Genomic DNA, 72,089 nt, shown 5'->3' with positions numbered 1-72,089 from the left:
GCATGGAGTTAAATGTGCAGAAAGCGTAAGTAAATTTAAGAAGGACAATAAAATTCAAGGGGCGTATAGCCCGGTGAGAATTCGGGGAGCTGGGTTATGCACAATAGGCAGCGATTTAAACAGAGAGAGGAGAAATGGATTAAAAATTCTATATCTGAATGCGCGAAGTGTCAGAAATAAGGCGGATGAGCTTGAAGCTCAGGTGCGAATGGGTAACTATGATGTTGTTGGGATAACGGAAACATGGCTGCAGGGGGATCAGACCTGGGAATTGAATGTACAAGGGTATACGTGCTATCGAAGGGACAGAAAGGTGGGCAGAGGGGGTGGGGTGGCCCTGTTGGTGAGGAATGAGATTCAGTCCCTTGCAAGGGGGGACATAGAATCAGGAGAAGTAGAGTCAGTGTGGATAGAACTGAGGAACAGTAAGGGAAAAAAGACCCTAATAGGTGTTATCTACAGGCCCCCAAACAGTAGCATGGATATTGGATGCAAGTTGAATAGGGAGTTAACAATGGCATATGGCAAAGGAAATATCGCAGTAGTTATGGGGGATTTCAACATGCAGGTGAACTTGGAAAACCAGGTTGGTACTGGACCCCAGGATAGGGAGTTTGTTGAGTGCCTACGGGATGCATTTTTGGAGCAGATTGTACGAGAGCCAACCAGTGATAAGGCTATTCTGGATTTAGAGTTGTGCAATGAACAGGATTTGATAAGTGATCTTGAAGTAAAGGAGCCATTAGGAGGTAGTGACCATAATATGATAAGTTTTTATCTGCAAGTTGAGAGGGATAAGGGCAGATCAGAAGTGTCAGTATTGCAGTTGAACAAAGGAGACTATGGAGCCATGAGGGAGGAGCTGGCCAAAGTTGACTGGTCGGATATCCTAGCAGAAAAGACAGTGGAACAGCAATGGCAGGTATTCTTGGGAGTAATGCACAAGGTGCAAAATCAGTTCATCCCCCGGAGAAGGAAGGATTCAAAGGGGGGAAAGTGGCCACAGTGGTTGACAAAGGAAGTCATTGATAGCATAGCATTAATAAAGAAAAAGTATAACAGAGCTAAGGTGAGTGGGAAGACGGATGATTGGGAAATTTTTAAGGAGCAACAGAACTTAACTAAAAGGGCAATATGGGGAGAAAAAATGAGGTATGAACGCAAGCTAGCTAGGAATATAAAGGAGGATAGCAAAAGTTTTTTTTAGGTATGTGAAGAGAAAGAAGATAGTTAAGAACAATGTTGGGCCCTTGAAGAATGAATTGGGAGAAATTGTTATGGGAAACAGAGAAATGGCAGACAAATTTAATAAGTACTTTAGATCTGTCTTCACTAGGGAAGATACAAGCAATCTCCCAGATGTATGGATGGGCCAAGGACATAGGGTAACAGAGGAACTGAAACAGATTGACATTAGGAAGGAAACGGTGATGAGTAGACTGATGGGACTGTAGGCTAACAAATCCCCAGGTCCAGATGGTCTGCATCCTAGGATACTAAAGGAGGTGGCTCTGGAAATTGCGGATGCATTGGTGATCATTTTCCAATATTCCTTAGATTCAGGATCAGTTCCTGAGGATTGGCAAATGGCTAATGTTATCCCACTTTTTAAGAAAGGAGAGAGGGAGAAAACAGAGAACTATCGCCCTGTTAGCCTAACATCAGTAGTGGGGAAGATGCTAGAGTCCATTATTAAAGATGAAATAGCGGCATATCTTGATAGCAGTGATAAGATTGGGCCGAGCCAGCATGGATTTACCAAGGGCAAATCATGCTTGACTAATCTATTGGAATTTTTCGAGGATGTAACCAGGAAAATAGACGTGGGAGATCCAGTGGATGTGGTGTACCTTGACTTTCAGAAGGCATTTGATAAAGTACCACATAGGAGTTGGTGGGTAAAATCAGAGCTCATGGCATTGGGGGGAGGATATTGACATGGATAGAAAACTGGTTAGCAGATAGAAAGCAAAGGGTAGCAGTGAATGGGTGTTTCTCGGAATGGCAGGTGGTGACTAGTGGGGTGCCACAGGGCTCGGTATTGGGACCACAGCTGTTTACGATTTACGTCATTGATTTAGAGGAAGGCATTGTGAATAACATCAGCAAGTTTGCTGATGATACTAAGCTGAGTGGCAGTGTGACGTGATAAGGTTGTTAGGAGAATTCAAGGCGACTTGCATAGGCTGGGTGAGTGGGCAGAAACTTGGCAGATGGTGTTTAATGTGAATAAGTGTGAGGTTATTCACTTTGGGAGCAAGAACAGGAAGGCAGATTATTACCTGAACAGTGTGGAGTTAGGTAAGGGAGAAATACAAAGAGATCTAGGAGTACTTGTTCACCAGTCTCTGAAGGTGAATGAGCAAGTGCAGCAGGCAGTGAAGAAGGCTAATGGAATGTTGGCCTTTACTACAAAGGGAATTGAGTACAAGAGCAAGGAAATCCTTTTGCATTTATACAGGGCTCTGGTGAGACCACACCTGGAGTATTGTGTGCAGTTTTGGTCTCCAGGGTTAAGGAAGGACATCCTAGCTGTGGAGGAGGTGCAGCGTAGGTTCACTAGGTTAATTCCTGGGATGTCCGGACTGTCTTACGCAGAGAGGTTAGAGAGACTGGGCTTGTACATGCTGGAATTAAGGAGATTGAGGGGGGATCTGCTTGAGACATATAAAATTATTAAGGGATTGGACAAGATAGAGGCAGGAAATATGTTCCAGATGCTGTGAGAGTCCAGTACCAGAGGGCATGGTTTAAGAATAAGGGGCAGGTCATTTAGGACAGAGCTGAGGAGGAACTTCTTCTCCCAGAGAGTTGTGGAGGTGTGGAATGCGCTGCCTCAGAAGGCAGTGGAGGCCAATTCTCTGGATGCATTCAAGAAGGAGCTAGATAGGTATCTTATGGATAGGGGAATCAAGGGTTATGGGGACAAGGCAGGAACTGGGTATTGATAGTAGATGATCAGCCATGACCTCAGAATGGCGGTGCAGGCTCGAAGGGCCGAATGGTCTACTTCTGCACCTATTGTCTATTGAGATGTTTGTTGTCTTAAGGCAAATTAGAGTCGATAAATCCCCAGGGCTTGACAAGGTGTTTTCTCGGACCTGTAGGAGTCAAGCATAGAAATTGCCATGACCCAGGCAGAGGTATTTAAATGATCCTTACAACTTCCCCTGTATAAGACAGGTTCAAAAAATAAACATAAATTATAGGATGGGAAGCCTGACACCAGTAGTGGGAAAACTATTGGAAGATATTTCAAGGGACCAGATATATGAGTATTTGGATAGACATGGGCGGATTAAGGATAGTCAGCATGGCTTTGTGAGTGGAAGGTCATTTCAAACCAAACTTAAGAATTTTTGGAGGAAATTACCAGGAAAGTTGATGAAGGCAAGGTAGTGGATATTGTCTACATGGACTTTCGCAAGGCATTTGACAAGGACCCGCATGGGAGGTAGGTTGCTCGGCATTCAAGATGAGGTAATTAACTGGATTAGTTATTGGCCATGTGGCAGAAGGCAGAGAGTGGTAGTAGAGGATTGCCTCTCTGACTGGTAGCCTGTGACTAGTGGTGTGCTGCAGGGATCGGTTCTGAGTCCATTGTTATTTGTCATCTATATCAATGATCTGGGTGACAATGTGGTTAAATGGATTAGCAAATTTGCTGATGCCACCAAGAGTGGGGGTGTAGTGGTTAATTCAGACAAGTGCAAGGCATTGCACTATGGTAGGATCAACCTGGGCAGGTCTTACACAGCAAATGGTAGGACACTGAGATGTGTGGTAGAACAAAGAGATCTGGGAATATAGGTCCATACTTCAGTGAAAGTTGTGTCATCGGTATATAGGGTTGTAAAGAAAACATTTGGCACATTGGCCTTTATAAATCAATGCACTGAGTACAGGAGTTGGGATGTTATGTTAAAGTTGTAGAAGATGTTGGTGAGGCCTAATTTGGAATATTGTATGCAGTTTTGGTCACGTAACTACAGGAAAGATGTAAATAAGGTTGAAAGAGTATAGAGAAAATTTACAAGGATGTTGCTCTGTCTGCAGGAACTGAGTTATCAGGAAAGATTGAATAGGTTAGGACTTTATTCCTTGGAACATGGAAGATTGATAGGAGATTTGGTAGAGATTTTCAAAATAATGAGGAGTAAAGATAGAGTAAAAGGAAGCCAGCATTTTCCACTGTGGTTTGGTGGGACCACTTTGGAAAGTCTGATCACCTGGCTGTACTTCGACTCCCTGAGTATCGGCAAAGTTTGAAGACTGCAGCAACAGTAGAGAGGCCCAAGCAGCTATGGACAAGGGAGGTACAGGAGCACTTACGGGACTGCTTTAAATCAGAGGACTGGGCTGTAATTCTTTGAGTCTGAATGAGTATCCCACAGCTGTCTCTGACCTCATGAAAACCTGTGTGGATGAGTGTGCCAAAAGAACATACTGTACATACTCAATTCAAAAGTTGGGGATGAACCAGGAGGTTCACAGTCTGTTGAGGATTACATTTGTGGCATTCAAGTCTGGTGGCCCAGGTTTGTACAAAAAAAGAACAGGCACAGCTTGCAGAGGGCTATCTCACGAGCAAAGGAACAATTTCGAAAGCGATTGGAATAGAAATCAGTTGCACGTCAGATCTGGGTTTGCAGGCCATTACTTCCTACAAACAGAAACCTATCATTATGAATGCCAGTGATGCTTCACTCCCAGATGAGCTCAATGCCTTTTATGTGCACTTTGAAAGGGACAATAAAACTACAACTATGTAGAATCCTGTGATCTCTGTCTCGGAGGCCAATGTCAGAATCAGACTCAAAATCAGGTTTATTATCACCAGCATGTGATGTGAAATTTGTTAACTTAGCAGCAGCAGTTCAATGCAATACATAATCTAGCAGAGAGAGGGAAACAATAATAATAAAAAATAAACTGAAACATATTAATAAATAAACAAGTAAATCAATTACATATGTTGAATAGATTTTGAAACATGTTCAAAAACAGAAATACTGTAAATTAAAAAAAGTGAGGTGATGTCCAAATTTTCAATGTCCATTTAGGAATTGGATGGCAGAGGAGAAGAAGCTGTTCCTGAATCACTGAGTGTGTGCCTTCAGGCTTCTGTATCTCCTGCCTGATGGTAACAGTGAGAAAAGGGCATGCCCTGGGTGCTGGAGATCCTTAATAATGGATGCCACTTTTCTATGAAGATTGGTATGTGCTCCTTCGGTCTTACCCTTCCTGAAGTCCACAAACAGCTGTTCGTCTTACTGACGTTGAGTGCCAGGTTGTTGCTGTGGCACCATTCCACTAGTTGGCATATCTCACTCTTGTACACCCTCTTGTCACCACCTGAGATTCTACCAATAATGTCAGCAAATTTACAGATGGTATTTGAGCTATGCCTAGCCACACAGTCATGTGTATACAGAGAGCAGAGCAGTGGGCTGAGCACACACCCCTGAAGTGCGCCAGTGTTTATTGTCAGTGAGGAGGAGATGTTATCACCAATCCACACAGACTGTGGTCTTCCAGTTAGGAAGGCGAGGATCCAATTGCAGAGGGAGGTACATAGGTCCAGGTTCTACAACTTCTCAATCAGGATTGTGGAAATGATGGTATTAAATGCTGAGCTCTAGTCGTTGAACAGCATCCTGATGTAGGTGCTTGTGTTGTCTAGGTAGTCTAAAGCTGTGTGGAGAACCATTGAGATTGCATCTGCCATTGACCTATTGTGGCGATAGGCAAATTGCAATGGGTCTAGGTCCTTGCTGAGGCAGGAGTTCAGTCTAGTCATAACCAACCTCTCAAGGCATTTCATCACTGTTGATATGAGTGCTACTGGGTCAGATCGTCTTTCAAGAGGGTGAACCCTCGCAAGCTGACAGGCCCTGATGCAGTACCTGTTAGGGCTCTAAAAAGCCTGTGCTAACCAACTGGCAGGAATGTTAAAAGATATTTTCAATCTCTCTTTGCTATAGTTGGAAGTTCCCACCGGCTTCAAAAGGGCAACAGTGCTCAAGAAGAAGTGCTTTGAGAGGTTGATTATGGCTAAATTTATCTCCTGTCTCAGCAAGGACCTGGACCCACCACAATATGCCTATTGCCGCAATAGGTCTATGGCAGATGTGATCTCATTGGCTTTTCACTTGGTCTTCTTGGTCTTGGATCATCTGGACAATAAAAATACTCATGTCAGAATGCTGTTTATTGACAACAGCTCAGCATTTAACACAATCATTCCTGCAGCCCTGATAGAAGGAAGCTTGAGAATCTGGGCCTTTGGGCCTCTGTACGCCCCTCTGCAACTGGATCCTTGACTTCCTAACCAGAAGACCACAATCTGGGCGGATCAGAAGTAATATCTCCATCTCGCTGATAATCAATGCTGGCACACCTCAGAGATGTGTGCTTAGCCCACTGCTCTGCTCTACACCCATGATTGTGTAGCTAGACACAGGTTAAATGACATCTAAAAATTTGCTGACAATACAACTATTATTGGCAAAATTTCAGATGGTGACAAGAGTGAGATATATCAGGTGGTTGAGTGGTGTCACAGCAACAACCTTGGACTCAACATCAGGAAGGCCAAAGAACTAATTGTGGACTTCTGGAAGAGTAAGATGAGAAAACATACACCGGTCTTCACAGAAGACTCAGAAGTGGAAAGAGTGAGTAATTTCAGTTTCCTGGGTGTCAGTATCTCAGAGGATACATCCTGAACCCAACATATTGATGCAGCTATAAAAAAGGCACAACAACATTATTTCATCAGGAGTTTGCAGGGATTTGGTATGTCAACAAAGATACTCGCAAAGTTCTACAGATGTACTGTGGAGAGCCTTCTAACTGGCTGCATCACCATCTGGTATGGGGAGGTGAAACCACTGCACAGGATCAAAATAAACTGCAGAGAGTTGTAAACTTAGCTCCATCATGGACACTAGCCTCCACAGTATCTAGGACACTTTCAAGGAGTGATGCCTCAAAAATGTAGTATCCATCATTAAGGACCCCCATTACCCAGGTCATGCCTTGTTCTCTTTTCTGCCATCAGGAGGGAGGTACAGAAGCCTGAAGCCACACACTCAACAATTCAGGAACAGCTTCTTCCTCTCTGATATCCAACTTCTGAATGGACATTGAACCCATGTGCACTACCTCACTACTTTTTTTGCCCTACTTACTTAATTTAAATACTTAATATATATAGTTACTGTAATTCTATTATTATGCATTGCATTGTGACACTGCCACAAAGACAGAAAATTTCATGGCATATGCCAGTGATATTAAACCTGATTCTGATTCTGACTACAACTAGGGGTCATAGGTTAAGGATGAGAGGTGAAAAGTTTAAGGAGAACATGAGGGGAAACTTCTTCGCTCAGAGTTTTGTGAGAGTGTGGAACAAGCTGCCAGTGCAAGTGTGCACGTGAGCTTGATTTCAATGTTTAAGGGAAGTTTAGATAAGTATATGGATGGTAGGGGTATGGAGGGCTATGGTCTCAATGGGAGTAGACAGTTTGAATGGTTCAGTGCAAACTAGATGGACCAAAGGGCATGTTTCTATGCTGTACTGTGCTATGACTATGACACTTCCCAAGGCAATATTGGTGAATTGGTTATTTACTGTCACATACTGTGGTACAGTGAAAAACTTTATTTTGCATGTCACAACACAGATCATGTCATCACATCAAAGCACTGACATAGTACAAGGGAAACACTAACAGAATGTAGAGGTTATGAATTCATCTTATTTTGATACGGGATCACTCAAGAGTCTTATAAGATCATAAGACCATAAGATAGCAGAATTAGGCCATTTGGCCCATCGAGTCTTCTCCGCCATATCATTTTGGCTGATCCAATTTTCTCCTGAGCCCCAATTTCTTGCCCTCTCCCTGTATACCTTCATGCCCTGATTAATCAAGGATCTATCAACAGCTGCCTTAAATATACATAAAGACTTGGCTTCCACAGGTGCCTGCGCCAAAGAATTCCACGTACTTACCTCTCTCTGGCTAAAGAAATTCCTCCTTATCTCCATTCTAAAAGGACTCCCCTCTATTCAGAGAATGCGTCCTCTGGTCTTAGATTCAGCTACCTTAGGAAACATCATCTCCACATCTACTCTATGACAGCCTTTCACCATTCAATGGGTTTCAGTAAGGTCACCACTTATTCTACTGAATTCCAGTGAATACAGGCCCAGAACTATCAAATCCTCTTCATATGACAAGCCTTTCAATCCTGGATTCATTTTCATGAACTTCCTTTGAACCCTCTCCAGTTTTAGCACATCCCTTCTAAGATAAAGGGCCCAAAACTGCTCACAACACTCCAAGTGAGGCCTCAACAGTGCTCTATAAAATTTCAACATGACATTCTTGCTTTTATATTATAGTCCTTGTGAAATGAATGCTAACATCTTATTTTCCTTCCTCACCACAGACTCAACCTGCAAATTAACCTTTAGGGAATCCTGCATGAAGACTCAAGTCCCTCTGCGCCTCAGTTTTCTGTATTTTCTCTTCATTTAGAAAATAGTCAACCCTTTCATTTCCTCTGCCAAAGTGCATGGCCATACATTTCCTGACACTGTATTCCATCTGCCATTTCCTTGCCCATTCTCCTAGCCTCCTAGCCTCTTTACTTTCTCATAATTACCTGCCCTTCCACCCACCTTCATATTGTGTGCAAACTTTGAAACAAAGCCATCAATTCCATCATCCAAATCATTGCTATACAATGTAAAAAGAATTGGTTCTGACACAGACCCCTGTGGAGCATCACTAGTCACCAGAAGCCAATAAGAAAAAGCTCTCCCACTCTTTGCCTCCTGTCAATCAGCCACAACTTTATCCATGCTAGAATCTTCCCTGTAATACCATGGCTCAAAGCTTCTTATGAAGCTTCATGTGGCACCCTGTCAAAAGCTTTCTGAAAATCCAGGTACACAACATCAACTTATTCTCTTTTGTCTATCCTGCTTGTTATTTCTTCAAAGAATTCCAATAGATTTGTCAGGCTAGATTTTCCCTTGAGGAAACCATGCTGACGACAGCTGATTTTATTGTGTGCCTCCAAGTACCCTGAGACCTCATTCTTAATAATCAACTCCATTATCTTCCCAACCACTGAGGTCAGATTAATTGGCTTATAATTTCCATTCTTCTGCCTCTCTCCCTTCTTGAAATGTGGATGACATTTTCAATTTTCCTGTCTTCTGGAACCATTCCAGAATCTAGTGATTCTTGAAAGAGCATACTGCCTCCAGAATCTCTTCAGCTGCCTCTTTCAGAACCTTGGGGTGTACACCATTTAGTCCAGGTGACATAACTACCTTCAGCCCTTTCAGTTTCCCAAGAGTCTTCTCTCTAGTAATGATAAGTTCACACGCCTCGTGACCCCTGACACCTGGATCTTCCACCCTACTGCCAGTGTCTTCCACAGTGAAGACTGATGCAAAATACTTATTCAGTTCATCCACCATTTCCTAGTCCCCCATTACTACCTCTCCAGCATAATTTTCCAGCAGGCTGAAATCCATTCTCGGCTCTCTTTTACACTTTATGTATCTGAAGAAATTTTTGGCAAGCTTACTTTGGTATTCCATCTTCACCTTCTTAATGACTTTTTAGTTGCCTTCTGTTGGGTTTTAAAAGCTTCACAATTCTCTAACTTCCCACTAAATTTTGATCTATTATATGCCCTGTTTTTGGCTTTTAGATTGGCTTTGACTTCCCTTGTTAGCCACGGTTGAGTCAGCTTGCCTTCAGAATTCTTCTTCCTCTTTGGGATGGTTATATCCTGTGCTTTCCGAATTGCTTCTAGAAATTCTAGCCATTGCTGCTCTGCTGTCATCCCTACCAGTGTTCTTTTCCAACTCCTCTCTCATGCCCCTGTAATTCCCTTTACTCCACTGTACTGTGACACATCTGACTTTAGCTTCTCCTTCTCAAATTTCAGGGTGAATTCCATCATATTATGATCACTTTCCCTGAGGGTTCTTTTACCTAAGCTCTCTAATCAATTCTGGTTCATTGCACAACACCCAATCCAGCATAGCTGATCCTCCAGTGGGCTCAACCATGAGCTGCTCTAAAAGCCATCTCATAGGCACTCAAGAAACTACCCCTCCTGGAATCCAGCACCAACATGATTTTCCCAATCACCTGCACATCTGAACACCATCCCCACTCCCAGCCCCACATGACTATTGTAACATTGCCCTTTTGGCATGTATTTTCTATCTCCTGTTGTAATTTGTAGACCACATCCTTACTACTGTTTGGGAGGTCTGTATACAACTCCCATCTGGGTCTTTTTACCCATGCATTTCTTTCACTCTATCCACAATGATTCAATGCCTTCTGACACTATGTTACCTCTTTCTAATGATTTGATTGAATTTTTTACCGACAAAGTAATGCTGGCCCTTTGCCTTCCTGCCTGTCGTTTTGATACAATGTGTATCCTTGGACATTAAGCTCCCAGCTATAATCTTCTTTCAGCCATGATTCAGTGAACACTACAATGTCATACATGCCAATCTGCAACAGTGCTACAAGTTCATCTACCATATTCCACATACAGCATGCATTCAAATTAACATCTTCAATCCTGTATTCACCCTTTTCGATTTTGTTCACCTTTTACATTGTAACTCATCCTGTTGATTGTGACCTTGCCCTATCAACAGATTCCCATCACTAAACATTGCCTCTGTTTGTAAACCACCTACCTCATCTTCAGCACTATCATCCACATTTCCTATGATACATCTTGCATCAAAATATATGTGGTTCAGAACACCATGCTTAACCTTTTGAATCCTAACTTTGTCTGAGGTCTTACCAACATCTGCCTCCACAACCTCTCCACCTACTATTCTGGCACTCTGGTTCCCATCTCCCTGCAACTCTAGATTAAACCCCACTGTGCAGCATTAACAAACCTTACCACTAGGATATTAGTCCCCTCTCCAGCTCCAGTGCAAACCGTCCTATCTGTACAGGTCCCACCTTCCCTGGAAGAGAGCCCAATCATCCAAAAATCTGATGTCCTTCCTCCTACACCAACTGCTTAGCCATGTATTAAAGTGCATAATCTTCCTAGTTCTGGCCTCACCAGCATGTGGCATGGGTAGACCACAACCCTGGAGGACTTGCCCTTTAATATCACTTAACTCCCTGAACTCCCCATGTGGAACTTTGTCATTTGTCCTATCAATGTCATTGGTACTTACATGGACGACGACTTCTGGCTGTTCTCCCTCCCACTTAAGAATGCTGAGGACTTGATCCGAGATATCCAGACCCTAGCTCTAGGGCGGCAACGGACCATTCAGGAATCCTCCTTGTTGCCCACAGAACCTCCTGTCCATTCCACCAACTAACAAATACCCCATTACCACAGTGTGCCTCTTCTCCTATCTTCCCTTCAGAGCTGTAGAGCCAGAGACCTGACCACTTTCCTCTGTTAGGTCAATTTGCACCCCTGTGTCACCCCCAACCCACTCACCAACAGTATCCAAAGAAATAAACCTGTTGTTAAGGGGCATGGCCACAGGGGTACATTGGCTCCTTAACCCCTTCCCCTTGCTGACTGTCACCCAGTTTCCTGTGTTCTTCACCTTGGATGTAACTTCCTCTTTATAGGTCCTATCTATCACCCCTTCAGCCTCCCGAATAATCTGGAGTTCATCCAGTTCCAGCTCCATCTCCTTTACATTGATTGTCAGAAGCTGCAGCTGGATGTCCTTCTCACAGGTGTAGTGGTCAAGTACACTGGAGGTCACCCTGCCTTCCACATCCCATAAGAAGAGTATTGCACTATCCTAACTGGCGTCTCTACTGTCCTAGCTGAGCAGATATAAAGGAGGGAAAAAAAAACTTAACCTTGAGATTTTCTTTCCTTTGCCTTCTCTGACTGAAGCCTCGAAGGGCTAAAGCCTCAAGATCTGTCCAGTCAGAGAATGGCTACTGTGCTTGCCCATGCCTTCCTTTGATTTGCTCTTGCTAATCAATCTGAAATGCTGGTCGGTCACTGTTCAAGCTCTTTTTCACTGTGTTGACCCGCTGCTGGCTTTTCTGCTCAGGCATGGGCCTGAGTGAATCCCTTCCTCTCTAAACTTCCAATGTCCGGATTAGTCACTGATCAAAGCTCTTTTTATAATAGGGGATAGAAGCCGTCCTTGAGCCTGGTGGAAAATGCGTTCAGTTTTCTGTATCATTTGTCTGATGGGAAAGAGCATGTCTGAGGTTGGTGGGGTCTTTGAAAATGTTGGCTGCTTTACTAAGGCAGCACCAAGTGTAGACTAAGTCCATGGAGAGGGAGGACGGTTTCTATGATATGCTAATTTGTCTCTACAACTCTGCAGTTTCTTTCCATCTTGGGTAGAGCAGCTGCCATACTGTGGTGCATCTAGGCAAGATGCTTTCTATGGTGCATGAATAAAAAAAAATCAGTGAGGAACACAGGGGAAATGTGAAATTTCGTTAGCCATCTGAGGAAGTACAGGCGCTGTTATGCTTTATTTGCCATGGTGTCTATGTGTTGGAAATGAACAGGCTAGTGTGATGTTCACTCTAGCAGTACAAGGAGAGTAAGAGGTACAGGATAAGTCTGACTGCTGAGATGGAAATAGAGGTCCAGGAACATTAGAGAGCAAGGGTGATGAAATCGACACACCAGGATCCCTTTAAAACAGTTTTATACATTTAAAATATTTCATTTACTATTTCTTTAAATTATCTTTCACATGATCACCCCATCTAAATTTAGTTTCCCTGCTACAGAGTCACTGTAAGAACCTAATGCAGCGTAATAGATCATAAGAAGTGCAAGCAAACTGCTACCTCAAGTGGAAGGAGGATTTGGATTCTTGTCAGACAAAAATAAAATGTCAAAAAATTATATTTCCAACAGTTACATCAGAAGATGCCATGTGAACAGAAGTGTAAGGGGAGACCAAAAAGACTGCAGGTGCTGGAACAAGCAAAACAGAATGCTGAGAAAACCCAGTGCATCCAGCAGCATCTGTGGAGGCAAAACATCTGTCGACGTCCATTCTAATGGCCAGCAGGAACCACTGTAACTAGAAAGTAGCACAGACTCTAATGCCCAGTAATGTCTAGTACATATAATATATGGTAATGACCATTATATGGACACTGAGAAATTACTGCCTTAATCAGGACTTAGACCCTGCATCAGAACTGAGAGAGAAGAAGAAAGTGTGCCTGTATACCAAACAACACACAAAATGCTGAAGGAACTCAGCAGGACAGGCAGCATCTATGGAGGAGAAGAAAGAGTTGATGTTTCAGGCTGAGACCCTTCCCGAAACATCGATTGTTTTTTCCTCTCCATAGATGCTGCCTGAACTGCTGAATTCCTCCAGCATTTTGTGTGTAGCTCTGGATTTACAGCATTTGCAGAATCTCTTGCTTGCCTGTATACAGAAGTGGAAGGGAGAGGCAGGGGGACGTGGAATAAAGTAGGTTACGTGATAGGAAGAAATGAAAGAGCAGGAAGCTGTGGAGTGTTTTCTTTAAAATCCTAAAAGGGAAGCAGGGAAGAGGATCCTATTCTTCCTGTTTCTGATGAAAGAGCTCCATGGATGTTTCCTGACCTACCACATAATCATTGCTCTATTTGTAATGTAAAAAGAGGAAAATCATAATTTGCAAAAAAAAATGCTCCACATAATGATCTTGGTTTCAGCTTCAGTGCTGCAAAATTTTCACTCCCCACTATTGTCACATTATAATTCTGATCTGAACCTCTACTATCTGTTAAAAAAATCCTGATATTGTGTCCTCATTACCTACTTCTTTAAGGGGTGGCAACATTGCCAAGTTCAAAGGTACAATTAACAAATGTCTGCAATGATGTGAACTACAATCTTTTACAAAGCCTCTTCATTGTTAACATACTGCAATTATCAATCCTCATCTGTTGAGGTACAGCTGCATATGGATACCTCTGAACAATACCTGGCAATAAGAAAGGTTTACATCTGTGAATTGTTATTCTGGCAGAAAGCATGCAATAATTTTATTCTCTATACTGTATTGCTCAGTGCCAAAAATTACCTGAAAGAAGCAATATCTATTTTGTAGTCACCTTCTAATGAAACTGCTTCATTATGATGAATACTTTACATATTACTTTATATTTACCATATAGATTAAGAGTAATAGATATGACCCATTAGTGCAATTTGCCTCTGTGACATCCTGTGATAGCTCTCTGAGGTTCCTGCAAGTATTAGTGTAGAATGAACAACCATTTGCTGACGACACAACTAGTATTCGTAGAACGCAAACAGGAGGATTTCTGCAGATGCTGGAAATTCAAGCAACACACATCAAACTTGCTGGTGAATGCAGCAGGCCAAAATGAGCTCCCCCTCCCCCTCCCACTTTCAAATCTCTCACTAGGCCTTCTTTCAGTTAGTCCTGACGAAGGGTCTCAGCCCGAAATGTTGACTGTACCTCTTCCTAGAGATGCTGCCCGGCCTGCTACGTTCACCAGCAACTTTGAGGTGGTGTTGCTATTATTCACAGAATTTCAGATGGTCACGAAGAAGCAGACTGTGGCGAGATAGATCAGCTGGTTGAGTGATGTCACAGCAACAACCTTGCACTCACTCAGTAAGACCAGGGAATTGATTGTGGACTCCAGGAAGGGTTAATTAAGGGAATGCACACTAGTTCTCATTGAGGGATTAGCAATGGAAAGGGTGAGCAGTTTCATGTTCTTGGGTGTCAACAACTCTGAAGATCTATCCTGGGCCCAACATATTGATGCAATTACAAAGAAAGCACAACAGTGGCTATATTTCATTGGGAGTCTGAGGAGGATTGGTATGTCACCAAAGACATTCAGAAATTTCTACAGACATAACATAGAGAACATTCTAACTGGTTGCATCACCATTTGGTATGGAGGGGCCACTGCACAGGAGTGGAAAAAGCTGCACAAAGTTGTAAACTCAGCCAGTTCCATAATGAGTATAACCACTTGAGCATCCAGGACACCTTCAAAAGGCAATTCATCAAAAAGGCGGCATCCAGCATTAAGGGCTCCCAAGACATGCCAGCATCTCATTGCTACCATCAAGGTGGGGGTACAGGAGCCAGAAGACACACATCCATGACCATTTCTCAGCACTTTTTCCCTGTATTTTTGCACTACTTATTTAACTTTTTAATGTATACTTCTTATTGTAATACTGCTACAAAACAGAATTTCACGACATGTGCCAATGATATTAAACCCAATTCTGATTCTGAGTTTGGTAAAGCTGCAACATAATTACTTGGCTCCTGGACGCAATGCCTCAACTATTAAAACAAGCATACCATATGCTATTATTTTTACCTCCCTATCAATCTAAATAGCTACATTCAGAGAGCTAAGGACTTACACCCTGGGAACCATCTGTACATCATTAAGTATCCTCTCATTAACTGTGTGCTGCCCTTTACATTTAATTTCCCAAAGTCCTCCAAGTCACGTTTGACTAGATTACACTCCACCTTCCATTTTTCCATGCATATCGCTAACTGATCTGTATCCTGATGGATCTTTTGGCATCCTCCTAAGCTATTAACTATGCCATTAATCTTTGTATTGTCTACTGTCTTACTAACCTACTTTCCAGGTGTTCATCCATTTATATATCAGAAACAACAAAGGTTCCAGTACAAATACCTACTAAATACCACTAGTCAAGGATCTGCAGCGAGAATAAATCCCATTGATCACTACCCCTTATCTTCTATGAGCCAACCGATACTAAATCCCATCAGACAGGTCATCACAGATCCCATGTTCTTAATCTTCTAGATGTGCTTACCATGACAGACCTTGTCAAATACAGTACTACAATCCATATAGACAACATCCACAGCTTTACTTTCATCAACTACCTTCGTCATCGCCTTGCAAAACTCAGTAAAGTTAACAAGACATAACTGGTGTGGCACAAAGCCATGTTCACTGTCACTAATTCAGCCACAGTTTTCCAAATGTTCATAAACAATATCCCCAAGAAATCACTTCAATTGCTTAGCAGTACCACTCAAACATCTATAATTCCTTTCCCTGCCACAATTGCTGCTTAACATACTGAGATCCCCCATCAATTTGTACAGTTACACAGTAACCAATTCCATTTGCACTGGAAGTAACAAAGCCTAATATATTTTTTCATTGAAGGTTAACAATAATATTGAGAGGGTCTTTGAAAACCTTGATTTTTGAACAGAAGCATACAATCCATCAAAACCATACCAAAACTTTGATCCATCTACATTAATCCCATTTCACCATACTTAACCACACCTTGCTTAAGTGGCTGTCTAACCACCTCTTAAATATATTGACTGTATCCGATTCCATCATCTTTTCTGGTCTTGGAAACTGGACGCATCCTCAACCTCCCACATCTTAATGGTAGAGGCATACCATCTCCTAATTTCCCTATTCATGGTCACCAGTCCCTTTTACTGAGAGAAAATTAAACACAGCCTTACCCATTTACCACACACCTTCTCACTGAAGTCCAATGCTCACCAAAGCCCAGCAAACCCTCATTATCTGATGTCCAATGTCTCTTAAAATTCAAATTAACTGGATCATTTACCAATCTCTGCTCAAGAAGTTAGTGCAAAAACACCCACTGGGCAGACTCTGATGATAGTTGTAGAGTTCTACAGCACAGAAACAGGCCCTTCAGCCCACCATGTTCAAGCCAAACTTTTTTGTCAAGCTATACTAATCTCATTTGCCACATTAGGAAATTGCCTTCTGACTTACATAGTTAAGAATATGTCTAAATTCCTCATAAAATTCTCCCTGGAGAGGCAGGCTCCTCAAATATCCCCATTCTTAACAGTAGCAGAGCCCAGCACATCAGTGCGAAAGGGAAAGCAGAAGCATTTGCAAGAATCTACACCGGAAGTGCCAAGTGGATTATCCATCCAGCTCTTTACTAGTGGTCTCCAGTATGACAGATGCCAGATTTCAGCCAATTCAAATCCATCCTTGTGTTATCCACAAATAGCATACACTGTGGATTCTGACAACATTCTGGCAATAGTACTAAAGATGAGCTCCAGAACTTGCCATAGCCTTTGTTTCAGTACACCTGCAACACTGGCATCAGCCGAACAATGAACAAAATCACCAGTTTTTCACGGTACACTTGAAGCAGGACAAATCCAAACTGGTCAATTATTGCCCCTTCAGTCTTTTGTTGATTTTCAAAGTGATGGAAGGGCTAATTGATCATGTTAACAAATGGCACTTATAGAGCAACAACTATTATTTCCCTTTTTTGTGGTCAGTGTGGGTGACTGGGGCTGAAAACTAAGTTACGCTGCTGATTGACTCTGGTAATTAATCTGTTCATAGAGGCTCAGTTTGGGTTCTGCCAAAGTTATTCAGCTCATGACCTCATTACAGTATTACTCCAAATATGGACAAAAGGATCTAAACTTCAGAGGTGATATGAGGATCGATCCCCTTGGCAACAAGTCAGCATTTGAATATGACACCAAAGAGCTCTGACTAAACTTGTATTAATGGGAACCAGGGCAGAAACCCTCCACAGGTTGGAATTGTACATAGCACAAAGGAAAGTGGCCGTGGTAGCTGAAATTCTACATCTTAGCCACAGGACATCTCTGGAGGTGTTCTTTAAGCTAATGTCATTGGTCGAACCATCTTCAGCTGCTTCATCAATGACCTTTCTTCAATCTGAAGGAACGTTTGGAACCATTTTTGTCTCCTCAGGTAATGAAACAGTCCAAAACTAAATAAAGCAAAAAAAAAAGGATTAAATCCAGGCCTAGGCTGATTGGCAGTAATATTTGCAGCACACAAGTGCCAGGTAACTACGATATCCAACAAGAGAAGGTCCAGCTATCAGCACCTGACATTCAATGGGATTAACATCATTGAATTCCCCACTTGATGGGTACGCCATCCAAAACACCGCCAAAGCACAGATGCAGGAATGATTATCAGAATGCTCTGCAACAATTCACCAAGACTGCTTAGACAGCGCCTTCCAGATGTAGAGTTTCTACCAGCTCGAAGGACAAAGGTAGCAAAAGCATGGGAATTTGACCTTCAAGCCATATACTATCCTGACTTGGAAATAAATCACTGTTCCTTCACCGTCACTGGATCAAAATCGTAAAACTCCCTTTCTGACAGTCTTGTAGGTATGCCAACAACCCAAGGATTGTAGCAGTTCAAGAAGCAGCTTGTCACCATCTTCTCAAGGGCAACTATGGTTAGGCAATTAAATACTGGCCCAGTCTGCAAAAAAGTCCCATTATTAATTCCTCCTGTCTCAATATTTCAAGAACCCACATTTCCTTTTTAAAAATTATATTATTATCTTTTTTAAAATTTTCTTTTTGGATGGCTCACAGATTAGCTTCTACAATTCTAAATTTTAGTCATGCTTTGGTGATTTCCAAAATATAGCCATCTTCTGGTTAACAACTGATATCTGCAACATCGCACAAGCTTTCCTTTGATTTTAATACCATTCTGAATTTCCTGATTTGGCCTTAGATGGTTATCCTTTCATTCAGATTTATTTGTCAAAGAAGTACATCTTTGTTGAGAATAATGAATTCCTTAAATGCTTTAAATCTTAGTTTTTAATCTACCTCTATCACTCATGCCATAAAATTGCCTTTATTTAATTTTAGAACATTTGCTTTTCTCTCTGAAACTAATTAAGCAATTCTATCCTGTATGATTCTTTCTCCTTGGAGGGTAGTTTATTATGGGATCATTAATTTTTCCCATCTCATTCCACATGACTAAAACCAGCTGAGTTCCCTGCTAATTTTCTAATATAAATTATTACTTATTTACTTAATATTGTTGTTATCATCTCATTTTTCTTACTTTTTATTATTTTCCCAATTTGTCATCTTTTGCACATTGGATGTTTATCAGTCTTTATTATATGTGGCTTTACATGGACTCTATTGCATTTCTTATTTTGCTGTGATGCCTGCGTGAAAATGAATCTCAAGGTTATATATGGTATACATACTTCATTAATAATTTACTTTGAACTTTGATAAGGTCACCCCGCAATCTTCTGTGTTCCAGGGAACAAAGTTCGATGCTACACAATCTCTACTTGTAACTCACGCAAGTCCATATTACATCCTGGTGAATAATTCTCCACTCTTTATAGTTTAGTATTATCTTTCCTATAATAGAGTGACTAGAACTATACGCAATACTTCAAGTTTGGCCTCATTGATGTCTTATATAACTGCACCAGAAATTCTCATCTCCAATACTCAGTGCCCAAACTGATGAACGCCAGCATGCCAAACATCTCTTCAGCACACTGATTACTTGTGGTGCTGCTTTCAGCAAACTATACATTTGCACTCCTAAGTTTTCAACTCAAGTATAAAATATATTCCACAATCTCCCCCAGGCTCCATGCCATCAAACCTTACAGATTAGCCAGGACCTTGCTAAAGTCCACATTAACATCAACTACCCTATGCTCATCTAATCTCTTGGTTACCTCCTTGAAGAACGCATATAGGTTTGTCAGCCATGATTTACCATGCACGACACCATGCTGACAGTCTTAATTCAGACCTTGTTCCTTAAAAAAATTTGTAGATCCTGTCCCTCAGAAAAATCCTCCGGCCATCTACCCACAACTGATGTCAGATTCACAGGCCTGTAGTTTCCAGGTTTGTTTGCATGATCATTTTTAAACAATGGAACCACATAATCAATTCCCCAGCACTCTGGAACCTCAATTTAGGTCAGAGACCAGAAACAACTAGATCATCAATGATCAGATTATTGAATTAGGAGTAAACACAGAATTTCATTTGCTTATTCTTTCAGTGAAATGTGCACTTTGCAAAGACATCTTTCCTTGCCCCAATTTAGGATTTTAATTTGCGGGCCAGTCCCAACACTTTTCCATAATTTTAGAACTAATAGAATTATGGTCACTAGTCCCAAAATCCTCCCCCACTGACACTTTTTTCCCAGCCATATTTCCTAATGTTGCACATTCTCTAGTAGGGCCAACAAGGTACTGTTTCAGAAAGTTCCCTGATAGTCCTGATTTGTGCACTACACAAGCCCTCTACACTATTGCAGTCCCAGTCAATGAGGGAAACTAAAATCATCCTCTACCATAACCCTATTATTCCTCTAGCTGTGATATCCTGACTTATTTGTTCCTCTAATTCCTGCTGACGATTCTGGGGCCGATACTTTTTCCTGGCTCTCTATACTTAGTTAGAACTTTAAGGAAATTTGGCATATCATCTACGACTTCGAGAAACTTCCACAGATGTAGAATAGAAAGCATTCTGACTGGTTGCATCACGGTTTAGTATGAGAACTCCAATGCACAGGATTTTTGCAACAATCTTACAATCGTGTTGCAACCAACTAAGTGAACTAACGATGTAGTTATTCGTCCTTTACGCCTTTCTTATGATCGCAAGACACTGCTGTTATTGAGCACCAAGTACTGCAAGTTTATCTCAACCATGAAATGTTGGATAGCAGATAGTTCGACAGGGAGGGTTTATTGCGCGCCGCGTTCTCGCCTGCTACAGCCGCCCGGGGGAGATGGCGTCAGAAGCGGTACGCAAGGAAACAAAAGCGAGGAGAGCGCAGTGGGATTTGCACGAGACTTAAAGACAAAACCCTGCAGGCCAGTTCTCCCGTCGATTCTGCTTTCAAACCCTCGATCGCTTGAAAGTAAACGAGATTACCTGCGTCTGAGACTGAATCAGTATGTGATTAAAGACAGATGCGCGCTCATTCTGAGGAAATCTGGCTCCAGGATACCATCCCTGATGCGGCTAACCATCTCTTTTAGTGCCAACAGAATTCCCGCAATCTCAGGCAAAACCCGTGGTGGATATTATGTAACACGACATAGAACTGGTGCGTGAACACTTCGGCAGTGGATATCACTGCTATTGTGATTGCGGCTGTATACATGGTGGGGGGGGTAGAATACATCCACACCCCCCCCCCCATGCATGGGCCCCCTGCTAATGGGAAGGGGAGAAGAAATGACATCAATGACTTGCAAACCACACACCTGTTGCTGGCGACTTCAACTATACTGACTTAAAAACAGTTTCTGCCTAAATGTAATCGGTATGTTGAAGTAGAACACATTAGGCGGATTATACCAACATCCCGGATTCAAAACTGCCGCCAGTCCTACTTCTCTAATCACTTTATCTGTTGTGCTAATTCCTGCATATGGCCACGGATTAAACGAGTTAAACCAGTGTGGGAGATAAATACCTAGCCAGACGGAGCCACCTTAGCATTGTGAGACTGTTCTGACTACAGCATGTTCTACAGCCGTTGCATTAACATCGATGAATATATAAGATCTGTCACTGGCTATATAGAGAAGTGCATTGAGCCCACCAGAGTTATTAAACAGATCTATGTGAGGGCAAATCAGAAGCCATGGCTGATTGCAGAGGTCTTGGCATGGCTGAGAGATCAGAATGTCGCCTTCAGGTCAGGGATGAGGCAGTTCTCAGGTTAGCAATAGCTAGTTGCACTTTTCCAGAGATAATTCAGAGAATATACAACCAATTCAGAGAATATACAGCCAATTCTGTGACACCAGAGACATGAGGTATGGGAGTGGGACATTCAGACCATAATGGACAAGTCCACCCTATGCATCAATGACAGTGACGCTTCCCTTCCTATTTGTCTGTTTGCCTTTTCAAAGTTCAAAATAGTTTTATTATCAAAATCCATTTATGTCACCATTACAACCCTGAGATTCATTTTCTTGTGGGCATATTCAATAACCATAATAGAATCAATTGAAAGACCACACTAACTGGGTGTACAACTAGTGCACAAAAGACAACAAACTGCAAATACAAAAAGAAAGAAGTAATACTAGTATTAAATAAACAAGCAATAAATGCATCGAGAATATGAGATGAAGAGCCCTTGAAAGTGAGTCCATAGGTTATGGGAACAGTTCAGTAAAGAGGCAAGAGAAGTTGAGTGAAATTATCCTCTCTGGTTCAAAAACCTGATGATTGTGGAGTAATAACTGTTCCTGAATGAGGCGATGTGAGTCCTGAGGCTCCTTCCTGATGGCAGCTGTGAGAAGAGAGCATAAACTAGGTGGTGAGGGTCCTTGATGATACATGCTGCTTTCTTGTGACAACACTCCCTGTTGATGTGCTCAACGCTGGGGAGGGTTATACCCATGATGGACTAGACCATATCCACTATTTTCATAGGCTCTTTCGTATAAGGGCATTGGTGTTTTCGTACCAGGCTGTGATGCAGCCAGTCAGTGTACTTTCCATCACACATCTATTGAAGTTTCTCAAAGTTTTAGATGTTATGCCCAATCTTCATAAACAATGAAGGAAGTAGAGGCGCTGTCGTATTTTCTTTGTAATGTCACTTATGTGTTGGGTCTAAGACAGGTCCTCTGATATAGTATCACTGAGGAATTTAAAGTTGCTGACCCTCTCTACCTCTGATGCCTCAATGATGACTGGTTCATGGACCTCTGTTTTCCTCCTCCTGAGGTCAAAAATCAGCTTCTTGGTCTTGCTGTGCACCACTCAGCCAGATTTTCAATCTCCCTCCTATATGATAATTCATTACCACCTTTGCTTCAGTCTATGATAGTGATGTCATAAGCAAACTTGAATATGGCTTTGGAGCTGTGCCTAGCCATACAGTCATAGTTGCAAAGTGATTAGAGCAGTGGACTAAGCACACAGCCTTGTGGTGCAATTGTGCCGACGGAGATTGTGGAGATGATGTTGCCAATCCAAACTGACAGGGGCCTGCAAGTCAGTTAAGTGAGGAAGTGAGGAAATTGCAAGTGAGAAAATTGAGTGAGGAAATTGAGGATCCAATTGTGTAAGGAGGTATTGAGACCAAGGTAATAGAGCTTATTGATTAGCTTTGAGGGAATGATAGTATTGATGGCCAAGCTGTAGTTAATAAAGGGCATCCTGACATATGCATCTTTACTGTCCAAATGCTTGACGGTTGTGTGAAGAGTCAATAATATGGAATCTGCTGTGGACCTGTTGTGATCCAAGTCACTTCTTAGGCAAGAGTTGATGTGTTTCATCACCAACTTCTCAAAACATTTCATCACTGTGGAAGTAAGTGCTACTCAACGATAATCACGGAGGCTGGATACCACGCTCTTCTTAATCACCAGTATAATTGAGGCCTGCTTGATGCAGGTGGATACCTCAGAGTGCTGAAGCAAGAGGTTAAAGATCTCAGTGAACACTTCAGCCAGTTAACCAGCACAGGTCTTTAGTACTTGGTCAGGTTCCTCATCATGGCTGTATGCTTCACCTTCCTGAAGGATGCTTGCACGTTGGCCTCAGAGACTGAAATCACAGGATCATCAGTGGCTGTGGGACTTTGTTCCTCCAAGGTCAAAGTGAGCATTGAGCTAATCTGGAACTGAAGCCCTGTTGTCGCTTATGTCGCTTGATTTTACTTTATAAGAGGTGACGCACAGAATGGTGTGCTGGTGAGGAAGGTCCCCCTTCCCCCTGAGGAACAGGCTGATGTGAGGGTCAACACAAGCAAAATTGTGGGGCTCAGTAACATATTTGATTGAGTGCTGATCTTCCTATGACACTAGATCCTTTCCAGTTTGCTATCGCTCAAACTGGTCCGTTGGTGGTGTCATAGCCTCTGCACTCCACTTCATCCTGTCCCACCTGGAAAATGGTGCCTCATAGGCCAGGATATTGTTTATTGACTTCAGCTTGGCATTTAATACAATCATCTCTTGAAGCTAGTGGATAAGCTGTTCTCATTGGGTCTCAACACCTCTCTATAACTGGATCTTGGATTTCTTGACAGGAAGGCCACAGTCAGTCCATGTTGGCAGAAACATCTCTCGCTCCATCATGCTGAGCACCAGCATCCCAGGGCTACATGCTCAGCCTGCTGCCGACACGTGACTCCAGTGCTAGATCTAGTTTGAACCAAATCATCAAGTTTGCTGATGACACAACAGTCACTGGCCTCATGAACAATGACAAGAGGGTGTCCAAAGGGGAGGCAGAGTGGCTGGCAAAATGGCACAAGCACAACAGCTTGAGTCTCAACGTGGACAAGACTAAAGAGTTGATTGTGGACTTTAGGAAGGTGTCAGCTGACCACTTCTCACTGCACGTACACTGTGTATGTGGTTCCTCTGTGTAGAGTTAGGAGCACAGTTTCTGGGGATGCACATAATAGACAATCTTACCTGTTTCCTAACACTACCTCTTTGGCCAAGAAAGCACTGCAGCATCTCCATTTCCTGAGGAGTTTGAGGCAAATGAGACCCCTAAACCACACCCCCCATTCGAACCAATTTTTACACAAGCACCACGGAGAGTGTCCTGAGCAGCTGCATCACCATCTGGGATGGGAATTATAAAGCATCTGATTGCAAGTTCATACAATGGTTTGCAACGACTGCTGATATCATCTGGGTCTCTCTTCCATTCATCAGAGTTAATTATCAGGAGATCTTCTTGCACAAGGCCCATAGTACTGTCAATGATCCCAGGCAGGAGGTACTGTAGCATTAGGACAAGAACTCGAACAAATGGAAACAGTTTGTTTCCCCAGACCGTATGACCACTGAATGCCCTGCACCACCCAGGTCTCAACATGCGTGCACCAGTGGTGTTATATTGTTTACTTTTTAACTTCTCTTGCAAGAGCACCTTATTATTTGTTAATTTATTAGTGGTAATATTACCTTATGTGTTATATGTTTTATATATACTGTATTATGCACCTTGGTCCAGAGGAATGCTATTTTGTTTGGTTGTATTCATGTGTACAGTTGAATGACAATAACCTTGAACTTGGAATGGAAGAGAATGCAAGTATCAAGACATCTGTAAGAGACAATGTCTCAGGAAAGCAACGTCCATCATTTAGGATTCCCATCATTCGGGTCTTCTTATTGCTGTCTTATTGCAATGTATGCCGGATCCTGGGGATCAACACTGCAAGGTTCTACAACAGCCTCTTTCCCGCCATCAGGTTCTTGAATTGATCTGAAATTCCCTAATGTTTTCTTGGCTAGTATTTTTCCAAATTACATTAATGTCATTATGTTTACTCTCTATTTTGTCGTGGACATGGTGCATAATTTATTGTAATTTAAGTTTATGTTTATAATGTAGTGTGCTGCTAATGCAAAACATTAATTTTCATGGCAATTTACACCGAGTAGGTACGCCAATGACAATAAACAAAGTCAAACTTAAGTTTATTGTTAAATGGACAGGTGCAATGAACAAACTTACTTTCAGCTGCATCACAGGCACATAGCATCATATAAGCAGCATTTATAAAATAAAACATACATTAAAAACAATTGTTACAAAAAAGAACTAGCAGGAAGGATGTCGTGCTTAGCAAAGACCAGATGGGCAGAAGGGCCTGTTCCTGTGTTGTATTGCTCTATGACTCTATGTTGATGTGGTATTTCAGGCTTCTATACCTCCCGCCCACTGGTAGCTGCAAAAAGATGGCATGGCCTGGAATGCTGGGTCTTCAATGATCGATGCTCCCGCCCCTCCGATGATGGGCTGATGTCGTGCTTGTGATGTATTGGGCAGAGTCCTCTGCTCTTTGCAGCTTCTTATGTTCCTGCTCATTTGAATTGCTACACCAGAACATGTTAGGACACTTTCAACAGTACATCTGTAGAAGTTAAACATAAACCTTTCCTGACCCTAGCCACTGACCATATCAGCAGTACTTAACCAAAGGAGTATGGCTGCTTCTTGAAACAAGTTGTACAGTTAAGTTTTTCCATTCTTTGTAGTGCTCACAATCTGAAGCTCAGACTCTTGTTGGTCAACTGGAAATTCCTTGAACTGCAGAAACTTACTATCGATGTGTCTTCAGTACATTCACTGCCATGTTCACCAACTCCAACATGTCAAAGGAACAAAACAATACCAGCAGTGCAATGTCATAGAGGAATGAAGCAAGGAAATGTGCCCTTTAGCTTACACCATCCATCACCCAGTTACTCTGACCTTATTTTATCAGAAAGTGAAAATGATCAAATTTTATAATTTTCTCATGAATGCCCCCAGATTCTACTACTATTTTACCAGCTCCTACACACCTGGGACAAATTATACTGGCCAATTAATCTATCAAGTGTGTTGGCGCGTAGCCAAATGGTTAAGGCGTTTGTTTACTGATTTAAAGGTCGCTAGTTCGAGCCTTGGCTGAGGCAGCGTGTGTGTCCTTGAGCAATGCACTCAATCACACATTGCTCTGCAATGACACCAGTGCCAAGCTGTATGGGTCCTAATGCCCTTCCCTTGGACAACATCAGTGGCGTGGAGAGGGGAGACTTGCAGCATGGGCATCTGCTGGTCTTCCATACAACCTTGCCCAGGCCTGCACCCTGGCAACTTTCCAAGGCGCAAATCCATGGTCTCATGAGACTAACGGATGCCTATACCTATCAACCTGCATGTCTTTGAGATTCAAGAGGAAACCAGAGCATCTCCAGGAAATCCACACAGTCACAGAGAGAACAGGGAAAGACTACACAGACAACACCAAAGGTCAGGATTGAACCCGGGTTGCTGGATCTGATGCAACAACTCTGCCAGTTGCATCACTACAGCATCACCAATGTCTGTTGTAAATTATTACTACCTACATACTTCTAAATTTTAAATTATAATTTGGTCTAGTTAATCTTAAGGTATTAAAACTTTTACAATGCTGTATTGCTCACCTGTCATTTAGTTTCTTGCCACCCAATAATGTCACTGATTCTTGTCCATTTATCAAGCTCAAGATTTGATTTGCTGCCTCAGGTGTTTTTTATGAATTCAATACCGAGTCATGAAGGTAAACTGCACCACTCACTGTGTCCATGTCAACCATTAAACAGCCAGTTTCATGCTTTTATTTGCAGGATTTATGTATTTGTCCCATGCGCTGCCCACCCCATCATGGTCTACTATTTATATTCCGGGTAATTTATAGTGGTTGGGTAATCAGCACCACTTTGGAATGAGGGAGGAAAGTACAGCGAGATGATTACAGGGATAAAGAAACACCACATAGTCAGCAGTGTACGCAAGTCACTGGCTGTGAGGCAGCCACTTTACTAGCTGTGCTACAGCTCCACAATGACATTTCTTTAAAGTACAAACATGGGACCTCTTTCTTCCATTTTGTTTATATTCCACCCTCTACCCCAAGTCCAAATCCTGAGTTTAATAGGCAGTGAACACAGTATTCTGTGGCTCTGGACTCCATATTATTCATTCCAATGTAATAGTAAAAGCCATCTATGAACATTTCCAAAGATCTGAGTTAGCTGATGCTGACAGTAATTAGAGGTAACCACCAATTTAACTCTGCAATTTTCCACAATAGGCAATATCGTTGTGAAAGAAACTATAAGCAAAGAACATAGAATGTGTTGTGCCACATTTTAACCTACTCTAAGATCAATCTAACCCTTCCCTCCTACATAGCTCTCCATTTTTCTATCATCCATGTGCCTATCTAAGAGTTTCTTATATGCCCCTACTAATTTATGTTAAAGTTAAAAGCCAAAAGCAACATTCAACTAAATCTAGAAAAAATGAACAACCCTTAAAATCCTTAAAATTATTCTAATTACCAAAACATAAAGTTCTCTATTCTGTATAACCAATGCTCCATTACTCTGTGCTACCTACTTCAAAACAAGTCACATCGATGCACCACCATTATTCACATCTGCAGCTCATCAGCAACAGAGTAAACCCTCATCTCGTCATCTACAAGTATTGGGTCTCGATAGATGAAAGTGTATAAATGAACTTTATTCACAATATAGAATTGTAGAGTGCAGCAATGGGTCCTTTTGGCTCACTTCAGCGTGCCAACTGTGATGTTACATATGATAGTCCACTTTGCCATTATTCAGCCCATATTCCGCTATGCTTTCTCACCTGTCAAAACACCTTTTTAAACATTGTAATTGTGTCTGCCTCCATCGCGTCCTCCAAATATTCACCATCTGTCCAAAGGAATTACTCCCCAGTATAAACGCTAAATCTCTAGAATGGATTTAAGCCTGCAACACATCCCCTTATTTTCCATAAAAACCTAATCCATTCAATTTAGATTCCAATCTGCAATTTACTCCCTCATATCTCTTAATATGTATAAGCACACAATCTCTTTGTACTGTTTCAGCCCGGAAGTTGTGCTTGGGCTTCTGCACATCCCTACGATAGCTGTTGAATCCCTCAATTAGACTCCCACCACGTTCCCTGTTTTACTGATGTCAGTACGTTCAATTGCACAAAAAATTAATCCAGAGCAATTGCCAAATACTGCAGTGTTAGACATCTGAAATAAAAACAGAAAATGCAGCAAATAGCTAGACAGGCAGCACTTGTTTTGTATGAATCAATAAGACTTTATTCAGACTAAGATAGCTAATCTTTTATTGGCCGCCTTTGCTCAAAGGAGGTCAAACACAGCTTTTTCAGTCTATCCACATTACCATAATCTATAACCAGAAGCACTGTAATGCCTACACCAAAGCATTCTCAGTCTTCCTAAAATGCACACCTGTATAATCGTACATGAAATTCCTCTTGCGCCAAACTAACATATGTATATTGGATTGCTGACTACATCTTCTTTACAACTAACACCCTCTTCTCCAGCTTTTTATCCATACTTCCCTATATTGTCTACCTATGCTACTACATAGAGCTACCCACTAAAATAAATACTGGTTATCATTTCTGTGTTTTGTCTACATGGAACACTCAATCCTGTCACATCTTCACATCATAATTATAGGAATTCTTTTTATATGAAGCATTCAGGGTAGGTCAATGCTTTAAACCAACCTCCAACATGGCAGCATGTTTTCAGCACTCCCCATTCTTCAGCCTGACTCTGAAATTACAGAGGGTGGCTAGAGGACACCTCTTGCACATCTCAACATTAGCCCAGAGTGTTAGCCCTCAGCTGTTCCACAGCAGCACTACCGGCAGAATCCAACCCGTCCAGTCTCTCATGAACTCGCTGGTGCTTTAGCAGGTGTTGCGATTGAATGAATCCCTTCCCACAAACAGGGCAAACAAATGGTCTCTCACCAGTGTGAACTCGCTGATGTTTCATTAAGTTTGATGACTGGGTGAATCCTTTTCCACACACAGCACAGGTAAAAGGCCTCTCTCCCGTATGAACACGCAAGTGTGTCAGGAGTTGGGACGACCATGGGAATCCCTTCCCACACACAGAGCAGGTGAAAGGCCTCTCCCCTGTATGAATACGTCGGTGTTTTAGCACTTCCTGTTTGCTTTTAAAGCTCCTCCTGCAGTCAGAACATTTATATGGTCTGTATTCAGAGTGAACCTGCTGGTGCTTCAGCAGGTTGGACCTCTGAGTGAATCCCTTTCCACATACAGAGCAGATAAACAGCCTGCCCTCTCTGCGAGCATGAGAAGACTGGGTGAATTCCTTTTCAGGCATGGAGTCGGTGAATTGACTATACCCATTTTGAGTGTATTGCTGTGCCAACAGCTGGGATGACTGAGCATCGTTCTTTTCACACACAGTGACTGCGTGTTGCCTCTTCCCAGTGGGAGTGTACTGCGGTCTCGCAAAGTGGGGTAACTGAGCAACTTCTTTGCCAGATACAGAACAGGTAAGTGTTCCCTCCATAGCCTGAGTATAGTGGTGAGCAATCACCTTAAACGACTGTCTGAACCTCTTCCCAGGGTAACAGCAACTGAATGGTCCCTCATCAGCATGCAAGAGCTGGTGCCTAATTAGTATCTCAGAAGTTCTGAAGCTTTTCCCACAGTCAGGACATATAAATAGACATTCCTCATCATGCGTTAACTGGTGTGCTTGGAGAGCAGATGAGTGAGCGAATGCCTCTTCACACATGAAGCAGGTGAATGGCCTCTCCCCGGCGTGAGTATACTGGTGCCTCAGTAGATGGAACGACAGAGTAAATCCCTTCCCACAGAATGAGCAGGTAAAGGGCTTCTCCCCAGTGTGAGTGTGCTGGTGTGTCAGAAGATGGGATGATTTAGTGAATCTGTCCCCACAGACAGAGCACATGAATGGCCTCTCCCTGGAGTCACTATACTGCTGATTCAGCAAATGATTGGTGCTTTTAAAGTTCTTCTCACAAGCAGGACATTTAAGGGGAATCGGGTTGGCATGAATAAATTGGTGATCATCAAGTTGAGACGAGTGAGTGAATCCCTTTCCACACACAGAGCAGGTGAACGGCCTTTCCCTGGTGTGACTGTGTAAGTGAATATCCAGCTCGGATTGGTAACTGAATCCCTTGTCACAATCCCCACATTTCCACAGCTTCTCCACAGTGCAGGTGTCCATGTCTCTCCCCAGACTGGATGATCGGTAGAAGCTAGAACCACACAGAGCACAGGAATGGTTTGAGGATACAGGTTGACCTTCTTTTGATAGACACCAGTTGGGTATGTATTCCGTGCTTTCCCAGTCAAACTGATGTTTTGAATTCTTTTCTGACAGACAGAACCATTAACATTTCTTTTCTTTCACCTTCAAAGACCAAGATTATTCAAATTCTGATGAACTGTGATCCACTCAGATCTTTAGGTGAGGTCAGGGTTTCCCCATTTGAAACCCCTCCCTTTTTAATGCCCTGTAAAAAGAATTTACAATCATTACAATAATTACTAAACATAATCTCAAGACAAGCTGCTGATGTACATCCCTTCCTCCTTTGTTCTGGAAAGTCATAATCTCCCATCACGCACACTTTCCTTTTTCCCTATACTGATGTTCAAACCAATGCACTACCTCAAAAGATCTTTCCTTTAAGTCAACTTTTCTTCCTCCCATGATGGAACCGAGTCTGGCTAGATTCAGTTCCACACCAACCTGTTAATCAAACTGTCCTCTTTTGACCACAGTGACTATAGCTGTGCTTATATACTTCCAGGATCGCCAGCTACAAGGTATGATCCCTGAGCTCAATATATGTGTGAATCTTTTGTGAACTTAACACCAGGACACTGAGGGATAAGGACTACCAAAAGTTGTTCCAGCCGAGCTGAAAATGGAAAAAAAGCTAAATTTACATCTGAATTACAACTGATTCTAGAACTCGGCCAGCAGATCCAGGGCACTTCTCATCATGGGCAATGAAACCCTTTTCCAGAATACGTGCTCTGGAGAGGTTGCAGAGGAGGTTCACCAAGGAGTTGCCTGGTATGGAACATTTCAGTTATGGGGCAAGATTGGACTGGGTGTTAATTCCCTTGGACTAGAGAAGGCGAATGTAATCCTCATTGAGGGAAACAAAACTGAGTGGCATGCATAGAGAGTGAGTGACATTTCCCCATAGCTAGGGTGCCCATAACTAAATGGCATATACTCGGAGAGTAGGGAACTATAGATGGTTTGAGGATGTGCTTTTCACCAAGAGGGTAGATGGAAACAGTAGCATACTGCCTGATAATGGTGAAGGCAGAACTCTCAAAACATTTAAGAGGTAGTTCGATCATCGTAAGACCATAAGATATGGAAGCAGAAGTAGGCCACTCACCGATTGAGCCTGCTTCGTCATTGAATCATGGGCTGATCCAATTCTTCCAGTCATCCCCACTCCCCTGCCTTCATCCTATACCCTCTGATGCCCTGGCTAATCAAGCCTTAAATACTCATTTCAACATGGCATCAAAGACTACAGGCAGAACACTGTAGAATGTGAGCAGCATGCGTAGGTACACTGGCTGACATGGACACGGTGAACAAAGAACTTATTTTGGTGTTAGAGTCAGAGAATCTTCGAGCTCAGAAACAGGCTCTGTGTCACAGTACTTCATCTGTTGAAGCTACCCCAAATTATTTTGCTGGGTGGTGCTCATCTACCGCCCGTACATTACTGGGAGGAAACAGGAGCACCAGGAGGAACCGACATAGAATGTGCAGCTTCCATAAAAGAGACACAAGGCCAGGATTCAAAAGCGGCTGTGCGGTAATAGCCCTATTAGCTACGGCACTGTTATCGTAAAGCCCCAAATCTCAACTCCACTCCACAGATTCTCCCTGTGTTAAACAAATACAAACTCTGCATCATCTTTGCTCCTACTCCCAACTCTGTAAAGGTTAATTTTGACATCCTCTATTAGCAACGTTAATCAACGAAATCAGCCAATCAGCCAATTGTCCCGCCCATTCTTTGTTCCGCCACAAAGCCTCCCGCGCATGTGCGCTGCTGCTCACCGTTTCTGCAGCAACTGGCCACCGTTTACTGCACCGAGCAGAACGTGGACTTGTTCAGCACGCTGGAAATGGACCGGTGAAATTTCCTTTAGTGCTTCATTCGGCGCCTGCCGTTTAAATGGAGGATTTAAGCTTTTGCAGTCTATCAACCGTCTAGTTCCTGGCTGATGCCCACAATCACCCGAACCTCCCGTCCAACTTCAGACCGCCGTTGACGTTTAAAGTGTGCATGCGTGAAGCGCTCGAGTTACTACGTCTGCGCACTCGGCTCCTCATGTCATGTCAAAGGCAATTCTCTCGCGCGGTGTCTTTCGGGTGATTATTCCGCCATTGAAAGCTTGGATCAATCGTACAATACTAAATGGGTGCTTATGACCCATTTCGTTCATGTCGACCATGCTGCTGCTTGCTTATGCTAACCCCAAATACCCACATTAGGGTTTATCCCTCTACGTCTGTTCTGTTTAAGTATCTGTACAAATGCCATTGTAATTGTATATCAGCTTCTGCCGCCACCTAAGGCAACTCGTTCCAGGTAACCAACACACTGTGTGTGTAATATTTAGCCCTCAGATTTCCGTTAAATTTGTATCCCCGCACCTTAAACCTACGCCTGTAAGTTCTAGACCATTGCCTGGGGAAAGGGTCTATCAAGTCTTTTTTCGATCTGTCGTCAAAAGGCGCAATATCATGATAGGTCAAAATGGTCTATTGAGGATTTAAGTATCATGCTATTCTTACCTTCGATAATTTTATAAACCCTTTTAAATTCACCGTCCATCTTCCTATGTTCCAGTAAGAATAAACCTGGACAGTTCAATCTCTGCGTATAAGTACAGTCCTCCATGGTGAATTTCTTCTGACTCCGTTGGTGCATCATCATTCTTACTATGCGCCTGTACTCAGTGTTGTGTTTATGACTTTGTTTGCATTCCCGTTTTCAGTGGGCTCGGAAGGAATTCACATAGCGTTATAGAAAGCAGAAGCACAGCGAAAATCCTGAAACACGTTACATGGAAGTACATTAATCGTTATACGAGGGGTGATTGATAAGTTCGTGGCCTGGGGTAGAAAGAGTCAATTTTATGAAACCTAGCATATTTATTTTTGAACATAGTCCCCTCCAACATTTACACACTTAGCGCAGCGGTCGTGGAGCATACGGATCTTGGACCTCCAGAAAGTGTCCACAGATGGGTGATTGATAAGTTCGTGGCCTAAGGTAGAACGAGATGACGTGTGCAGCAAACAACAGGAATTCTGCAGATGCTGGAAATTCAAGCAACATACATCAAAGTTGCTGGTGAACGCAGCAGGCCAAGCAGCATCTATAGGAAGAGGCGCAGTCGACGTTTCAGGCCGAGACCCTTCGTCAGGACTAACTGAAGGAAGAGTGAGTAAGGGGCGTGTACAGCTTTCATTACATACACATACAGGTCAACTCAGTGAAAATTTGAAGTTAATAATGCATTTCCTTCTACATTAGGCCACGAACTTATCAATCACCTCTGATGTGTTATTAACTGATGAGTTGTTAACTTCCAACTTTCTGCATAATCACTCAAAGAGTTGAACTGCATGTGCATGTAACGAGAGTTGTATAACTCACCTCTATCTACCTTAGGCCACGAACTCATACTCGTGATACGCCGGACTCTCCTTTAAGAGCCTGCCCTACAATTTTGCAATGAGTCTATAGGAAGTACAGAATTTAAGATCGTCAATCTGAGGTCGAGTGCTGGCACGTGGCAGGCAAAAGGGGTGTAAAATTGTAGAAAGATAAACGCTAGACAGTAAAATGCAATGACCCCCCACAACGTTTAGCGTTATGCACACCGAGCAGTGAACATATTCAATAGGAAGCACTTAAATACCTACCACCATTGACGTTGTATAACATTGCCATTCTTCAGGATCCCGCCATCATTTTCTGCAATGCTTGAATTTCAAAATGATCTCTATTATCCTTTCCTTTTGATCCCGAAATAACTTAGAAGTCTAATCTTAGAGCTATAGTTTAATCTTAGTGTTGTGTTTAAGGGTTTGGATCATGAAGCTTTCACAAGGCGGTACAGCACAGATACAGGTAACATCAGATAAGGACTTTTTATCTTAACTTTTAGACACTGCTTTTGATAAGCACAAGACATTCTGCAGATGCTGGAAATTCAAAGCAACACACAAATATGCTGGAGGAACAGCAGATCAGTCAGCATCCATGGAAATGAATAAACAGTCGACGTTTCGGGCCGGCCCTTCTATAGGACTGGGAAGGAAGGGGGAAATAAGCCAGACAAAAAGGTGGAGAGAGGGGAAGGTGAACAGTCAGAAGATGATAGATGAAGCCAGGTGGGTGGGAAAGGTAGAGGGCAGGAGAGGAAGGAAACTGATAGAAGATGAGAGTGGACCACAGGGGAATGGGAAGAAGGAAGGGTACAAGGGGGAGGTGAGAGACAGGTGAGAAGAGGTAAGAGGCCAGAGTGGGGAATAGAGATGAGGGAAGGGAAGTTAAGTTGGACGGAGAATTAGATATTTGTGCCATCAGGTTGGAGGCTACCGTTAGAGAATATAAGGTGTTGCTTCTCCACCCTGAGAGTGCCCTCATTGTTTCACAAGAGGAGTTCATGGACTGACATATCAGAACAAGAATGGGAATAGGAATTAAAATGGCCTCCTCTACATTGGTGAGAACCATGATAAATTGGGAAATACTGCTTTTGGTGGATAGAGCCAAGGTAGTCGACAAAGCAGTTTCCCAATTTATCATGGTTCTCACCAATGTAGAGGAGGCCACATTGGGAGCACTGGATAAAATAGATAGCACCAACAGATTCACAGATGAAGTGTAGGGAGTATAGGGAGTTAGGGAAGAGGCTAAAGAGCAGGACCTCCAAGGTAGTAATTTTGGATTACGCCCAGTGCCACATGCTAGTCAGGGCAAAAATAAATTTGTGATACAGATGAATGAATGTCCGAGGAAGTGGTGCAAGGGGCAACGTTTCAGATTTCTGGATCATTGGGATCACTTCTGGTGATGGTACAAAATGGACGGGTTAAAACTGAAACCAAAGGGTCCAATATCCTTCCAGACAGGCTTGCTAGAGCTGTTGGGAATGTAACATGACATAATTTTGCTGTGAACTATCGATTTCAGTAAGCCAACGAATGTGATAAAAAAATATGTGTTTTCTTCAAGCCTCGGAATGTTTTTTGATTAGTTGGAGTGCAGAATTATGCAGTGTTGCAGGGAAGAATATCGCCAAAATCCTGAACATAGAACATAGTACAACACAGGAACAGGACCTTTGGTCCACAGATGTGGGCTTGACCACAATTGTATAAAGTTACAACATAACCTCTTGACTCTTCAACTCAATGCCTTAACTAATAAAATCAAGCATTTCATAAGCCTTTTTAACCACCCTGTCGACCTTTGTAGCCACTTCTATGGAGCTATGAACTTGGACCCCAAGATCTTACTGCTCAGCAGCATTTTTAATGGTCTTGCCCCTAACAGTGTGCTGTCTCCTTGTATTTGCCCTATCAAGTTACAACATTTCACATTAATCTGCGGTAAACTCCATCTGCTATTTCTCTGCCCATATCTGCAACTGATCTATATTGTGATGTATTCCTTGCCAGTATTCCACACCATCCACAATCTTGTCGTGAGAGGCCCCTTGGGTAAGAGTGACCATAATATGGTGGAATTCTTCATTAAGATGGAGAGTGACATAGTTAATTCAGAAACAAAGGTTCTGAACTTAAAGAGGGGTAACTTTGAAGGTATGAGACGTGAATTAGCTAAGATGGACTGGCAAATGACACTTAAAGGATTGACGGTTGATATGCAATGGCAAGCATTTAAAGATTGCATTGATGAACTACAACAATTGTCCATCCCAGTTGGGCAAAAGAATAAATCAAGGAAGGTAGTTCACCCGTGGCTGACAAGAGAAATTAGGGATAGTATCAATTCCAAAGAAGAAGCATACAAATTAGCCAGAGGAAGTGGCTCACCTGAAGACTGGGAGAAATTCAGAGTTCAGCAGAGGAGGACAAAGGGATTAATTAGGAAGGGGAAAAGAGATTATGAGAGAAAACTGGCAGGGAACATAAAAACTGACTGTAAAAGCTTTTATAGATATGTAAAAAGGAAAAGACTGGTAAAGACAAATGTAGGTCCCCTACAGACAGAAACAGGTGAATTGATTATGGGGAGCAAGGACATGGCAGACCAATTGAATAATTACTTTGGTTCTGTCTTCACTAAGGAGGACATAAATAATCTTCCAGAAATAGTAGGGGACAGAGGGTCCAGTGAGATGGAGGAACTGAGGGAAATACATGTTAGTAGGGAAGTGGTGTTAGGTAAATTGAAGGGATTGAAGGCAGATAAATCCCTAGGGCCAGATGGTCTGCATCCTAGAGTGCTTAAGGAAGTAGCCCAAGAAATAGTGGATGCATTAGTGATAATTTTTCCAAACTCGTTAGATTCTGGACTAGTTCCTGAGGATTGGAGGGTGGCTAATGGAACCCCACTTTTTAAAAAAGGAGGTAGAGAGAAACCGGGGAATTATAGACCGGTTAGCCTAACGTCGGTGGTGGGGATACTGCTGGAGTCAGTTATCAAAGATGTGATAATAGCACATTTGGAAAGCGGTGAAATCATCGGACAAAGTCAGCATGGATTGGTGAAAGGAAAATCATGTCTGACGAATCTCATAGAATTTTTTGAGGATGAAACTAGTAGAGTGGATAGGGGAGAACCAGTGGATGTGGTATATCTGGATTTTCAAAAGGCTTTAGACAAGATCCCACACAGGAGATTAGTGTGCAAACTTAAAGCACACGGTATTGGGGGTATTGATGTGGATGGAGAATTGGTTAGCAGACAGGAAGCAAAGAGTGGGAATAAACAGGACCTTTTCAGAATGGCAGGCGGTGACTAGTGGAGTACCGCAAAGCTCAGTGCTGGGACCCCAGTTGTTTACAATATATATTAATGACTTGGATGAGGGAATTAAATGCAGCATCTCCAAGTTTGCGGATGACACGAAGCTGGGTGGCAGTGTTAGCTGTGAGGAGGATGCTAAGAGGATGCAGAGTGACTTGGATAGGTTGGGTGAGTGGGCAAATTCATGGCAGATGCAATTTAATGTGGATAAATGTGAAGTTATCCACTTTGGTGGCAAAAATAGGAAAACAGATTATTATCTTAATGGTGGCCGATTAGGAAAAGGGGAGGTGCAACGAGACCTGGGTGTCATTATACACCAGTCATTGAAAGTGGGCATGCAGGTACAGCAGGCGGTGAAAAAGGCGAATGGTATGCTGGCATTTATAGCGAGAGGATTCGAGTACAGGAGCAGGGAGGTACTACTGCAGTTGTACAAGGCCTTGGTGAGACCACACTTGGAGTATTGTGTGCAGTTTTGGTCCCCTAATCCGAGGAAGGACATCCTTGCCATAGAGGGAGTACAAAGAAGGTTCACCAGATTGATTCCTGGGATGGCAGGGCTTTCATATGAAGAAAGACTGGATGAACTGGGCTTGTACTCGTTGGAATTTAGAAGATTGAGGGGGTTTCTGATTGAAACGGATAAAATCCTAAAGGGATTGGACAGGTTAGATGCAGGAAGATTGTTCCCGATGTTGGGGAAGTCCAGAACAAGGGGTCACAGCTTGAGGATAAAGGGGAAGCCTTTTAGGACCGAGACTAGGAAAAACTTCTTCACACAGAGAGTGGTGAATCTGTGGAATTCTCTGCCACAGGAAACAGTTGAGGCCAGTTCATTGGCTATATTTAAGAGGGAGTTAGATATGGCCCTTGTGGCTACGGGGATCAGGGGGTATGGAGGGAAGGCTGGGGCGGGGTTCTGAGTTGGATGATCAGCCATGATCATAATAAATGGCGGTGCAGGCTCGAAGGGCCGAATGGCCTACTCCTGCACCTATTTTCTATGTTTCTATGTTTACCAAAACTTAGTAAAACTAAAAACTTACCAAACCAACTATTTACATTTTCATCCAGGTCATTGAAATACATCACAAACAGCAAAGTTCCCAGCACAGATCCGTGTGGAACATTACTAATTACAGACCTCCAGCTTAAATAAGTGCCTTCAACCACTATCCTTGGTCTTCTATGCACAAGCCTGTTCTGAATCCAAGCAACCAATTCACCGCAAACCCTATCCATCTTATTGATAATTGATATTAAACCATATTTGTTGTGAGCAGAATGTGAAGTGGAAAATACAGACAGCAAAATTCCAGCAGCAGACCATCAAACGTATTCTCCCTTGGTATATAACGGAGAGCGAGTGGACAGTTTCAAAAGCGGGACCTCTGGAGTTCTACAGTATAAAACAACTTTTTTCCAAATTATATTCTTTTCAAATTTCTGATCATTTATCCATCACTGGCCAACTACATGCTGTGTTACTATTACGCATGAGTGCTGTTTGCTTAGTACATTAGAAAATAATGGGTTTCCCCTCTTTTAAAATCAGGTAACTTGGCGACGAAAGTAATTTTGTCTCTAGGAAAGATCGATCTTTCCAAAAGCATCAAACACTACCTGCTGACATGACAATGACTCATCGTACCACTGTGAAATTGTTCTGGATCAAAATATTATATTTTACTGGCATTCAATTCTGCAATGCTCCAATCGCTGCCATTAGAATAGGTTTCATTTTTTTCTGCCATAAACAGCTCAATTTGGTTAACAGTCACATTCAACTTCGATCGGCTTGTGGCTGTCTGTTGTGTGAAGCTGAGAACGAAATATTGCACTCAGAAAACAGCTTCCATTTTTATGTGTGGTTTGTGTCCCATTGTATGCAGAAAATATACCACGGTCTTTTACGTTTAATCCTTTATGTACAATTAACACCGTCCCCTAGTGCTATAACTTTGTTTCAATTTTTACTCTAATCACTTATGGCCAGCATACAATGGGTTGGACTTTATTCTGAATGATTTCGCCTCCTTCCATGTGATGTTACTGCTCAATAATCTGACAGTCTGTCATGGTCCGGTCTGTGAAGTCCGCATTCCAGTTCACGGTCTGGTCCGTGGACTCAGACTCCGGGTCTTCCAGCTGTCCCTTGTTTCGATTGGGTTAATCATAGGCACCTGATTCCCATCTTGAGGCTTGGAATATCAGTAGCCTTGGGGTCTAGTGTATGCTGCTGGTTCGTCTTGTCAAGATTCCCTGGGAGCAACCTGCCAGTGGAAGGCTAGAGTGGCCACTTGCCATTTTTAGGCCGCGTTGGAGAACCTCCACTTCATGGAGCCTTGCTGGCGGTAGTCGGTGCTGTCTTAGCGGTATGGATTCGGCCGTTTCCCGGGCCAGCTGAGTGGCCGTTAGCCACTCCGAGCTAGGTAGGGATCCGGCTGTTTCCGTAGCCAGCCGAGTTTGCAGGTTGTAACTGCGACTCAGAGCGATACAGCTGTCTGTCGTTATTCGGTATTTGTCTCTTCTTGTCCTCGCCTCCGTTGGGGAAGTCAGGCAGTTCTGCTGTTGCCCTGTGGGGGGGTCTGTCTTATCCTCACCTTCGTGGGGTAAGTCAGGCCGTTCTGCCGTTGCCATGTGGGGGGATCTGTCTTGTCTTGTCCTCGCCTCCGTGGGGTAAGTCAGGCCGTTCTGTCGTTGCCCTGCAGGGGGACCTGTCTTGTCTTTGCTTCTGTTGGGTAAGTCAGGCCGTTCTGCCGTTACCCGACAGATGGACCTGTCCCACCTTGGTGTGGAGATAAAATTGAGTCCCGGTTTGTCTAAGGATTAGTCCCGGATCTATGTCTATGTAATGTCCAGTCTCATGTTAGTGCCGTGTTAAAGATGAGTCCCGGCTTTTTGAAGGATAAGTCCCGGCTCTATGTTGATGTACAGTTCCCTGTCTGTCTCCGAGCTCCAGCCTCCGAGTTATCAGCCTCTGCATTCCAAGACCCCAGCTTCCAGCCTCCACCCTCAAACCTCAAGACCCCAGCCTGCAGCCTCAAGCCTCAAAACCCCAGCCACGTCCGGTCCTGTAGCCATGTCATGTCCTTGCCCGGTTCTGGGTTCCGAGCCTGAGGAAATACCCAGGTTCTGGGTCCTTGTCTAGTCTCTGGCTCGGACTCCAAGCACAGGCTCCTAGTTCATGGTTCCTAGTCCTGGTCCCGCTTTCCCAAGCCCAGGCTCCTAGTTCATAGTTCCTTGTCCGGTTTCCCTGTCTAGTCCATGTCCTAGCCCAAGTCTGCGTTCTTGCACCTCCTCCCTGCCTAACTCCCGTCACGTCCTAGACTCTAGTCAAGTTCTGTTCCTAGTACTTCAGTGTCTGTGTCTTGCATTAGGGTCCGTTCCCAACGCCCCCCATTGTGACACAGTCAGCCTTATTACTAACAGAGCCCGCAGTAGTCTCCAGGTGTAGAGCTGCAGAGAGAAACCGATTGACCCTAAAATGAAGAGCAGGAGGAAGTCTTTACCATTTCCGGAAGTTTTATCCTTTTATGTCTTAAACTTTTTATACGTCCAAATTCAATATGGAATCTTTTCAATGGGCTCTGTGGTTAATCAACTATTCTTCATTCTCCAGAAAAGCGGGATTATGATGCAGCTCCTGAGTTGTTGTAATAACAGCTGGACTTACGCAGGCAATCATTGAGGGAACAATGAATTCAAAATTATATCAGGACATTTTATAGGAAAGTGACAGGGCAGCAGTCGGTCACCTGAAGCTTAATAGAAATTAAATAATGTAACAAGTCAATGATCACTAAGCCAAGAGTAAAGCAACAGTATAGTTTACAAAGAAGAAAATTCGTGCTTTGGAATGGACCTGTCAAAGTCCTGACCTTAATCCTATGGAAATGTTGTAGAAGGACCTGAAGCAAGCAGTTTATGCAAGGAAGCCCACCAACATCCCAGAATTGAAGCAGTTTAGTATGGCCTAAAATTCTTCCTTCGATGTGCAGGACTGATCAACAGTTACTAGAAGTTTGGTTGAAGTTACACCAGTTAATGAAAGCAAAGGTCTACATACTTTTTCCAACAAATGTATGTAATGGATCATTTTTCTCAATAAATAAATGAATAATGTATTTTATGTCATTTATTTAATTGGGTTCTCTTTACCTAGTTTTAGTACTTACGTTAAGACCTCGCAATTTAGGTCATATTTATGCAGAAATAGAGAACATTCTACTGCGTTCACTAACTTCCAAGCACCACTGTACAACTTTGAGATTCATCTCCTTACAGGCAGCCGGAAAACAATAAAACTCAGCAGAACCCATTAAAAAAAAGACCGTCAAACACCCGATGTTCAGAAAAGAAAACAAATCGTGTAATCAATAGAAGTAAATAAATGACATTTAGAACTTAGGTTCACTCAAGTAAGTCCGCAGCCACGAAGTCGGTCATCACTGCAGTTGGTTCAGCGCAGAGAGGAGTAAACTTCCTGGAGCAGGGAGCTCCGGCACCAACATCCTAACCTTTTTAATCTGGCGTGGTGTTTAAACCGTCAAAACCTCTGGCATTCCTCACACTTGGACTTGTCTCGAATCTGCATTGTCTCCACTCACCTTGGTTTGCCGCAATGAAGCTCCTTCAAGTCCGCTCCTGTAATGGCCAAACATTGGCACATTCCCCGCTCTCGTGCCCGGGTCCTGCCGCCTCGATTCACGCCACGGCGCAGCCGTTCTGCATCGTCAAGGCTTCAGTTCACATCGCAAAATGTCCAGGTCGTACAGACGGTTCAACAGCTCAGCTGCGAAAGGCAAGTTACAGGCTATTGACAGCAGTGATTGTATCTGTCATGTGTGACGCCAAGCAGAGCTACCGGACAGATGATGCTAATGAGAGAGATAACGGAAGACAATGGAGAAACATTCAAAATGCTAATAAGACAGAAGAGAGAGATTAACGAGAAAGAAACACAATTCAGATATTGACAGACCGTTTGCTTTGAACCTGAACTGTTTGAAGTTTGATGGACAGGTGATACTCCAGCAGGGGGATAAAAAGAGCAGGTTTGCTAAGGCACGACACGCCACGAGACCCTGGGAAGAGCAGTGTGCCCCCACAAGTTGGTGGGGTTTTGGCGAGAGATCTCTCTCTCTCTCTCTCTCTCTCTCTCTCTCTCTCTCTCTCTCTCTCTCGCTCTCTCTCTCTCCCTCTCTTCCCCCCCCCCCCCCCACCGGTACAACAACAGTGATGACTTCGAACTGCACTAAACCGAACTGAACTCTGCTTCACATAGGACTGGTCATTTTACCCCTAGACTGCGATAGAGCCTGGTTGATTCCTATTATCCTATTTCTGTGTATATGTGTGTATTATCATTGCTAACCTGATACATTTATATCCTTGCGATTAGTGTACTTTATTACTTATTTCTTTAATAAACTTTATTAGGTCCTAGTAATCACAGACTCCAACGAGCGTTCCATTTCTGCTGGTTTGGCAACCCAGTCACGGGGTATATAACATAAGTGGGGATCTCGTCCGGGATTTTGAACGCCAAAATTGGGATTGGGTAAATTGATTAGGTTAAAATTCCCGAAAGAAAAAAAAAGGGCAAACAGTAGAAATGGAGATTGAGGAATTTCTAAAGGCGCCAGCCTTGGAGGCATTAGAGGATGCGAGGAAAACAGAATTGGCAACTGTTGCATAACAGTTGAAACTTTTTAAGCGGAAGCCGACAATGAGGAGAGTGGAGATGCACAGAGCTATTGTTGAGCATTATGTATCTAAATGTATGTTTCCCCACGGGGAGCTGGCGGTGGTGTCTATGAGCAAACCTGGTGAAGAGGCAGTGCAGTTGCAGATGGAAAAATTACGACTCGAGCACAAGTTCCGAGTAATGCAATCAGAACGAGAAGAGAAGCAGCTAGAACGGGAAGAGAGAATAAGTCAGTTATAACGGGAAGAGAGTGTAAAGCAGTTAGAACAAGAAGAGAGAGAGAAGGAAAGGGAGTTTGAGCTGGAGAAGTTAAGGATGGCACTAGAGAGAGGCCAAATGCCGAACCAAGGTGGAGGGTTCAGGGCGACCCAGGAGATTAGGTTGGTTCCCCCATCTGAGGAGGACGATGTTGATCGGTACTTTCTACATTTTGAAAAAGTCGCTGCAAGTCAGGACTGGCCGAGGGATAAGTGGGCTGTTTTGCTTCAGAGTGTACTTAAGGGGAAGGCTCAACAAGCTTACTCAGCGTTGTCAGCAGAAGATGACCAGAGGTATGATGTGGTGAAAGAGGCTATACTCAGGATTTATGAGTTTGTCCCAGGGGCATATCGGCAAAGGTTCCGGAATGTGAGGAAGCAGTGGGGCCGCACGTATTTAGAGATTGCCCATCAGATACAGATGTATTGTAAGCGTTGTTGCGCCTCGAAAGGGGTCACTGGGAATTATGACGGACTACTACAGCTAATAATGATTGAGCAATTTAAAGGTTGTGACACTGAAGGTATGAGACCCTACCTAGATGAAAAAGAGGCAGAAACCTTAGCCGCAACTGCTAAGTTAGCAGATGAGTACGCGTTAACACACAAAGCAAAGTTTACCCCGAAAAAGAGTTACCAGAAGCGTAGTCGAGAGGGCGGAGAAAGTCCGCCGGAAAAGCCAGAAAGTAAGCCGAGGACTAGTGAGAAGGATAAGGAAAACAGGAAGCAGTTTGGTAGGAAGTCTCCTGAGGTCGTATGCTATAATTGTGGGAAAGCCGGTCACAAAGCATCCAGGTGTTTTGCCCCAAAGAAGGAGACAGGGAAAGGAAACGGCGACTCCGACTGGCTGTATTGAGCCGGGAAACAAACCACTAGGGGAGAAGAGGTCTGATAGAGTTCAGGAAGGGCTCAAGAGGTTTATTTCAGACGGATTGGTGTCGGTGAAGGAGGGGTCAAACCCAGTTCCCGTACGGATCTGGAGAGACACTGGGGCTTTTCAGTCATTGATCTTAAGGGGGGTGTTAGATTTTAGTGCAGAGACCGAGACTGGGGAGGTCAGTGTAATAAAAGGCATTGGAAAAGGGACTGAAGCAGTACCTTTGCACCAGATACACCTAAAAAGTGACTTGGTCTCCGACCGGTCACGATAGGGGTGAGGCCCGAATTACCGATGGAAGACGTGGAGGTCTTACTCGGTAACGACCTTGCAGGTGGAGATGTGTACCCAGCAGTAAAGCTGACAAGCAAGGCTGCCAGGACTGAGGCCCCACCCATGGACTCACAGGTTTATCCCGTTTGCGCAGTGACTCGGCGCATGTCCAGAAAGGCTGCCGAAGCGAATGTAGATTTAGCTGAGACATTTTTACCAGCGTTGTACCAGGAGAGGTTAGAAAGGGAGAAGAAGGAGCATAGTGGAGTGGAAGGAAGTGAGGGAGTTGAGGTAGATTTATCATTCGCGAGGAAGGAATTTATACAGACACAGGAATGAGACGAGGAGCTGATGGTTTTGACGGAGACAGCTCTCTCCGAAGCAGAAATAAAAAGGGAACCAGTGGGCAATTATGTGAAGGAGGGAGTACTGAAGAGGAAGTGGAGACCAAGTACCGTGCCTGCAGATGAGGAGTGGGGGGGTGGTACACCAGGTGGTAGTGCTGAAAATTTATAGGGACGAGATTTTTAACCTGGCCCACAAGATACCCTTCGGTGGACATTTTGGGGTGAGGAAAACAGTCGATAGAATTATGAAAGAGCTTTACTGGCCGAACATGAGGAAGGATATTATTGAATATTGTAGACGGTGTCATACCTATCAGGTGGTAGGAAAGCTGAACCAGGTCCTGCCTAAAGCGCCCCTTTGACCGATACCCGCTTTCGGGGAACCTTTTTCCCGAATAATTGTGGATTCTGTCGGTCCCCTGCCCAGAACTGCGAGTGGCCGAGAGTACGTGATGACTATGATGTGCGCCGCCACCAGGTTTCCGGAGGCTGTGCCCCTGGCAAGCATCAAGGCTCCTGCAGTGGTAAAGGCGCTTGTGAAATTTTTCACTACGGTGGGGCTGCCAAGGGAAATCCAGTCAGATCAGGGGAGTGTCTTCACATCTCACACATTCCGACGGATGTTGGATGAGATGGGGGCAAAGCAGATTTTGGCCTTCGTGTACTACCTGGAGTCCCAAGGGGCGTTGGAAAGATTCCACGCAACATTTAAGACCATGATTAAAATTTATTGTCAAGAGAACGCTAGGGACTGGGATGATGTCTTGCCCCTCTTGGTATTTGCCATAAGGGACACGGTTCAGGAGTCATTGGGGTTCAGTCCATTCGAGCTCGTCTTCGGTCATCGGCCCAGAGGATCTCTGACCTTACTAAAAGGGCAATGGTCCAGTCTGACAGTACAAGTCAAAGTGATTGATTATATTTTAAAATTTCGTGAGAGGCTTAAAAGGATCTGTGACCTGGCCAAAGAAAATCTACGACACTCCCAAACTAAAATGAAACAGTGGTATGATAGACGTGCCCGCGAACAAGTGTTTCAAGTGGACGATAGGGTCTTAGTTCTGTTTCCATTGATAACCGACCCCCTCCAGGCGAGATTCTACGGTCCGTACAAAGGGATTAAAAAGATAGTCTCTTTGAATTATGTTATTGAAACACCGGATAGACGTAAGCCGACCCAATTAGTACACATTAATATGTTAAAAGCTTACCACGATTAGAAAGCAGATCTAGTCGGTGTTATAACATAAATAAACGAGGCTGGGGTGCCAAATGATAAGGGGAAAACCCATCTTGTAAAGATATATATGGTGCCGACCAGAATGGAGAACTCTATTGTTTTGGCCAATCCAATTTTGCTGATAAGGTCTCTCACTTAACCCCTGAACAGAGCGATCCACTGATAAAGCTAATTAATCGGCATGCAGATGTCTGTCCGGATGTCCCGAGGCGATGCAAGGCGAACGTACATGATGTTGTTGTCACCTCAGATCAGCATATTAAGCAACATCCCTATAGGATGAACTTGGAATAGGGCAAGCTAGTGGAGAAAGAAATTGAACACATGCTAGCCACAGGAATTATTAGGCCATCCAAATCGGAATGGGCGTCCCCCTGTGTGGTTGTCCCGAAACCCGATGGGAACATACGATTCTGTACAGATTACAGAAAGGTGAATGCCATCACAAAAACTGATGCTTACCCCATCCCAAGGGTAGACAGAGCTAAGTACATCACAAAGATCGATTTGCTGAAAGGGTACTGGTGTGTTCCTTTAACCGACCGTGCTAGAGAAATCTCAGCATTTGTCACTCCATCCGGGTTATACGAGTATATTGTTTTACCTTTTGGCATGAAGCACGCCCCAGGGACCTTTCAAAGGATGATTAATTCAGTGATAAAAAGGTTAAAGGACGCAAAGCGTATATTGACGATTTAGTGGTCTGGAGTGACATGTGGGAGGAGCACATTGTGGCGGTAGAGGAGCTGTTTAAACGGCTGTCTGAAGCTAACCTGACAGTGAACCTCGCAAAAAGTGAGTTCGGCCACGCTAAGGTCACTTATCTAGGGTATGTGGTAGGACAGGGGCAGCTGACACCGATGCAGGCTCAGGTGCAGGCTATCTCTGAAGTTCCCGTCCTGACGGACAAGAGAGCCCTGAGAAGGTTCTTGGGGATGGTGGGGTACTATCAGAAGTTTTGCCAAAAGCTTTGCGGATATTACCTTCCCTCTTACTAAGCTCTTGCCGAAGAATGCGAAGTTTGTGTGGAACGACCTTTGTCAACAAGCCTTCGAGAGTTTGAAGGCGATTCTGTGTCACAACCCTGTACTGAAGGCGCCTGACTTTTCAAAACCCTTCTCCCTAGCAACAGCTGCTAGCGACGAAGCGCCAGGGGCGGTGCTGTTGCAGACAGACAAAGAGGAAATTGGACACCCAGTGGCTTATTTTTCTAAGAAGTTTAACGTCCATCAGAGAAATTATTCCACTGTGGAGAAGGAATTACTGGCAATCATACTGGCCTTACAACATTTTGAGGTTTATATTTGTCCGGCATGGAAACCACTGATAATTTACACTGATCACAATCCATTAGTGTTTTTGCACACAATGAAGGATAAAAACAAACACTTATTAAGTTGGAGCCTGGTATTGCAGGATATTGATATTAAGATATAACGTATAAAAGGAACTGACAATGTGATTGCTGATTGTCTGTCAAGGTGTTAAAACTTACAGTTCTCTGTATTAGCCGAATAGCTGACGACTACCTGCATATTAGTGCGTATCTTATAATGTGCATTCATGCCCATAATTTTTACCCCGGTAAAAATCCTTTTAAGGGTGGTGGTGTCATGTGTGACGCCAAGCAGAGCTACCAGACGGATGATGCTAATGAGAGAGATAACGGAAGACAATGGAGTAACATTCAAAATGCTAATAAAACAGAAGAGAGAGATTAACGAGAAAGAAACACAATTCAGATATTGACAGACCGTTTGCTTTGAACCTGAACTGTTTGAAGTTTGATGGACAGCTGATACCCCAGCAGTGGGATAAAAAGAGCAGGTTTGCTAAGGCACAACACGCCACGAGACCCTGGAAAGAGCAGTGTGCCCCCACAGGTTGGTGGAATTTGGAGGACCGGTTCACGGGAATCGGTCAGAGGCTCACAGGCTGTAAAGGTACGATTGGTGGAACCTGGGGTGTGTGTCCGCCCTTGCCTGGGTGCCGGGTTCACCGCGGAAGAACAATCGTATCCGGAACGAAGGGGTCACAGTCGGTGACCACTGTGGGATCAGAAGACATCAAAAGGTCTGCCCGAAACCAACTGCATCTCTCATTCACTCTCTCTCTCTCTCTCTCTCCCCAACGGTACAACAACAGCGATTACTTCGAACTGCACTAAACTGAACTCTACTTCACTTAAGACTGATCATTTTACCCCGAGACTGCGACAGAGCTTGGTTGATTCCTATTATCCTATTTCTGTGTATATGTGTGTATTATCATTGCTAACCTGATACATTTGTATCCTTGCGATTAGTGTACTGTATTACTTATTTCTTTAATAAACTTTATTAGTTCCCAGTAATCACAGACTCCAACGAGCTTTCCAATTTGGCTGGCTTGGCAACCCAGTTACAAGGTACGTAACATATCCAACAAAAATGTGATTAGTACCGGAAATTTTTGTTTTGTTTGCTACCATCAAGTCGTCACTATGTTTCACCTGCACCATTTTAAACCGGAATCATGATCATTTCTGTTTTCCTATTTATGTATTCTGTACTGTCCCGTTTTTCCTGCCAGCGACATCCTACAGTGCCTCGCAATATACTGTTTTCAGCTTCTGCAGTTTAGCAACTGTTGACCATTTTAAGGCCATGTCCCATCGCAAGGTCTTCCTCTCGGCAATTATGTGACTGTAAAGAAAAATGATGAAGCTTTTGATAAATAATCTTCAAATCTATCTCGGTGTAAGAGAACTCTGGAAGAAATAGACTGAGCTAAATCACACAAAGAACAAAGGAGTTTAAAGTTGTGAACATTTTTTAAGAGTTTGAGATTGACAAAAATATAAAAATGTTGTAAAACATTTAAAGGTTTGTTTATTCTATGGTTTCTCAAGATTCTAAATATTAATGGATGATAATAGCAATGGAAACACTTAAAATTACCAAAATATTTAAATAGCGTCAGAAGGTGAACATGAAAACTAATGTCTGAAATCAAGAGCTTCCAGAATCTCTTCTTCTCGTTGTAATTATTTAAAAAAATCCTTGCAGAGGTCCCTCGCGATTCCTTGTATTGAGTGAATATTTCTCGTAGATGGTTTAGAAACCTCTGTCATCTCCTGCTCTTACATTGGACTCCATGAAGGAATGGTGAATCACAATTTCAGCAATTATGTTTGTAATCCCAGATATAGTAACTACTTAACTTGCTAGAATTTGTGACATACTAATGCAAAACGGCGCGTATTTCCTCCCATCATCCGATATTTGGCAATATTCTGCTGAAAGTAGAAAACGGTTAGTACGAAATGCTAAAAATGCTGATGTTTCATTGGACCACCAAGGATCAACTACGTGTTTTGTTAATGTGTAATCTTCAGGAAATGATCAGCTCTTTGGCTGTGTATTACTGGTTAGGATCATGTCTGAGGAATTATCTGTTACAGTGCCAGAGACCGGATTCAAACCTATAATTCAAACTTAATTTATATTAACTGCTTGAAATATCCTTCAGTATTTCGCCATTTGTTCCAAATTGATAAAATCCATTTTCAAACTTTTATATCTACAATATTATTTTCTCGAAAGGTAAACTTGAGATGCCTTCATGTCTAAGGATTACGTATATTAGATTATGACAAAAACAAGGACTTCTAAAGATTGGGTGTCCGGACAGTTGCCTTAACCTCCAGCCAAAGTCTTTATGTTTTTGTAGAAGACAATTTTGTCTTCTTCCCATGTAATATTTACACTGCAATGGCCTTTGGCACGTTATCGAGTCTTCCAGATTATATGAATTTGGTTTCAAAGAATTCTGTTATGGACTTTCAGACAGGGCTTTGCACGCAGGTTAGTGGAAAGCATGAATGACCAGTTTTGATTGACGCATCCTGAGCTCAGGCAGTTATTTTAGCATTTCAAAAAATTCTGCATCGATGACTATTTGTAAATAGATCAGTATTCATGCCGCTAATCATATTGATATCAACAAAAAAGGTTACACATTCCGATAGTGTATCAGATCACTAAGAACAAATTCACGTATCAGAGGTGACATCTTTGAGTGTGAAAATCTTGAAGTTGTTGGTCAATGTATTGAGTAATGATGGTGACTGTCTAACTTGACCTTATTGGCTGTCACTGCATAGCGTTTCACAACTGAAGAAATTAATTAACTGCTACAAATTTCCTTCAGTGTGCAGGTTATTAGAATTTCTTTTGGGTGAAGGTGGGGGAAGGATTAAGTAATATAATTCAGGGAAATGGCATTAATATTAAGCACTCCTGTTTTCGTGGATGTCTGTGAAGAACAAGAATTTTAGGTTGTATATTGTATATATTCTCTGATATTAAGTGTGATTATTTAACTATTTAATTACGTAACGTTAATGGTTGAGTCGCTGCACGTCTCTAAGACTCTATGACTATGATTCAAATTACTTAATGTCTGACATGTAAGGTAACGCTTCATAGATGCCTCAGTGAAATGTTAATACTGTCATGGTCCGGTCCGTGAAGTCTGCATTCCATTTCACGGTCCGGTCTGTAGACTCAGGACTCCGGGTCATCCAGCTGTCCCTGGTTTTGATTGGGTTAAGCATAGGCACCTGCTTCCCATCTTGGGGCTTGGAATGTAAGTAGCCTTGGGGCTGAGTGTGGGCTGCTGGTTTGTCTTGTCAGTCCCCCTTGGAGCAACCTGCTGATGGAAGGCTAGTGAAACCATTCGTGATCTCTAGGCCTGGCTGGAGGACCACCACTTCATGGAGCCTTGTTGCCACTTGTTGGAGTAGTCTTTGTGGTATGGATTCGGCTGTTTCCCGGGCCAACTGAGTGGCCGTCAGCCACTCCGAGCTAGGCAGGGATCCGGCTGTTTCTGCAGCCAGCGGAAGTTGCTGGCTGTAACTGAGACTCAGAGAAACTCCGAAGCAGAGATGGAACTGTCTGTCGTTCTTTCGTGTTTGTCTTTTCTTGTCCTCGCCTCCGTGGGGTAAGTCAGCCCGTTTTGCTGAGGCCCTGCGGCAGGATATGTCTTGTCTTGTCCTCGCCTCCGTGGGGTAAGGCAGGCCGTTTTGGCGTTGCCCCGCGGGGGCACATGTCTTGTCTTCTCTTTGTCTCTGTAGGGTAAGTTTAGCAGTTCTGCCGTTACCCAAACAGGTGGACCTGTCCCATCTTGGTGTGGAGAGTTTGAGTCCCGTCTTGTTTAAGTTTATTTGTCTATGTACTGTCCTGTCTCATGTTGGTGTTGTATTAACGATGAGTCCCGGCTTTTCGAAGGACAAGTCCCGGGTCTACGTTGATGTTCAGTTCCCAGTTGATCTCTGAGCTCCAGACTTAAGACCCAAAACCCCAGCCGGCCTCCAAGCTCCAGACTCAAGATCCAAGACTCCAGCTGGCCTCCAAGCTCCAGACTCAAGACCCAAGACCCCAGCCTCAAGCTTCAAGAGCAAAGAACCCAGCCTGTCTCCAAGCTCACGCCTCTACTCCCCAGCCACGTCCTGTTCTGGAGCCATGTCATGTCCTTGCCTGGTTCTGGGGTCCGAGCCCGAGGCAAGACCCAGGTTCTGGGTCCTTGTCCAGTCTCGGGCTCGGAGTCGATACCTTGTCTCCTAGTCCATGGATTCTAGTCCTGGTCCCGCTTTCCCTCGCCCAAGTCTGCGTTCTTGGCCCTGCTCCTTGCCTGTATCCTGTCACGTCCCTACTCTAGTCAAGTCCTGTTCCTTGACCTTCAGTGTCTGTGTCTCGCATTTGGGTCCGTTCCAAGCACCCCATTGTGACAAATACATACTTCAGGTTTATGCAATGGTCCATAATCTGTAACCAGCGCCGTTTACTCACCAAATGACAACCAGAGCTTTGTAGAACTGGGTTGAATATCTATTTGCTTCGATATCATGGCTGATAACGACTTTGTTGTGACAGATAACTATATTTAAAACGGTCTAAGGGCCTGGATGTTGAATATAGTGAGAATAGACTGATGTATAAAGTTAGGAAATAATTCAGACATTGAAGTTTCAACCAATGTTCCCTGTCTAGGGCAATTATTTCCCTGAAGCTGAAAACGAAGCATCGTCATACGGAAACTAAGGCTGCAGGCACTTGAATGTGCAGCTTTTGCAAGAAACTATTTAACAAAAGTAGATAGCATAACATAAAGGATATTAAGCACGCTGACTCTCTTATTTAACTGTAAATAGTTATAAAATACATTACTCGATTTATCATTTCCTGCGTTAGTTTAGTTCTTTGGTCCTGCAGCTTTATGCTATAATTGTCAGTTATGCCTCACAATGGAACAGGACTTATTTTAGTTCCACAGCAGGGGTAAGGACTGTAAGTGTGGAGAAATATTTGTTTATATTTACCTTGGTATTAACCTTTAGCACTCCATTTGGTGTCCCAGCAATGAAAGAGTATCCTTTCATCAAATTGTAATTCCCAATGTAAGGCCTTTCTAATAATATAGATTAATGGATTGAATATTTCTAGTGTAATCTCCAGATACAGGCATTTCATTATTACCCTCAACTGCAATTTATTAATTAATTTTATTATAAAACATACCAAAATTCTTTATTATTCACATGAGCTAGAGATGCGAAAACAATTTGCACCTGTGCTTGTGTTATTTTTTCAAGCAAGCTAGGATACAAGTTTCCACTTAATAATGTATTGTGAGTTACAGAACATAAATCACCTTTTATTGGCCCAAGTGAAACTTACGCACAACGTAGTGTTTCCCGCTTTCGCACAGAACCAGGGCATATATGTATACTTAGAAGTCTCCGACAGTGGGTTGGTCGCTTAGTCCCGCATGGATAATGGTGTTTGTTTCGGCATCTCTCGTAATCACTACATGCAAATTATATCTGTACTTCCTTTGAGTGCCGATTCCTGTTTGTTTGTGTTAACGTATAATGTACTTGCTATCCTCCGATTATGAGTGCTCATGTTTTGTCACTTTAAGTTTTAACCTATCTTCTTTCCAACCTTTGGAAGTCACATGTTTCGAATCATTTATTATTTTGCAAGTCTCCCGATCTACTGCATGTTCCCATAATGTTCTGTCTTTAGTTAAGAAGGTGAGCATAAAATCACAGAATGATACATGTAGCTGTCAGAATATTAAAGGTGAATAACGAAGCTGTCATTTCATAATTTATAGCAGCCGGATAGCTGAGGTTAAAATGTAGCGATCATTTTCATTACTATATCTATATCTTATGTTGTGTAACTCTGCATCGACGTAATATTATCACAACAATATTTAATACACAGTGTAGGGTAAAAAAACAGACGAAATATTTACTTTGTTTATCTCAAGGGTATAAACATTATGACGGGTGATAAGACTTAATCGGCCCGTGGAGGATTTCCAACCAGTATATTAGGTGAGCTTCTACATTTCACACGGCGTCGATTTTCCTTCAGCTCTGGCAACTTTCATAGCTTCTGAAAAACGATGCATGGAAACGTGGCGGGCTTGCTTTATGCTATTTATTACCCTGTTCTGGCAGCGGTTGGAGTCCCAGGTATGGACGGAACAATTGATTTTTATTGCATCCAATCGAGCTGAGAGTCGATAGTTAGTCAACAGGTTATCTTCCCGTATCCGTGCAGGTGTATTTATATATTGCTATTGGTTCCATTCGTGGAGCATGCTAATTTTATCTCCGTCATGCAATGCCAAGAATTTTAATAGGATAGGTGTCTTCAAATTAATTGTGACATGAGCATTCGATATTATTAACATTTTCCCCCAAATTTCAGAAGATATCGTGTAGGATTCTCACAGTTATCTGATAAATGCAGGACTGATCCCGGATGTAATCAGGGAGATCTGTCCCAACTTTTGCTATTGTGATTTCAGTTTCCATTGACAGCTGTCTCCTCCAGCTTTACTCACCGCCTTAAGAAACTATATAACAGAGTGTGTGGAAATTGTTCCAAGATCTCTTAGACTTCCATATTCCCAAGGCAAACCCATATTTCCACGACTTGCACTGACCGAGCTGAACGTCTTTACGCAATTCTAAATGTGTTGTGTTCGTCTTTTTGGGTAGTGCATTTCTTAAATTTACAATGCAACTAGAGTGCCACAGACTAAGGATCTTGAATGTGTCTTTTTTCTTGAATCAGGTAATTTGGTGACGATTGTTATCCTGTCGCGCGGAAGGTGCGGTCTCTCTCGGTGTATCACTCGGTACCTGGTTGGTATGGCAGTGACGGATCTTCTGGTGCTCATCACGGCGGTGATATTACACAGGGTCAGTATGTTGTATTTCCCGGTTCTGTTTCTCCAAGCCACCCCAGTCTGCAGACTTCGAATTGCTCTAATCTATGCAACCAGGGACAGTTCCGTCTGGTTAACTGTCGTTTTCACATTTGATCGGTTTGTGGCGATTTGCTGGCAAAAACTAAAAACGAAGTATTGCACCGAGACAACGGCTGCTATTGTTATAGGAGTGGTTTCCGCCCTGTCTTTTGTGAAAAACATTCCTATGTACTTTGCAATTGAACCCTTGTACATAATCAATAATGTCCAGTGGTTCTGCAACTTTAGGTTAAGTTTTTATTCGAATGTTTTATGGACAGCATTTAACTGGATTGACTACATCTTAAATCCGTGTGCGCCTTTCATACTGATGTTGCTGCTCAACGCACTCACGGTTAGGCACATTCTAGCAGCGAGCAGAGCCCGCAAGAGACTCCGGGGTCACAGTAATGGAGAGAAACAGAAAGACTCGGAAATGGAGAGTCGAAGGAAGTCTATTGTTTTACTCTTCACTATCTCGGGTAGTTTCATCGTGTTATGGGTGACTCGTGTTGTAAACTTTTTATTTGTTCGGTTCACAAACAGCAACTATTCGACCGGTTCAAGCCCCAGCAATCCGAGATTCATTCTCCAGGAAACCGGAGTCATGTTGCTACTTCTGAGCTGCTGCACCAACACATGCATTTATGCAGGCACTCAGAGAAAGTTCAGAGATGAATTTAAAAATGGGTTTAAGTATTTACTTAATTTGATAATTGGAAAATAAAGCAATTCAGATGGATGTACTATTTGCACTTTTCGAATAGTTGTTCGAGAGAATCCACCAGTCTTTATTCATTCACTATGCACTACTTTTTTTATGCAAGTGGAGTGCTGGCCATCTCTACCACTTCCTCACAGAACCACACTGTGGTCAAGCAGGAAGAACAATAATGGCTAATGAAAATTCTGTTTCAGAATTTAATTTAAAATATCACAGAAATCTTAATGTCTTTTGGCGAGTTCTTCTGTACGGATTGTCACAAGTTCCCGTGTCTCACGACCACTAGGATAAGACCACTGTTGGAATACTCGGGGTCATCAAACAGTACATTACAGAAATGATCTACCTGGTTTAACAAACCCTTCCGGTATTTTTCACCCGTCTAACTAAATTGCTTACACGCAGCTGTCTGTGGCTTATCTATTAAGTGCCTTGTTTTAACAGTTCTCAAATACACTATAATAATTATATTAGATCGTAAGAAATAGGAGCCGAATTAGGCCATCTGGCCGATCGAGTCTGCACCGCCATTCAATAGCAGCTGATCCTTTTTTTTTACCTCCCCCTCGACCCTCGTTCCCTGCCTTCTCCACGTAACCTTTGATGCCTTGTCCAATGAAGAACCTATCGATCTCTGCCGTAAATACACCCAGCGACCCGGCCTCCACTGCTGCATGTGGGAACACATTCCACAAATTCACCCCCCTTTGGCTAAAGAAATTTCTCTGCATTTCTGTTCTGAAAGGGCGCCCCTTTATCCTGAGGCTGTGCCCTCTTGTCCTAAACTCACCCACTATGGGAAAAATTGGTTGTGACCTACTCTGCCTAGGCCTTCCAACATTCTAAAGTTTTCGATGAGATCCCCCCTCATTCTTCTGAATTCCAGCGAGACAGACCCAGAGCCATCAATCGTTCTTCATATGATAACTCTTTCATTCTTGGATACAACATTGTGAACCTCCTCCGGACCCTCTCCAATGCCAGCACATCTTTTCTCAGGTGAAAGGCCCATAAATGCCTCACCAGTTCCGTATAAAGCCTGACTATCATATCCTTGCTCTTGTATTCTAGACCTCTTGAAATGATTGCTAACATGGCATTTGCCCTCGGACTCGACCTACAAGTTAATCTTTAGGCTGTTCTGCACAAGGATTCCCAAGTCCCTTTGCATCTCAAATTTTTGGAGTTTAGCCCGTTTAGAAAATTTGTTTCTACTACCAAAGTGCACGACCTTGCATTTTCCAACATTGTATTCCATTTGCCACTTTCTTGCCCATTCTCCTAATCTGCCTAAGTCCTTTTGCATCCTAACTGTTTCCTCAACACTACCTGCCCTTCCACAAATTGTCGTATCATCTGTAAACCTGGCAACAAATCCATCTATTCCACCACCTAAGTCATTTATATACAGCAGAAAAAGAAGTGCTCTCCACACCGACCCCTGTGGAGCACCACTGAACACTGGCACCCAACCAGAAAATGATCCTTTTATTTCCAATCTTTGCCTCCAACCAATCAGCTAATGCTCTAACCATATTAGTAACTTTTCTGTAATAACATAGGCTCTTAACCTAATTAGCAGTCTCATGTGTGGCACCTTGTCAACGGCCTTTGGAGTTCAAATATACAACAACCACTGTATCCCCTTTATCTGTCCGACTTGTAGTCCCCTCAATGATTTCCAACAGGGTCCTCAGACGGGATTTTTCCTGAAGGAAACCGTGCAAACTTTGTACTACCTTGTCCTGTATCAGCAAGTACACCATCACCTCATGCTTAATAATTGACTGTAACGTGTTCCCAACCACTGAGGTCAGGCTAAATGGTTTATATTTTTCTTTCTGTGCCTTTCTCCTTTCTGAAAGAGTGGAGTAACATTTGCAATTTTCCAGTCCTCTGGCACCATGCCAGAGTCCAATGATTTTTGAAAGGTAATTTCTAATGTCACCATAAACTCTAACGCTACCTGTTTCAGAACCCAAGGGTGCAGTATATCTGGTCAGGGAGACTTATGTATTTTTAGGTCTTTCAGCTTTTTGTCAGCATTTCTCTGGTATTAATAACTGCACCCACGGTTCTTCGTTCGCACACTACAACATCAGGCATACTGTTAGTGTCTTCCACAGTTAAACCTGATGCAAAATACTTACTTAGTTCATCAGCCATCCACTTGTCCCCGTTATTATTTCTCCTGCCTCATTTTCTAGCGGTACTATATCCATTCTAAAGTGTCTTTTATTTTTAACCTACTTGAAAAACTTTTACTATCCATTTTGATATGATTTGCTAGATTGCTTTCGTTTTTCATCTTTTCCCTTCAAATGATTTTTGATCTCATCACCTCGTCCATCAGCGCTTACTGCTTTCAAATATTTCTTTGTATAAAAATAAATCTCACACCCGAAAACCTTCTTAACCTTTCTTTCGCTTACCAGAACCCAATGTCCTTTTGTTTTGATTTGATTTCGGCTAATGATTTTGACTATCTATGCTCTATATCGCACGTACTTTCATGTACTTCTATCAGCCTCATTCACTCCGAGGCATTCAATGTCGTCTGTAACTAAACTGTTCTAAACGAGGCAGCACGATCGATATTCTCTTCAGTGCAGTCACATTCTCTTATACCATGTCCTTAAGAATTACACACTAATTTACAAGTGTTGTCTAACTAGTGGCTTGGAATATTACGTTCCAGCTCTTATATGCTGTGGCTGGACCTATGCAAGCAAGCATACCATGAATCTTCTTTATCACTCAGTCGATTGGCTTTCAAAACTCAAGGAAATATGAACCTGAATAACCATGTCTTTCTGTTCATCAAAATTCCTTGGTGCCCTATCATTTACTGTATATGCACTGTCGCTATATGTCTTCCCAAAGTGCATGACTATACCCTTGTCAAGATTAATCATCACCTTCTAATGCCCTACCCTTTCCCATTTTACTTACTGTATATTTATGCAGCTTAGTTGCAGCTTCTGTAACTTCATTAGTCTTCTTCATCTTCTTGAGCATATCACCCCTGCTGGGGACATGGCTGAAGGTTAATTTGCCCTATGACCTCCGCATTCTCCACGTGACTTAAACCATGACCATAATTGATAGGAGCAGAGTCAGGCTAAGTGGCCAATCCAGTCTGGACTACCGTTTAATTATGGCTGATCCATTTTTCCTCTCAGCCCAGTCTCCTGCTTCCTCCACCCCCATCTTATCTCTTTAAGATATGACCAACAAGAATCTATCAACCTCTACCTTAAATATACTCAAACACTTGGCCTCCACAGCTGACTGTGGCAACGAATGTCACAGATCCACCACTCTTTGGTTAAAAAAAAATCTCCAAATCTCTGTTCTAAAAGGACGCCCTCTATTCCGTCGCTGTGTCCGCTGGTCTTGGACTCACCCACCAGAGGAAATATCCTCTCAACATCCACTCTTTTTACCATTCAATAGGTTTCAATGAGCCTACCCCTCGTCTTCTAGGTGAAGTTTCTCCCTCTTCCAGGAAGAAGGTCCTTGGAACTTCTTTTGGCCTTTCTGTCACCCTGGAGTTTTACCGGAAGGGTTTCTAGCCTCGCGTCCAAACCTCCTCCTTTCGCAGCCGAGCCTGGGATCGTCCATGGCGGAGTTGAACTTTATTGGTATCATTCATAAATTTTCCAGTCGATTTCCTCCTATACGCACGTGTATTATTTATATATCTGTCACAAGCAACAATAGTCATTTGAAGGATCTCTGCAGCACACCACTATACCTCTAATTATTGCACCATTACGCTTTCATTCCACGCACAAGCTTATGAACAGGCTGCAGCGATGGCTTCGGGATTGTGGGCTCACTTTCGTGAACTTTATATCCAAAATGTTACTTGTTAATTTTATATTGTCTGCGCGACATGTTCCTTATTTCGAGAACTCGATGCTTGACGGTCTTTTTAATGGGTTCTATTGGGTTTCTCTATTTTTGTGTCTGACTGTAAGAAGACGAGTTTCAAGGCTGTATATAGTAGACATACTTTGATATATTTACTTTGAACTATGAAGTCAATTTGGGATCAAATTTGACAGCTCGCCTTGGGTCCAAATCGTAAGAAGCTACTGGATCAGATTTCCATACCAGGTTTTGACAAATGCTGTATCTAAAATATCTATTTCCCTGTGTAAAATATGTCAAAAACGTAAAGCACTGTGACAGGATTTCCCTGCACTAAACCATGTTGACGATACCTAATAAGTTCCACCATTTCAAATGTAAATAAATACTGCATTTCAGAGAATACTGTAATAAATTTTCCGTGATGTGGTCCTGGGATTACTTGAAGTTATCTGCCTTTGGAGAATTATGCACACTTATGTGCCACATGGCGTTTACCCTTCCTATTTTGAATGCTGACATGCTCTGAACTCATTTAAGATATTCATTTAAGAACTTGCCCATATCCCTTTACTCCTCAGATGGATTATTCATGTGATCCCGAAAGTGCGTAAACATTTTCCAACGTGCGCTCTTACACCTAACAATATTACAGAGTGACTTAGGGTTCTCTTGGTCTTACGATGAACTATAAGTCACGGCTCCTTCTTGCACAAACGAAATATGAAAAGGCCTCTCTATATGCCCTTAATGACATGTATGTTTGTAGCTGCTTTTGTAATCAAACCTTCAATTACCTTTTGTCCTCTAAGTTTCGCTAATCTTGACATATCTGCCTTTCACGCTTGCTGTAATATGCTGGTTCTGAACTCCCTGTTTTGGAAGATCCCCACTGGTCGGAAGTCATTTTAGTTGCAAATAACGGATCCAAATATAATTTTTCGAGGTCTCATCTTCTCTTACACTATGACCACCAGTCTTTCCCAATTCATGAACTTGACTTGAGAAAAAGAAGCGTTACTACCTTTTCATAACAATCTTGCATCCTACAGAATTATTATGAACTTTCCCAAAATATTTCCTAACCTGCAATTCCACCACCTGTTCTGTTTCATTATTAAGCTATAGGGAATTACAACAGCTTCGGTGGTAGAGTTTTGCCTCTCTTGCTGTCACGTAAGAACTTCTGCTCAATCTAAGTGTAAGGGAATCTCAGTCATTTTTATCACTCCAAACCTAAATACTTTAATTTTATGCACGAACCTCTTTTGTGGAAATGTAGCAGATACCTTTGAAGGAAGAATGAGACCAGAACTCGAATAAATCACTCCACTCTAAAGTCATAAACTCAGAGAGTAATCCAGAACAAAATGGATCCTTCGCTTCACCAGGTCCATCCCAATCGCCATATGCTTTGCTGTATAAATCCGACTTAACCTGCTATGGCTTCGTGGTTCAAGTGTTCATCTATGTTCCTTAATTTTGTGATAAGCAAGTCCTTTGTCCCACCTCTATTTCATTTTCCAAAACGCACCATCTTACAGTTTCCTCGATTAAATTCCATCTAACAGCACTCCACCAAGATTTCCCTTTGATTGCAATCCTTCTGTAGCATTTGAGAGAATTCCTCGTTAAACACAACAGCAAAAGCTGCCATACCATCCGCAAGCTATGCTAACATACCTCCTACGATCAGATACAAGGCAATTATACTTATCATGAATAACAAAGGCACCTGTGGCACCAAATTTAACATCAGGGAAGCTTTCCTCCAGCAGCACACTTTGTCTCCCATCGTGAAGCCAAATTTGGACCCAATTAGCATGTTTACCTTTTGTGCCAAACGGATTATTGTCAAATGTCCAGATTATGATCATTACCTATCGTCTTACTGCATCGATCCCTTATGTTATGCTCACAAAAGAGCAATGAAATGAGCAAAACAAGGCTTCCCTTCGAAAGCCATACTTACCATTTCTAACTAGTGCCAACTCTTCCGAATCTCGTTCCTTAGAGTTTTCTACAGTAGTGTCTCTACGAATGTATCGTCGCCGATAATAAAATAAAATTAAGTAGCTGGACCTTGAACACAGTCTCATTTCCCACTCAATCACAATAATTTTATTTATGCACAAGGAGAACAGCATGGCACACGTCACCCCACAGCTCTGAAGTCAGATTAAAACAACTGATACCTTTATACGAATTTACTTATCAGTTATGGATATTGACCACTTGATAGATTGCTCTTGTTTGAATTTCGTACTTGCAAATCAACCGCTATTCACAATAGGGATATTAAAGTCAAGAGGAACTACAAACTAACAACTGATGACACTTTAAAGTTAGTAAAACAATTGTCGCTTAGTAATTGGGCGTACAATGCATCCTTCCGTTATATTCCTATTTCGTCTGTGTTCACCACACCCCAGTTGTGTTGGAGGAGCTGTGCTCCTAACAGATCTTTCCAAAAGTGGCATCCTTTCTGAGCAGCCCCACTTGTCTAGCTTGATCGCTTATCTCGACTGCAGTGAGCAAGGGTGGCTCCGGCGGTATCACTTCAACGGTATGGATAGACTACTACTGCCTCGAGCTGTACTTGCCTGGATGTTGTATTTATCCCTTACTTAACCGCTATTTCCACACTCCCTTGTTTTTGTCCTGTAGAGGACAAGACACATTTTTCTGAATTTCTGTAGCGCATTGACCGCATTGGTAATCCTCCTGAATTTATAGTTCCTCTAGAGCACAACCAACAACCTGACAGGATAGCACGTGACGCACATTCATAGCTAGTTCGACGAAACATATTAAGATTATTACTACTGTTAGACACTTCTGCATTCAGGCAGAAAATAAATGCTCAAATTACACAAAACTTACAGTGCATAGTGATTAATGAAGCTGACAAATAACAAAAAAAAACAAGATTTCAGTCCGTCATTCCTTATCACGAAGTTCCTTCTGACCACCAGCTCTCTGGTCTGTCAGCACAGCGGGCTTAATGTGCCAGTGGTGCACCCACGTCGGCTTTCTGCTGAACCTTACAGCGGTACTTGAGGACAGCGACCCTTGGACTGGACCTTCCTAGCACGACCCCAGGAAGTTCTTCAGTCGGTAGGTTCTCATGAGTACCTGATCTCCCGGCTGGTTAATGTGTCACACTACAGCCGGCAGGATCCTCTGGTCTTCAAGTACTTGCTGATAACTTTATGCTAATGCCAGACAATAATGCCACATGCTTTCACTCATAATATGGATGTCCATCTCTTTAACCGAAAATTAAGGATTGACCGGCAAGCGCATGAGACCTCTCAGTACTATCTCATGTGGATCAGGACCACAATTTTTAATCATATGTACTTCGAAAGTTGACAAAAAAAGATGACAGACAGTAGATTGCACCTAAAATGCAGGCCCGCCACCATGGCCACTGGACCTCGACGAACGGAAACTGTCACAGTCACGGTGACAGATTTCAGATAACTGGTTATATTCATTTGGCTTTAACCAGGACTTAATTAAGGACATAAAATCAACGTCTGTACAGGTAATCAAATCATTTAAGACAAAAGTCTATTTGAAAGGGATCTCACATGTATAAGAGTTACCTTAAACAGAGTAGCCTGGAGTAGTGCAACAGCGGATGCAGATAGAAAGTTACCTCTGTTGAAACCTTTAATATGACGGTTCAATCCGGAGGCCCTTCGAGTGACAATGGTCTGAATAGGATGGGTAACAGAAAGTTACTTCTATATGATTTGCATGCTTGTTGTTAACTCAACAAATAAAGATATTTGTCAGCTAATACAGATTCCCTCTGTGCCTAACCGATAATTATTGTTTCCGTGAGTTACCAGCAACAGATTTTTCAGTTCAGAGAGCCAGACAATTCTTTCCTTGGATTACAATCACTAGACAAAAGTTTCTGCGAGAATGATTATGGTAGATGGCAGGAAACTTTTCTACTTAGCATAGATGTCGAAAACTAGATACGATATTTGATGGCCACGATTTAAGAAGCTTAGAGACGAAAGAAGGCAACTCCTTCGCTTGCATCTTCGGAAGCAGCTCTATTTCCACCTTCAATATCTTTATTTTTCCCTTTCAGGGTTCTTTTGAAGATCCTAACCTGGAGTTACACGCAGGCTTCGGTTCTTTGTGGGAATCGGAGTTCCTGGACTGGCCGTTATTCGACATGCTAAGGGTTTGTCCTGATAGTCTCAACTCGTGTTCGGAAGCCTAAGAACTCGGAGCTCTGGAGACCGGATGACCGAAGATCGGTGTCAGGAGACTCATGTGTCTTCGGCGAGGCCGGAAAATCTTTCGCTGCGGGCCGAAGACTCCGAGGTCTTTACGATCTTCGGATACAGAGCTCTAAAAAAGCGACGAAACTAACTTTTAACACCATAAACCAGTGGGTTGTTGTTATGTCTCCCGCTTGCTGTGAAAATGGGGGACACCTCCCTTTCCCTTGCCAGGGAGAGAGAGAGAACCTGTGGTCTGTCGAATGTTGGATGAAATGCGAATCCTTTTGGTGTAACTTTGGTCTGTGTGTTTGCTATCGCTTAGCTGACGCTTGAGCTAGGTAGCGGGTGCGCTTTCTGCTTTGCCGGTGGGGGATTGTTGCTCGCTGCAGCTTACACGCGGCAAGCGGGCTCTGGGGGTGTGACTTTGGGGTTTTTACTTTTAAATGGTGTTCATTCTTTGGGATACTTCTCTGCTTTCGTGGATGTTTGCGAAGCAAAAGTAGTTCAGGATGTATATTGTATACATTTCTCCGACATTAGATTTGTCCTTTGAACCTTTGAAACTTTGAACTGAAAGAGTCTGTCTCATCTGTAAATCTGGCCCACTCCAGCTACAGGCAGCCTTCAGGTAGGCACCTCACAACCATTAAAAGTGAACTATTTATTTAGCGGCACAGCGTGGAGTAGGTCTTTCCACCCTAGCAACTCCCAACAAATCTGATGAACTCAAACCTAATCACAGGACAGTTTACAATGACCAATTAACCTTCCCGAAATGTCTTTGGGAGGGAACTGGAGGACCCGAGAAAACCCACGTGTTCACAAGGAAGCCTTACCTGGAGTTCTTACAGATTGGCGCCGGAATTCAACTCCGAAGTTCGGAATGCTCCCATGGCGCCCAATGGTCTGTGTGCTAGTAAATGGGATTTGTATAGATAGGTACTTGAAGTTCAGTGCGGACGTCGTTGGCTCGTTTTTATGCTAAATGTTTATATTACTCCACAGAAGCGCATATGGATGCATAAACAATCCCCCCATCGTATTACTACTAGAACAGGACCACTGTTGGAATACTCGGAGTCATCAAACAGTACATTACAGAAATGGTCACCTGGTTTACCAAATCGTTTCGACATTTTTCAGCCGTCTAGCTAAATCGTATTTGCTTACACGCAACTATCTGTGGCTTATCTATTAAGTGCCTTGTTTAAACATTTCTCAAATATAGCAATTATATTAGACATTAAGAAATAGGAGCAGAATTAGGTCATGTGGCCCATTGAGTCTGCACCACCATTCAATCATAGCTGATCCTTTATTCTCCTACCCCTCCACCCTAGTTCCCTGCCTTCTCCACGTAACCTTTGATGCCTTGTCCAATCAAGAACCTATCGATCTCTGCCCTAAATACGCCCAATGACCTGGCCTCCACAGCTGCCTGTGGCAACAAGTTACACAAATTTACCACCCTTTGGTGAAAGAAATTTCTCTGCATTTCTGTTTTGAAAGGGCGCCCCTTTATCCTGAGGCTGTGCTCTCTTGTCCTAGACTCTTCCACTATGGGAAATATTCTTTCCACATCTACTCTGTCTAGGTCTTCCAACATTCGAAAGGTTTCAATGAGGTCCCCCCTCATTCTTCTGAATTCCAGCGAGTACAGACCCAGAGCCATCAATCGTTCTTTGTATAATAACTCTTTCATTCCTGGATACATCATCGTGAACCTCCTCTGGACCCTCTGCAATGCCAGCACATCTTTTCTACGATGAAGGGCCCAAAACAGTTCACAATTCTGAAGGTGAAGCCTCACCAGTTGCTTATAAGCCTCAACATCACATCCTTGCTCTTGTATTCTAGACCTGTTGAAATGATTGCTAACATTGTACTTGCCTTCTGACTCGACCTGAAAGTTAATCTTTAGGCTGTTCTTCACAAGGATTCCCAAGTCCCTTTGCATCTGAAATTTTTGGAGTTTAGCCAGTTTAGAAAATTTGTTTCTACTGCCAAAGCGCACGACCTTGTATTTTCCAACATTGTATTTCATTTGCCACTTTCTTGTCCATTCTCCTAACCTGTGTAAGACCTTCTGCATCCTAACTGTTTCCTCAACACTACCTGCCCTTCCACAAATCGTCGTATCATCCGAAAACCTGGCAACAAATCCATCCACTCCATCATTTATATCATTTATATACAGCATAAAAGGAAGGGGTCCCAACACTGACCCCTGTGGAGCACCACTAGGCACTGGCAGCCAACCAGCAAAGGATCCTTTTATTCCCATTCGCTGCCTCCTAGCAATCAGCCAATGCTCTAACCACGTTAGTAACTTTCTTGTAATACCATGAGCTCTTAACTTGGTGAGCAGCCTCATGTGTGGCACCTTGTCAATGGTCATTTTGAAGTCCAAATATACAACATCCACTGTATCCACTTTATCTGTCCAACCTGTAGTCCCCTCAATGATTTCCAACAGCGACGTCAGACGGGATTTTTCCTGAAGGAAACCATGCTGACTTTGTACTACCTTGTCTTGTGTCACAAAGTACTCCATCACCTCATCCTTTACAATTGACTCTAACGTCTTCCCGACCACTTAAGTTTGGCTAACTGGTTTATAATTTCCTTTCTGCTGCCTTCCTCCTTTCTTAAATAGTGGAGTAACATTTGCAATTTTCCAGTCCTCTGGCACCATGCCAGACTCCAATGATTTTTGAAAGGTAATTTCTAATGTCACCATAAACTCTAACTCTACCTCATTCAGAACCCCAGGGTGCAGTTTATCTGGTCAGGGTGACTTATGTACGTTTAGGTCTTACAGCTTTTCGTCAGCTTTTCTCTGGTAATAGGAACTGCACCCACGTTTCTTCCTTCACACACTACAACATCAGGCATACTGCTAGTGTCTTCCACAGTCAAACCTGATGCAAAATGCTTATTTATCTCATCAGCCATCTACTTGTCCCCCGTTATTATTTCTCCTGCCTCTTTTTCTAGCGGTACTATATCCACTCTCAAGTCTCTTTTATTTTTTAACATACTTGAAAAGCTTCTACTATCCACTTTGATATTATTTGCTAGCTTACTTTCATTTTTCGTCTTTTCCCTTCAAATCATATTTGATCTCATCACCTCGTCTACCGGCGCTTACTGCTTACAAATATTTCTTTGTGTAAAGATAAATCTCACACCCAAAAACTTTCTTAACCTTTCTTTCGCTTACCAGAACCCAATGTCCTTTTGGTTTGATATCATGATTTCGGCTAATGATTTTGACTATCTATGCTCTACATCGCACATATTTTCATGTACTTCTATCAGCCTCCTTCACTCCGAGGCATTCAATGTCGTCTGTAACTAAACTGTTCTAAACGAGGCAGCACGATCGATATTCTCTTCAGCGCAGTCACAGTCTCTTATACCGTGTCCTTAAGAAATACACACTAATTTACAAGTGTTCTCTAACTAGTGGCTTGGAATATTACGTTCCAGCTCTTATATGCTGTGCGTGGACCTATGGAAGCAAGCATGCCATGAATCTTCTTCATCACTCAGTCGATCGGCTTTCAAAGCTCAAGGAAATATGAACCTGAAGACCCATGTCTTTCTGCACATCAAAATTTCTTAGTGCCCTATCATTTACTTTATACGCAATGTCGCTGTATATCTTCCCAAAGTGCATGATTTCACAGTTGTCAAGATTAATCGTCATCTTCTACTGCTCTACCCTATCCAGTTTTACTTATTATATATTAATCCAACTTAGTTGAAGCTTTAGCAAATTTATTAGTCTTCTTCATCTTCTTAAGCATATCACCCCTACTGGGGACATGGCTGAAGGTTAATTGGCCCTACGACCTCCGCGTTCTCCACGTGACTTAAACCATGACCATAATTTATGGAAGCAGAGTCAAGCTAAGTGGCCAATCCAGTCTGTTCTACCGTTTAATCATGGCTGATCCATTTTTCCTCTCAGCCCAGTCTCCTGCTTCCTCCACTCCGCCTTATCTCTTTAAGCTATGACCAACAAGAATCTATCAACCTCTGCCTTAAATATACTCAAACACTTGGCCTCCACAGCTGACTATGGCAACGAATGTCACAGTTCCACCACTCCTGGTTAAAAAAAAAAATTCCAAATCTCTGTTGTAAAAGGACGCCTGTATTCCGAGGCTGTGTCTGCTGGTCTTACACTCAACCGTAGTGGAAACATCCTCTCAACATCCACTCTTTTTACCATTCAATAGGTTTCAATGAGCCTACCCCTCGTCTTCTAGGTGAAGTTCCTCCCTCTTCCAGGAATAAGGTCCTTGGAACTTCTTTTGGCCTTTCTGTCACCCTGGAGTTTTACCGGAAGGGTTTCTAGCCTCGTGTCCAAACATCCTCCTTTTGCAGCCGAGCCTATATATATATGTCACAGGTAACAACGGCCACTTGAAGGATCTCTGCAGCAGAACACTATACTTCTAACTATTGCACCATTGCTCTTTCATTCCACTGACAAGCTTCCGCACAGGCTGTGGAGTCACTTTTTTGAACCTTATGTCAAAATGTTACTTGCTTATTTTATATTCTCTGCGTGATGTGTTCCTTATTTCGGAAACTGGGTGCTTGATCGTCTTTTTAATGGGTTCTGTTGGGTTTCTCCGTTTTTGTGACTGCCTGTAAGAAGACAAGTTTCAAGGCTGTATATAGTAGACATACTTTGATATATTTACTTTGAACTAGGAAGTCAATTTGGGATCAAATTTGATAGTTCACCTTGGGTCTGAGTTGTCAGAAACTACTGGATCAGATTTCCATACCAGGCTTTGACAAATGCAGTATCTAAAAGATCTACTTCCCTGGGTAAAACCTGTCAAAAACGTAAAGCTGTGTGACAGGATTTCCCTGCACAAAACCATGTTGACGATACCTAATAAGTTCCATCTTTTCAAATGTAAATAAATCCTGTATTTCAGAGAATACTGCAATAAATGTTCCGTGATGTGGTCCTGGGATAACTTGAAGTGATCTGCGTGTGGAGAATTATCCACACTTATGTGCCACATGGCGCTTACCCCTTCATATTTTTAATACTGACGTGCTCCAAACGCACAACGTGTCTAATCATAAAGGCACTGCCCTTCGCACATTTCCCTTTCGTCAATATAAACAGGATATTCATTTAAGAACTTGCCCTTATCTCTTTACTCCTCAGATGGGCTGTTTATGTGTTCCGGAAAGTGTCTAAGTATTTTCCAACGTGCGCTCTTGCACCTAATAATATTGCAGAGTGACTTAGGGTTCTTTGAAGTATAAGTCATAGCTGCTTCTTGCAGATACGAAATACGTAAAGGCCTCTGTATTTGCCCTCACCGATACGTATGCTTGCTGGTACTTTTTAAAATCAAACCTTCAATTACCTTTCGTAAGCACAAAATAATCTGCAGATGCTGGGATCATTGCAACACTAACAACACGTTGGCGGACCTCAGCAGGTCGGGCAGCATCCGTGGAAACGATGAGTCGACCATTCGGGCCGGAACCCTTCGTCAGGACCGAAGAGGGAAGGGGCAGAGGCCCTATAAAGAAGATGGGGGAGGGTTGGAAGTCGAAGGCTGGTAGGTTCAGTTGAAAAACCAGTAATTTGAAAGACAAAGGGGTGGGGAAGGGGAATCAGGGAGGTGATAGGCAGGAAAACAATGGGTAGTAGAAGGAGGCGGAACCATGAGGGAGGTGATAAGCAGCTGGGGGAGGGGGAAGAGTGAAATACGGATAGAGGAAGTGAGGGGGAGGGAATTACCGAAAGTTGAAGAATTCTATGTTCATACCAAGGGGCTGGAGACAACCTAGACGGTATATGAGGTGTTGCTCCTCCAACCTGAGTTTAGCCTCATCATGGCAGTAGAGGAGGCCATGTACGGACATATATGAATGCGAATGGGAAGCAGAGTTGAAGTGGGTGGCTACTGGGAGATCCTGTTTGTCGTGGCGGACAGAGAGGAGGTGCTCGATGAAGTGGTCCCCCAATCTGCGTCGGGTTTCATCGATGTAGGGGAGGCCGCACCGGGAGCACCGGATGCAGTTACCTTTTGTCCTCTTAGTTTCACTAATCTTGACATATCTGCCTTTCACGCTTGCTGTAATATGCTAGTTCTGAACTCCCTGTTTTGGAAGTTCCCCACTGGTTGGAAGTCATTTTAGTTGCAAACAACGAATCCAAGTATAAAGGTTAGAGATTTCGTCTTCTCTTACACTATGACCCCCACCCTTTCCTAATTTAGGAACTTGATTTGAAAAAAAAAACAGGTTACCACCTTTCCATAACAATCTTGCATCCTACAGAATTATTCTGAACTTTCCCAAAATATTTCCTAACTTGTAATTCCACCACCTGCTCCGTTTCATTATTAACCTAAAGGGAATTACAACAGCTTCGGTGGTAGAAATTTGCCTCACTTGCTGTCACGTAAGAAGTTCTTCTCAATCTAAGACTAAGTGTAAGGGAATCGCAGTTATTTTTATCACTCCAAAACTACATACTTTAATTTTGTGCACCAACCTCTTTTGTGGAAATGTAACAGATACTTCTGAAGGAAAAATGAGACTAGATCTCTAATAAATCACTTCACTCTAAAGTCATGAACTCAGAGAGTAATTCAGAACAAAATGGACCCTTTGCTTCACCGGGTCCATCCCAATCACCAAATGCCTTTCTGTAAAAAATCCGACTTAACCTGCTATGGTTTCGTGGTTCACGTGTTTATCTATGCTCTTTAATTTTGTGATAATCATGTCCTTTGTCCTACCTCTATTTCATTTTCCAAAACGCACCATCTTACATTTTCCTCGAATAAATTCCATCTAACAATACTCCACCGAGTTTTCCATTTGATTGTATTCTCCTGTACCATTTGAGAGAATCCTCGTCAACCACAACAGCAAAAGCTACCATACCACCCGTAAGCTATCCTAACATACCTCCTACGATCAGATACAAGTCAATTATACTTATCATGAATAACAAAGGCACCCGTGGCACCAAATTTAACATCAGGAAAGCTTTCCTGCAGCAGCACACTTTGCCTCCCACCTTGAAGCCAATTTTGGACAAAATTAGCATGTTTACCTTCTGGATAAGTGTATCAAGCGGATTATTGTCAAATGTCCAGATTATGATCATTACCTATTGTCTTACTGCATCGATCCCTTTTGTTATGCTCACAAAAGAGCAATGAAATGAGCAAAACAAGGCTTCCCTTCGAAAGCCATACTTCCCATATGTAACTAGTGCTCACTCTTCCGGATCCCGTTCCTTAGAGTTTTCTACAGTAGTGTCTCTACGAATGTATCGTCGCCGATAATAAAATAAAATTAAGTAGCTGGACCTTGAACACAGTCTCATTTCCCACTCAGTCACAATAATTTTATTTATGCACAAGGAGAACAGCATGGCACACGTCACCCCACAGCTCTGAAGTCAGATTAAAACAACTGATACCTTTATACGAATTTACTTATCAGTTATGGATATTGACCACTTGATAGATTGCTCTTGTTTGAATTTCGTACTTGCAAATCAACCGCTATTCACAATAGGGATATTAAAGTCAAGAGGAACTACAAACTAACAACTGATGACACTTTAAAGTTAGTAAAACAATTGTCGCTTAGTAATTGGGCGTACAATGCATCCTTCCGTTATATTCCTATTTCGTCTGTGTTCACCACACCCCAGTTGTGTTGGAGGAGCTGTGCTCCTAACAGATCTTTCCAAAAGTGGCATCCTTTCTGAGCAGCCCCACTTGTCTAGCTTGATCGCTTATCTCGTCTGCAGTGAGCAAGGGTGGCTCCGGCGGTATCACTTCAACGGTATGGATAGACTACTACTGCCTCGAGCTGTACTTGCCTGGATGTTGTATTTATCCCTCACTTAACGGCTATTTCCACACTTTCAGTTTTGTCCTGTAAAGGACAAGACACATTTTTCTGAATTTCGGTAGCGCTTTGACCGCATTGGTAATCCTCCTGTATATATAGTTCCTCTGGAGCACAACCAACAACCTGACAGGATAGCACGTGACGCACATTCATTGCTAGTTCAACGAAACTTGTTCGGAGTATTACTGTTGTGAGACACTTCTGCATCCAGGCAGAAAATAAATGCTCAGATTACACAAAATTTACAGTGCATAGGGATTAATGAAACTGACAAGTAACAAAAACCAAGATTTCAGTCCGTCATTCCTTATCACGAAGATCCTTCTGACCACCAGCTCACTGGTCTGTCAGCACAGCGGGCTTAATGTGCCAGTGGTGCATCCACGTCGGCTTTCTGTTGAACCTTACGGCGGTATTTGAGGACAGCGACCCTTGGATTGGACCTTCCCAGCACGAACCCAGGATGTTCTTCAGTCTGTAGCTCTCATGAATACCTGATCTCCCGGCTGGTAGATGCGTCGCACGACAGCCAGCACGACCTTCTGGGCTTCAAGTACTTGCTGAAAAGTTTATGCTCATGCCATACAATAATGTCACATGCTTTCACTCATAATATGGGTGTCCATCTCTTTAACCGAACATTGAGGATTGACTGGCAAACGTATGAGACCTTTCAGTACTATCTCATGCGGAGATACGTCTGTTACATAGTTTGGAACGCAGCGCATTGTCATAAGGACGATTGGAAGTCCATTCAGCCACATTAGCTAGGTCTCGTTCTACAGTTGGCCTAAGTTCTCGTTCAGGGCCCCGAGCTGCCTTTCAGCTATCCCGTAAGACTGACGAGTGAAATGCTTTTTATCATCTCCCGTATAACTTTACCGGTAACGTGATAACCGTTATAACTTGAGATTTTCTCATTGACCACAAGCCGAGGAATGAAGTCTAGAAATCAGTGATTTAGTACATTACGGA

At 42.8% G+C, this 72,089-nt stretch overlaps 2 protein-coding genes across 2 annotated transcripts; one reads left to right on the top strand and one right to left on the bottom strand.

Moving 5' to 3' along the window:
- Positions 1-25,391: 25,391 nt before the first annotated feature.
- Positions 25,392-32,565, bottom strand: LOC134353276 (zinc finger protein 229-like). Its single transcript, XM_063061306.1, has 2 exons — positions 32,368-32,565; positions 25,392-30,781 (listed from the first exon to the last, which is right to left on the bottom strand). Exon 2 carries the CDS (start codon positions 30,490-30,492, stop codon positions 29,083-29,085), a length of 1,410 nt encoding a protein of 469 aa, XP_062917376.1. The 5' UTR covers positions 30,493-30,781; positions 32,368-32,565; the 3' UTR covers positions 25,392-29,082.
- Positions 32,566-41,951: 9,386 nt separating this feature from the next.
- On the top strand, positions 41,952-63,339 carry LOC134352502 (probable G-protein coupled receptor 139). Its single transcript, XM_063059768.1, has 3 exons — positions 41,952-42,099; positions 54,167-55,037; positions 63,183-63,339. The coding sequence occupies exons 1-3, from the start codon at positions 41,952-41,954 to the stop codon at positions 63,337-63,339; spliced, it is 1,176 nt and encodes a 391-aa protein (XP_062915838.1).
- The last annotated feature ends 8,750 nt before the right edge of the window (positions 63,340-72,089 follow it).

The sequence above is a fragment of the Mobula hypostoma genome, chromosome 10 (genome assembly GCF_963921235.1).
Source record: "Mobula hypostoma chromosome 10, sMobHyp1.1, whole genome shotgun sequence".
Classification (NCBI taxonomy): domain Eukaryota; kingdom Metazoa; phylum Chordata; class Chondrichthyes; order Myliobatiformes; family Myliobatidae; genus Mobula; species Mobula hypostoma.
This window is presented reverse-complemented; position numbering and strand designations above follow the sequence as displayed.

Coding starts and splice junctions, on each gene's coding strand:
- LOC134353276 (XM_063061306.1), bottom strand. CDS start 30,492: ATGGACACCTGCACTGTGGAGAAGCTGTGGAAATGTGGGGATTGTGAC.
- LOC134352502 (XM_063059768.1), top strand. CDS start 41,952: ATGAAGCTCCTTCAAGTCCGCTCCTGTAATGGCCAAACATTGGCACAT. Junction 42,100..54,166: donor CATCGCAAAATGTCCAGGTC/GTACAGACGGTT, acceptor TTCTTGAATCAG/GTAATTTGGTGACGATTGTT. Junction 55,038..63,182: donor GAATTTAAAAATGGGTTTAA/GTATTTACTTAA, acceptor CGTGTTCGGAAG/CCTAAGAACTCGGAGCTCTG.